The sequence below is a fragment of the Silene latifolia genome, chromosome 3, assembly GCF_048544455.1.
Source record: "Silene latifolia isolate original U9 population chromosome 3, ASM4854445v1, whole genome shotgun sequence".
Classification (NCBI taxonomy): domain Eukaryota; kingdom Viridiplantae; phylum Streptophyta; class Magnoliopsida; order Caryophyllales; family Caryophyllaceae; genus Silene; species Silene latifolia.
In genome coordinates this window covers 119,577,961-119,650,049 of record NC_133528.1, presented here as the reverse complement: position 1 = coordinate 119,650,049, position 72,089 = coordinate 119,577,961, and the positions used below count along the sequence as shown (strand labels likewise).

The 72,089-nt window shown below is 38.0% G+C and overlaps 3 protein-coding genes and 1 non-coding gene across 5 annotated transcripts; 3 read left to right on the top strand and 1 right to left on the bottom strand.

The window, feature by feature from the left end:
• The first annotated feature begins 7,415 nt into the window (after window positions 1–7,415).
• On the top strand, window positions 7,416–9,677 carry LOC141647922 (uncharacterized). Its single transcript, XM_074456294.1, has 3 exons — window positions 7,416–7,703; window positions 8,092–8,175; window positions 9,469–9,677. The coding sequence occupies exons 1-3, from the start codon at window positions 7,566–7,568 to the stop codon at window positions 9,496–9,498; spliced, it is 252 nt and encodes an 83-aa protein (XP_074312395.1). The 5' UTR covers window positions 7,416–7,565; the 3' UTR covers window positions 9,499–9,677.
• A 967-nt stretch (window positions 9,678–10,644) lies between these two features.
• On the top strand, window positions 10,645–18,577 carry LOC141647920 (pentatricopeptide repeat-containing protein At4g19191, mitochondrial). 2 transcript variants are annotated; one of them, XM_074456290.1, is made up of 2 exons: window positions 10,645–10,761; window positions 16,248–18,577. In XM_074456290.1, the coding sequence occupies exon 2, from the start codon at window positions 16,419–16,421 to the stop codon at window positions 18,396–18,398; it is 1,980 nt and encodes a 659-aa protein (XP_074312391.1). In that variant the 5' UTR covers window positions 10,645–10,761; window positions 16,248–16,418; the 3' UTR covers window positions 18,399–18,577. The 2 variants fall into 2 exon arrangements, with proteins under 2 accessions (XP_074312391.1, XP_074312392.1); XM_074456291.1 differs by lacking the exon at window positions 10,645–10,761 and adding an exon at window positions 15,979–16,097.
• A 6,781-nt stretch (window positions 18,578–25,358) lies between these two features.
• Window positions 25,359–34,757, top strand: LOC141647921 (cationic amino acid transporter 7, chloroplastic). The gene is made up of 5 exons (XM_074456292.1): window positions 25,359–25,944; window positions 26,134–26,353; window positions 26,442–26,793; window positions 27,858–28,089; window positions 34,096–34,757. Exons 1-5 carry the CDS (start codon window positions 25,542–25,544, stop codon window positions 34,680–34,682), a joined length of 1,794 nt encoding a protein of 597 aa, XP_074312393.1. The 5' UTR covers window positions 25,359–25,541; the 3' UTR covers window positions 34,683–34,757.
• An 11,516-nt stretch (window positions 34,758–46,273) lies between these two features.
• LOC141650289 (small nucleolar RNA R71) lies at window positions 46,274–46,380 on the bottom strand. The gene has a single exon (XR_012546329.1). It is a non-coding gene; the product is annotated as a small nucleolar RNA R71 (small nucleolar RNA).
• Window positions 46,381–72,089: the final 25,709 nt, after the last annotated feature.

Sequence of the window (72,089 nt, the reverse complement as noted above, 5' to 3'; positions counted from 1 at the left end):
ACCCAAATTCCCCCTATGACCTTAGATAAGACTACTCACTCATGTTCATGGGTGAGAAATCAACAACAAATTGCAACAAAACACAAGTAAACATTGTAAACATGATAAAGATTACTACTTTAGATGAATAATGATTAAACAACATAAGAAATGTAAACAAATAAAAATAAGATGTAAATAAGAGATGAAATTGTACCAACTAAGAGGAAAGGAACAAGCTTGGACAATAATGGAAGAATAAATTTCTTCTAGTCTCCCAAATACAACCCAAATGACTAATTGTATACTAATGAGAAATGAAGAACTTGAATGAACAAAGGAAGAACTAAACTAAAATTAAAGAAAGATTACAACTTTTTATTGAATGAAAATGAGAGAGTAAATATTAGGGTTCTACAATATTGAGAGAGAATGATGGACTAATCTAATTTTCTATTCTAATTTCTAATTTTCTATCTAATGTAAGGTGTGTATATTTTCTATTCTAAATTGAAGGTAGTGTCTATCTAATGTCTATTGGTCTTTTTATACTACTTCTACTAATATACTAATTACTACTACTAATAATGACACTAATAATAATAATATTATTAATAATAATAATAATAATAATAATAATAATAATAATAATAATAATAATAATAATAATAATAATAATAATAATAATAATAATAATAATAATAATAATAATAATAATAATAATAATAATAATAATAACTCTAATTCCTATGCTCACCGTGACACAAAAACGGATCTTCAACAAAAACAAAGACCAAAAAGGGGAAGGGGAAAACGGGACTCAAAATGCAGCAAGGGGTGTCCTGCCGGTCCACCGGCGGCCGGGCTTTACGCCGGTAGCGAGGCCATTGAAGAAAGAGCAGAAATAGGATGGGGTGTGCGTTACGCCGGTGGAGCTGCTGTCGGGGCACCGGTAGAGAAGAGCAAGGATTAATACGAGATGGGGATTGCGTGTTGCGTGTCGGTTGGCCGGCTGCCGGTGCCTATACCGGTAGCAAGGCCTTCACAAAAAGGAGGAAAAAAGGGTGTGTTCTGCCGGTTGAGGAGTTGGCTGCCGGTTGACCGGCAAAGAGATGAATGGTTGTTGAATTGATGGTGATGTCGATTTTAGTGGTGATGAAAGGGATGTTGATGGTGTCGCTGGTTCAGGTGACGGAGGATGATACTAATACGGGATGCAGGGGATGGTAGGATTTGAGTTGTTGAAGACGATGGTGGCTGTTTGATGTTGAGGTTGAATTCCGAGCTCGGAATCGTTATTGCGGGTGCGGGTTTGTTAATGGAGGTGGAAGTGAGTGAAAATGACTAATGGTGATGAAGATGGTGGTGATGGTATGTATTAATGGTGACGAATTGGTGAATTGCTGAATTTGTGGTTTGTCGTGGAGGACGATGGGTGTTCGTGTGCAGGTCAGGTGATGCGAATGATGACGATGAAGGTCGAGTATGGTGGAGATGCAGGGGAGGTGTTGATAAATGAATGACGATGGTGGGTTGTTAATGTGTGGAGGTGATTGAAAATGGTGGTTAAGTAATGTGGGGGCAGGTGGAGTTGGTGAAATGAAGATGGTGAATGATGATGAAGGTTGATGACGGGATGCCGTGTATAAGCAGCAGTAGGGGATGGTGAATTTGGTGCACTGGGTGATGACAGATGATGATGAAGGTCAAATGATAAGTCAATGGTTGACTTCGCTTTATTTTCTTGCCTTGACCCTTCCTCAAATCCCGTCTTCACTCAACTTGGCCTGTGCTTCCGTCTCCTTATTTCACCTTGCCTACAAATTATATTTAATATATTAATAAAGTAATAGTAATAATATTAATATTATAATAACAATACGACTAAATATTTAATATAACTAATGCAACTAATTATTATAAATTAGTAAATAAATGAGCTATTAAGTCATTTAACGCACACAAAATCGAGTTGAATAAGAGTAAAAGTTGGGGTAAAATCCGACGAAAATGCTACCTATCAACCACGTAAGCTCAGATCATTCTGAGTTCTAGTCACGTTGCATAGACCGACCAATTTGACCAATTCCACTTAATCAATCTAATCAATCTTTAAAATCCTTTAACAAGGGCACTTTCCACGCATATTCGAGTCGAGCAATCCCTAAACGATAACTTTAGTCAATCTCGTTTCGTTAAACATGTAAGTCTGAGGGTGTAAAATCCTATTTTATTTTATTGTACTTTTATTTTGTATCATCTAATGTAAGGTTTATATCAAAAGCACGTTCAAAACCGTCTTAAAAACCATCTTTTAAAGCCGTATTTACAAAACAGCAAAGATCTGACGTCGAGAAGAAACGGAGCAGCAGCTGCGCCTCTTCCTGAGGTTGCCGCTAGGGGTGAGCAAAACCGGTTAACCGAACCGGATTTGAAAACCGGTTTGGTTACCGGTTTTCAAAAACAGGTTCCAAAACCGCCCCGGTTTTAAACCGGTTAACCGTTTTTTTAGCAATTTAAAAACCGGATCCAAAAAAACGGTTACCCGGATCCGAATTTATAAACCGGTTTTAACTTTTTTTTACCCCAAATTGACGCTTTTCAACCCACCTCTCCATCCTAACTCTTAAATTCCTACTTAAACCTTCGTGCATCCCATTAATTCAACCAAATCACACATCTTTGTTTATTTTAAGTCGTTTTCTTATTGTTTTTTTCCGGAAAAAAAAGTAAACCGGTTTAAAACCGGTACCCGGTTTTGCTTTTTTAGGACCCGAAACCGAACCGGATTTCCCCCAAAAAAAACCGGTTCGGGCACCGAACCGGAAAAAACCGAATTATCGGGTTTCTTAATTCGGTTATCGGTTCGGTTTCGGTTTAAAAATTCGGTTCGGTTTATTTTGCTCAGCCCTAGCTGCCGATGCTCATGCTCTTCTACTTCTTCCTCGACCTTCTGCAATTTTCTGTTTTTCTTTTATTTCTTTCGTTTCTTTTGTTCGTTTCAGTATATAACCATATTTTACTAATTCCTTTCAAATTATAACGCAGAATTCGACGTAAATCCCTTATAATTCAATATTTGCGGGTTTTCGTCATCTTATTCAAACCCGAATTTTAGAGGCTCGATTCGTTCATATCGATTCTTCGAAATTCGTCTTTTGTACATGTTTTTCTTTATTTGATTTCAATTTATGAAATTCAATTCTGTTTTCAAGTTCAAAGTTTCGATCCTTTTGTATTTCCGACACGAGTTCGTCGTGATTATGTAAATCGTTGTAAATTCTCATCTTTAATTTGTTTTATGACGGTTTCAGATGTATGTAATCTGTTAAAACACTTCAATTTGAGTCTAATATCAATAATCGACCTTAAACTTACCAATCAACATTAACAATCCACGGTTCTGACTTCACAGCCAGAATCCAACTGGAGAACAGACGCAGGGGTTGCTGCGCCTCTTCCAGAGGACGCAACAAATGTTGTGCTTGTTCTGGGTTGACTTGTGTCCCTGAACTCTTTCTCGCCTTGACGTAGCTCCTAATTATGTATTTAATCAACTATTATCCGTATTATCACTTCTAACCTGATGTATTTTCGTACTTTAATTTCTAATTTTATTTTATTTTATTCTCTTATTCACAAATCCCATTTTGAGCGTGCTTTTGACGTAGATCAAACAAATCTTATAATATTTGTAATTTTAATTATGGTATTTTATTTATCGTCCTTATTATCATGTATGATTTAATTGTATGGCATTCACGTGTAATTGAATCTAACACATGCTTCAACCAATTTGTTTGCTAAATATTGTATTAACCGGCATAGTCTAATTTCACATGCTAGGATTAATCTATGTTTGTTGCATTGCATGCATCTTCATCGACGACATATCAAATATGAACGATTTCCTAAATCATTAGTAGAGGCCGCTATCCAGGCGGGAGGGATTAGGTGTTCGATTAAAGAGTTTACTAATACGTACCCTCACCCCTTACTCTAGTTATTTCTGGACATTCGTGTCCATTGGCATCTTCGAGAATAATTCTAGACATATAATGCTAAGAGTAACGAGTTCTTAGTGTTCATGTCACTACTTCGTGTCTTGACATGACACGAGGTATTCGAACGGTTTCCAATTTTTCCACAATAAATTGGTGGCGACTCCACAAATGCATGTTTATTCAACATTTCACCGGTTTCAATGCCTCATTAATCGGTAACGGCCCATGACGTCCTTTGGCAACCCAAGGCTCCGTGGAAGAAGTGTCGCCGCCTTGAGACTAACGCGCGGGTGGCCCATGTCCACAGTTTGGCGACTCCGCTAGGGATGATACACGCTTGTTGAATAATTTAGTCGGTAATTTAAGCATGGAGTATTTGATAGTTTAATTGTGTGTTGAATAAGTAAGTTGATTGTGTCGAATTGGTATGATGTATGACGTTATATGGTGTTAAATCCGTTTGGTAAAATGGAAGTAATAGTTTGTGGTTGTGTACCTTCTTAATTGTTAACATGTGGATGATGACTCAGAATGAAGCTGTGGTTGATAGTATGTTCGCATGAGAGGATGATGATGATTAGTATCTTGGCTTAGATTACACTTTCGGGTTGTGGGAGGCGATAAGTTGAACTTCGGGGATGAAGTTCTTTTTAAGGAGGGGAGACTGTAATACCCGCCCGTTAGGGACCTGTTGACTGCCCGTTAACTGACCTTGGACACATGTTAGACCCTTGGAACCTTTCACACAAACGACCTTGCGTCATAGTAGCTGTTGGGAAGTGGGAAACCCGATCTAGTGTAGACTACTCTAGTGACTCGATCGAGTAGAGGTTACTCGATCGAGTAAGTCCCATACTCGATCGAGTGTGGCGAGTTCAGCGTAAGTATATAAGTCGTGAGTCGTAAACCCAAATCAGTTTTCATTTCTTTTCTTCCTAAACTTAATCGACGATATACCTTCTCCCTCACCAACCTTCAACCATTTGAGACCCTCTACACTTGGAGACGCATGGGGATGGGGACTTGAGTCAGGTAGCGGTCTTGTCGCTGGAATGTCGAGCATATGTAAGTCATCATCATCATACTTAGGTTTCGTTGTTGTTATGGTTGTTAGTAATAGGGTTTTTCCCTACTGTTTGTGATAGGTGTTGATGGAGATTGTCTTATCTTCGTATGGATGTATGCGGTGTGGCTGCTAATTATTAAGGTAGGTTTTCCTACTCAGTATTGTTGATTAGTTGTTTTGTGTGGTGTGTAACATTGTTGATTGTGTGATAGTATTATCGTGTTTGTGTACAAGGTGCGTCCCTGGCTGAGTAGAGTCATCATCGGGAATGGCTTCACGCCCTTGATTCGCCCTCTTGTGTTTCCCGTCACATGGGGGATCGGATGTGCACATTAATGGACATGGGTTATTCGCTCTATGGTGTGAGGGGGGCTTAGGGGGTAAGGCTGCGGTCCCCACTGGCAGTGTGGAATTTCTATTGCGATGGATATTTCGGCAGGACTTTACCTTCGGGTTAGTCAGATGATTGGAGTTGGAGATGGTTGTGTGTATGTTGTACCTTGTGTTGTGTGTTTTCTTCAGTTATTGACCTTGTTTGGTTTTGTTTGTCTTTCTTTCTTGTTATGTGTCTTTCGTGATCCATTATGGTGAGCAGTCAGTTTTAGCAGGTATTGATATGTGGTGCTTATCTGGGTACATTGATGGGACGAGTCTTTCACCGAGTCTTGGCATGGAGTAGTGTCACCATAGTCGATAGTTGTTGCTGATAAGTTGTATCTTTCTTTTGTTGAGTTAAACTTGTAATAAACTTTAAATAGTTCTTTTATTGACGTTATGATATACTGTACTTTGGGCAACCGAGATGGTAATGCCCGTATATACTAGGGAAGGTCTTGTTAAGACTTCGTAGTAGATGAGGGTGTTACACAAAGTTTGTTTGGTCCAAAAAAAATTGACATACAAAAACTCTTAGCCACGGAATCCAAATACGACAATTTTTTTTCCCAAATCATAGTTCTTGAAAAGACGATCGATTTGAAAAAAAAAATTCGTCACATTCCAATCTCGTAAAGACGAGTTATGACCTCTTAAAGTTTTTCGAATAAAAAATTTGGGTATTTTGTGCAAAATGGTAAACCTCAAGAGCACCATGTGCATTTTCCCTAATCAAAATCAACACAAGGCATTCCAAACCGTCGCCGGAGATGGTGGTCCTATCACCATCTCCGGTTGGTCATCACTATATTTACGTTTATCATGTAAATAGGTACGAAATTAAAGAGTCACTTAAGGTCACGACTCACGATCAATATTAAAAAAGGGTCATAAAAAATATAAATAAAGGCACGGAAAAAACATTACCTCCAAAAATTAGTTAAAGACCGTTTTTCCTAAGTTGGAAAAAAAATACGAAGTACTACTCAATTTATCACCTAATAACTAAAAGGCTTTCTAAATGCATTTGATAAAATTCTATTGACTTTTTTTACAAGCTCACTTTAAAATATAACATTATTTGGTTACTCGTGCAATGCACGAGCATGAAATCTAGTAATCAATATGTAAAAACAAACTTCTAGTCGATTTATATTGGGTTTGCCTCAATTTGAGTTCGCGTCAAGGCCCGGGCCTGAGTTCTAACATCAAGTCAGATACAAATCGGACTATTCGGGGTGCGTCAATTTGGCATGTCTAGTCTACCCGCACCCGTGGAGAAGGAAAGATGAGTAGAATCTCCCCTACTACTAAGAGAATAAAATTCTCTTAGTATTTTCCCGCCAAGTGCTCCCTACTTTAATGGGCCTGCTTTATGGATTGAAAACACCACAATCGCATTCTATGTTGAGCCCACTATTTATAAATAATCTTTGACTTTTCTAATTAACAATCCTATATGGAAACAAATTGATTTTCCATTGATTGTCAGATCTATTACTAACATTCTAACGTATAACCAAAAAAATTTTGACGTTGATAATTAACAATCCTATATGGAAACAAATGGATTTCCATTTGATTTGGCAGATCTCATTACTAACAATTCTAACGTTAGAAACAAATTGATTTCCCTTTGATTTTTAAATCGTCTCTTTAAACACGTAGTATATTAGTTCTACCGTTTTTTTTATAATGATAATAGGCCTTTTTAATTATAATTTACATCTAACTTAATTTCATAAATTAGTTTCCCTTAATTATTTAACATTATAGTATTATTATTAATAGTTTGAACAAGACTAACTTAGTTTCAACTATACTTTTACAGTAATAAACTTTATTTTTTTCCTCATTGCTAATATTATATCTACTATATTATAACATTAACTTAAAAGTATCATATATTTTATGCCAAAAACAATTTTATTGAATTCTCCTCTTTATAAACTTAATCTTAAAAATGTCGTGCTGTAGCACGGGTCCTATACTAGTTTAGTTAAAACCACCTATGCGAAAAAAGTGAACGAGGACGTCGGGTGAATCTGAGTGAAAACAAAGTCGTCGTTCAAAAAAAAAAAAAAAAAGGAGAGAGAGAGAGAGATCATTAGTAAAAAAAAAAGAAAGAAAGTATCTCATCAATGGCAATGAGATGTGCAAGGCGTATGGTTTCAGGGTCATCAGTTGGTGGATTACCTCGCTACTTTTCCACTAGTAGCGGTGGCAAAGGCGGCGTTCTCGACGATAAAGAGCGCGCTCAGGAAACCATTTTTATCCAGGTTTTTATTTTATTCTTTGCCATTTGTTGATGTTGTGTTCCTGGGTTTAGCTACAAATGCAATTAGTTAGAGAATCAAGGATTGAATTATAGATTTACTCCGTACATTATAGTAGGATTGGCTGAGTCTGTTAGTTTTACGCAATTTTCATCTTGGGTCATTCGGAAACACCCTATTTGTAGGGTACCCCGATTGCCACCTTGCTGGTATCTTGTTACAAGCAATATAGATTTCATTCTGGTATGTCAACTTATTCATTGGTCTTACTTAGTTGCTGCTTGATTTTCACTGTTTTCTGGTGATCCTGAATGCCTGCGCTACCGTATTTGTTTTTGCCATTTTACTATCTTTTTCCGGCATTAACGTTAGTGACATGATTGCTTTTTAGAAAATGGAAAGGGAGAGGTTAGAGAAACAGAAACTAAAATTGGACAAGGAGAATGCCGAGAAAGGAAAAGAAGCTGCTGAGAAGGTATACCAATGTACCCTTTCAGTTTGTTATGTTTCATTCATGTCTGCTAGCCCGGTTGCTGTTAACTGAATATACCTTGAATAAAATTGTGATGATGTTTGATAGATCAACGAATTAAAAGAATTACGTGATTGGGTTGTTTTGGACATTGGTACTGCAGTGTTACACGACTTATAGTCTACGCTTCCAAAATCCAAGTAAATAGATCCACTGTTGCCTAGACTTGCTTATCTCTCCAGATTCTCTATCAAGGAGCTAAAATGTCCTAGAGTCTATGTTCTCGCAAAGGCTGTCTCATGTTCATGGAGCTATATGGTAGGATTTACAAGGAAAGGATGAGCAACAATTTCTTTTGTTTATTGAATAAATAAATGGCGTTAATGGAAAGGGGGGATCTATTTTCTCGTACAAGCCAAATTAAAGCCTTCCAATATTAGAAAAAATTCCAATGGAAACCCCTGTAGCTTCATTTGCTATCCTATCTCTTTCGCTCTCTCTCCCTTTTCCTTCCCTTTAACTATATTGTATCCTATCAGATCCTAAGTCTTCAATTTAGACATTCAGAAATAGTGGATTATGCAGTTTAAATCAAGGTTGTCGTGCCATACTGCCGCAAAGTACACTGACATGAACTTTCAATTCTGTTTACAAATCAGTAGTGATGCAGTGTTCGGACCCATATTTAACACCATTTTCATTTTAGAACGTTTGTTGAGCCGCATTTCTCATTGGTTCAATATTATTAACAATCACAATGAATCCTTGGCTTGGATATGGTTTGTTTGTTCATCCACGAAAAGCTTCTTTTAGGGAGAAGTTTATTATGAGTGTAATTGTTATGGAAATAATGAAACTCAAAACAAAGGAGACAATGTGGAAAATGATGGTGGTGAAGGGAAGTGAAGGGGTGCAGTGCTAGTGGGGACAAACACTCATATAAGGGAATGCATTATACTAGGTGGAGGGTAACTATTACCCCCTTAATGGGATAGTTATTAGCCTATTCATATCCACCTCCCCCGCCCACAGGCTACACCCTCATCCACCTACGCTGCTACTCATTTTCATTTGTTTTTGTCCATAATTATCCCGGTAATGATTACTTTCAATCAAAGCACTTTGGCCTTAGAGGGTGTTTTTGGAATCTCTTCTCAATATGGATGTAAATGTTCTAAGCTCGTCTTTTACTGTTCTGATTCTTTCGTGCTTATATGATCTCATTTTCCAAGTCCTAGCCCTTTGTTTATACTTTGTATGCTTATACCTGTTTTTGTTTCGTTTTCCCATTCCCAGAAATCGAAGGATGAAATTCAGAAAGACTAAATGCGGCGTCCAGAATCATGTAGTTTCTTTGGTGGCTTCTCCTGAGAATAAATGTACTAGTGCACATTGTACTAGAGTGAAATACTTTTTTGTTTAAGTTGTGGCATGTTTGAGTACTTGTTATGACAGTTCTGGAAACTTCTCACTGTATCAGCTGTAAGTCTGTGATGTTTTCGTTATGTAATTCTTGGTTGATACAACAACATCTTCTCACGCGTGAACAAGAAAAATTCTTGGGTCCTCCTGGAGGACATACCTAGCCAATAAGGAGCTTTCATTCCTAATATTGGCTAGGGAGGACATACTTATTGTCCTCCTGGAGGACCCAAGTATTTTTCCGTGAACAATGGGTAATGCTTGTTCGACTTTCAGTTTTTGGGCCATACCCATGCAAGACACAATATTTAGATATGGGCATAAGGATATGCTCATGCCCGTATTCAACCCGACACTTCTCGTGGCAGAGATAGTATTGGATGCTTCATTAATAAATAGAGGAGGGTATGGCGTATAAGAATTTGATTTGTTTAGCCTTCCTTAATCCTCAAATATTTGTCCATTTCATTTTAGAAAAAGTCAAAATATTTCAAATTGAACAACTTTGGATACCCATGGCGTTAGTTTGAACGAAGTGTATCTTCAATTTCTGAATATCATAGCATATCGGTTGCTTTAGTTTGACTGAGCAACTTGTTAGTAGTAGTATAAGCATGCTGCTTGCTGGGACGAACACTCAGAAATCGATACAGAAATAACTTCATATTGAGCAGATAAACATGAACAACAGTGAGGTTCAGTTACGAGATCAGATGTTAATATCAAGCAGGAGAAAAAAGAAATAAAGACAGAAATAAAGAATTTAAAAGAGCAAAATATGAGTGTTGTATGTGAATTGTAAAGTTGTATCAGCAGCTCTACATTCTGATTCTCACTGTAAAAGAACATTGTTTCTCCATATATGAATGAAATGTCTTGCAAAGGGAAAGTTGTACTCCGTAGATTAACAGTGAGATTGTTCAATCAAAACAGATAAAACTGAGATTTGTGTGTCAAATTTCGGGAAAACTTGATTTTGATTTTTCGTGACAAATATCTTTTTCACTATTAATAACGACTTACTAAGAAGCCCACAGCCCAAAAGAAATGGGCCTATAGTCCAGCATTCATGATTCATGTATGCAGTATGCCTCCGGCCTCCCTCTCTCTTTTCGCTACTTTCCTCAACCTTCGACTTCTCTGCTTGACTGCTTGCTCTTTCTTCATGTATGCATCTCTTTTTTTTTATGCTTTATTTTTTCGTACAATAATTTATTAATTTCTTTACAGTTTTTGGTTTCGCTGTTATTTCGGTCCAATATTATCACTGTTTGTGGAGTTAATTCTGGAAATTAAACACTAATATTGTTTTATATACCTGTAATAGCATATCATAATTATATTACTGGTTAGGGTATTGTTAATGTTGAATTAGGTTTAGCTTTGGAGTTGCAGAAAAAATTTAATGTTGCTGGTTTATGATCAACTATTTAGTTTTGTTATGTCAAGTAATCAATCAACTGTAATTTTGGTAGGGTGGTAGTTAGGGTATGTATCGTCGCTGCCAAGGGACGGCGACGGGTCTCTCCTTTTAGTAGGATGCATAACTTTATTATATGGACTAAAAATGCCAGTGTTGTAATCCTACTGATTGTTTGTTTTTTTTTTACAATTGTTTTTATCACTTTTTAATATTTGTAATTTGATACCATGGGTATCAATCTCATACCCACCCCCCTCCCTGGGTATGAGAAACCCATACCTCATGGGTTTGAGGTATGGGTATGAAACCTTCAATTTTGTCAAACAAACACATGGTATGGGTTTGGTTCATTCCAAACCATACCTCATACCTATATTGGGTGAACCAAACACCCGCTTAAGGTATATACGAAAACTAATTAGGCATGACTATTCCTTTCACTGATTTATTGAATCGCTTCAAGTCTTTAGCCACGATTCTTCTTTCACAGAAATTAAACTCTCTTCACTGTGTTGTTTTATTGAATTGCTTTACTTCTTCAGCCATCTTTGTTCTCTTCCCTTTCTATGTTAGCTTGTAATTAGCACACGACTCTTCTTTCACTGAATTAAGCCTTCCTTTACGTTGAGTATACTTTTTCATTGACCTTTGTTCACCTCGCTTTCTATTCTCAAATTCAATCTTAGTTTTTTGGTTAAAATAACACACCTACCAAAATGTGATTCCAATTTCCCTTTCTGATATTGGAAATGTGATTTGTCTAGCACGATAAACTTGTTATGACGTAATTTTGGAAGGAATGGTCATGTAAAATCAACCCAAATATGGCATTTTTGGTGATGGGTATGCTATACAGGAAGTGTGATAATTAAAAGAAGGATTAATTGTTGAAAATAAAGGTGATTGAGAATAAAGTAGGTGTTGCGTCTATCGAAGCTACGATGAGGGAGTATCGCTATTGTTTTGGCCATGTTATACAAAGACAAATTGTCGTCTGGTTTAAGAGGCTTGAATAATGGGGAACTTCGATAAGATTATAAGCAAAAGAGGAACACATATCAGAACAAGAAAAAAAAGATGATTTAAAGCGATTGGGGTTCTCTTTGAGATGAATAAAATATGGTGTTTGAGAATAGAGGAAAAGACTCCGTGTGAATGGCGAAGTTTGGTTCTTATCTTGTCTTAATATTTGTTAGGGATTTTTGCCGGAAACTACCTTTTATTTAGGACCATTTGTGAACAACTACCTTTCATTTTTTTTTTTTTTTTTTTTTGAAGTCACCTTTCATTTTATTTTTGGCTTTCAACTACCTATTATTTCTTCATTTTGCGAAAGACTACCAAAAATCCACTTTCGGCGAACAAAAGTCAACTTTCCGGCGTTGACTTGCTCTTTTCTCCCTTTTTCACACATATAACCCATATTTCTCCCTTTGTTCACCCAACAAAATCCGAAAAAGCTCCTCTCCATGCCCAACACCTTATCAAAAGTTTGTTCAAAGCAATATCAACGCATCAACCATCAACCATCTCAATCTCCATCTCCGTCTCCGTCATCACCTTTACCACCACTTTCATTTTCATCCTTACATTTCAACAACCTTATAGACTACTCATGATTCATCAACCTACTGTCCATCTAAGTCATATAAAAGTACCTTCTTTCTCTCTTCATGGTAAGATGGTGGGTATACGAAAATTAATGAGATAGTCGCACACAAGTGATCCTACGAGTGAATCCACGATTATTTTCGAATAATTAACACTAGGAGTTAATTTTGCCAACAAGGCCATAATAGATCATTATTGTTGAAAAATTATTTAGCATGTTAAGATTAATATCAATGATAATTTTGTTTCGGTGATTAGGACTTTGATTCGGGTAAGAGATAGACAAATTGAGGTGATTAATGTCGGGTTTAATCAATCTTTATCATCGATTATAGGGTTATGAAGTAAAGAGTTAAATTCAACATGAAATGGTAAGTCAATGCCGGAAAGTTGACTTTTTTTCGCCGGAAGTGGATTTTTAGTAGTCTTTCGCAAGATGAAGAAATGAAAGGTAGTTGAAAGCCAAAAATAAAATGAAAGGTAGTTGTTCACAAATGACCCTAAATAAAAGGTAGTTTCTGACAAAAAACCCTATTTGTTATTTTACTACTTCCTCTATGTCATCGATATGTCCCCATTTGACTTTGGTGGCTAAGCGATTACCCTTTTGACTGATATTTTTATCACAATATACAATCGGTACGGCTTCTTATGATGATAACATGAAAACAGATGTTTTGATTAATCAAACATGACAAAGTTTACATTGAATCTTTATATATATATATATATATATATATATAGGGTTGAGATCCTATGAGAACCCTCTTCCCATGAGAACCATGAGAACCTCAGGTTCAGAACTTTTGTACCAAAAGTACAACAAAATTATTCTAAATGTTCAGAACCTTTGTACCAAAGGTATATGGGTTTATTCGGCCATCTTCTTGTCAATGGACTTGTGTAAGACCGTCTTAAACAAATATTTATGATAAATTTGAGATTTTGAGTTATCTTTACATAAATCGTTTTGGAAGAGCGAAATTATTTAACAATAGAAGAAGGATTTCAAATAGAATTATTTTTTTTAAAATTTGAGGCAAGTAGCTAAACGTTTGATGGCTGGAATAAGAAAAAAACATTTAAATATTCCAATTCTTAGAAATTCTCAATAACCTCCCTTTGCTTAGCCCGAGCACGTGGATTGGGTATGTAGTGTATTAAAATCTTTTTACTGAACACTGCGGTTGAGTAATTAAAAATTAAAAAGATAATATATTTTGGGTAACTCTTAAGTGTTGCAAGAATGTTGGAACAACAGCCAACATTATCATCCAACTCAACTAAAGCTAACCAAAAAACGACTCATCCGTCTCGAAAACAGGGCAATACAAACACAACTCCAACCTTAATATTTTTATCAATAAACACAAGGATTTCATGCTACATTATCATCCTAATAACTCCCAAAAATTTCAGACCAAACAGAATTAAAACAAATGCATACCATGTAACGAGATTTTACCGACGTCGACTAAAAAACAGAGCTCAACTTACTGCTACTATAAAGAATCTACCACACATAGTTTCTGTTTATAAGTGTCATATAAAACATGTTAAACCACTCCTAAAAGACCGGTACTCAATATAGATAATAATCAAAACCCAATTCGGTAATTATTCATTAAACAAGTATTATGCGAGAGGTATGTAGAACATACAAAACAGAGATGAATAAACCTACCACAAGTCACAAATATCACGTTAGTCGAGGTGTTGCGAAGGCTAAAAGATGGCAGCGGAAACGAACATTGTGCGTGAAAAAGAAGAAAGAGAACGAGGTTGGACTTGTGTACTTGGTAACACCAATATAACTTTCAATAATGGACGAACCAGGTCGGATTTCTACATGGAACATATAAACTGGATACATTCATGTACTTGGTAGGAACTTGCAATATAATCACATGATAAAAATGAAAAATACACACTTTTTTAGCAAGCAAAATTTTGTACAAGCTAATCTTTTAGATAATGTCAAGAACCAATATAACTTTCGTAATTAATGTTGAAGTCATTTATGTATGGTGTATACCGGTGTCTTCATATAGGTAGATCTATGGGGATAAGGTTAATCTATAAGCCAATTGCATTACTCGCTGAAGTTTTGGTAGAAAGACTGCGAATTTTTGGTAGAAAGGTTTTGAACCTTTGGTATAAATATTCTGAACCTTTGGTACAAAAGTTCTGAACATGAGTTTCTCATGGTTCTCATGGGAAATGAGTTCTCATAGGATCCTAAATCTATACAACAACAACAACAACATCAGAGCCTTAATCCCAAAATGATTTGGGGTCGGCTGACATGAATCATCCTTTCGAACCGTCCATGGGTGAACGCACGCCTCAAAATGCGAATAAAAAAGGGGAAGATAAAAACAAAAGGGAGAACGAAAATGTAATGGAAAGTCAAGGTGAACTTAGGGGTTTTAAAATCGAATTCCGTCTTTCTTTTATAAAAACTTAAAATTTAAATCGAGAGAAAGGATTAAAACGATTTTTAAAAACCGAAATAGAGTTAAGGATCCGGAATGAACCAGGTAAAATCTATAAGAAAGTGGTTGTTGAAAAAGTGTGTAATAAAGGAGAGAAAAATAAATAAATTAATTTCTTTAAATTAAATAAATAAATAAAAACACTAAATCTATCAAAAAAACATCAAATACTAAAAATCCACATGTATCCTTTCCCTCCATTGTGCCCTCTCCGTCACCATACTCTCCTCAAGCCCCAGAACTCTCATATCGTGCTCTATCACTCTCAACCATGTCTGTCTCGGTCTTCCTCTCGCCTCTAGGGACCTTTTTCTGTTCTCCAAGTCTCCACCTCTCCTAATCAAAAGGTCCATAGGTCTCCTTCTCACATGGCCAAACCATCTTAGTCGGTTTTCCATCATCTTGTCCTCTATTGGCGCCACTTTAACCTTTTCCCTAATCACCTCATTCCTTAACCGATCTTTCCTTGTATGTCCGCACATCCACCTCAACATGCGCATCTCCGCCACACTCATCTTTTGAATGTGACAATGTTTCACGGCCCAACACTCAGAGCCGTAAAGTAGGGCAGGCCTAATTGCCGTGCGATAAAATTTTCCCTTTAATCTATATATATATATATATATATATATATATATATATATATATATATATATTTGGAGAAAAACATGGTTAAAGTGGACATTTGTTGACCACGGACCACCAAAGTCAATTGGAGTCCTAATAAAATTTAGGATGGAGTTAGTATTATATTTTTGATTCTTTTATTTTTTCCAGCAAATCCCCTTTTTTATTATCATCTACAATGTTTAAGCTAGTTTTTCTTTTGATTTTTAATTTTCATCTAATTTTTCATTACACTTATCAGTTACGTTCAAGTTTTGATCTACCCCCATGACATGTGATTCCAATTGTATACCTGCTTCTATGGTTGAGGCTTAAAGTTGGAACTGCTTATGCAGTTTACATCAGAGGTTTGTATATGTTCAAGCGAGATTATGTACTTGAGTATTATTGAATATGTGATATTTGATTTCTGTGCTTGTAATCTTGTATTGCGACAACGGTTGGCTTGTTCGTTGTTACTCAATTTAAATTGTTAACTATGGGCTTTGTTTCCGCAGGGTGGACTTTTAAAACTTCCTTTGAACTTCTTGCCTGGAGGACTTTTACTCTCATCAGCTTTTGCTTACACTAGGTTGAGCTCTCTTGTCTCCCATATATTACGCTGTGGCGTGTGGCTGTATGCCTTTATATGGGATGTTTCATTTCCCATATTTCTGAAACAATGACAAATGATAAGACCTCTGCACTGGTTGCTCAAGCAGATTCCAAAATGTCAGACTGTTGGACAGTGGAACACTTATATCAGAGAAGCTGTGAACAAGGGCAATTCCAAGGAAGCCCTCATATTCTATCGACAAATGAAACAAATGGGGTTATCCCCCAACAAGTTGACTTTTCCTTTTGTGGCAAAAGCTTGTGCCAAGATTTCAAACTTCACACAATCACAGATTATTCATGCTGATATTTTGAAATTGCCCTTTTGGTCAGACGTGTTTATTGGAACTGCCCTCATTAATATGTATGTGAAAAGTAACCAATTGGAGTTTGCCCACAGAGTATTTGATAAGATGCCTGAGAGGGATGTCACCTCATGGAACGCCATGATGTTGGGATTTGCTCAGTCTGATTTTGTGGGTAGATTTTTCCTTCTTTTCCGAGAAATGAGGCTACTAGGAGTTGTCCCAGACTCGGTTACACTTATAGGATTGACTCAATCTGCTACTAAAATAAGTGATCTCCCCTTAGTGAAAGGTGCTCATGCACTTGGAGTTCGTGTGGGTCTGATGGATGACATTTCTCTTGTTAATACGTTCATTTCTGGCTATGGCAAGAGTGGGGACTTGCTTTCATCAGTGGGTATGTTTGATGAGATACATTTTGAATCAAGGACAATTGTGTCTTGGAATGCTTTGATTGGTGCACATTCATTGCTTGGTACTTATTGTAGTGCCTTTCGAATATACCAACTCGTTTTGGATGATGGACGCAAGCCTGACGTTAGCACTTTTCTTAGCCTCTTGTCTTCATGTGGAGAGCTTGAGGCTTTAAACTATGGGAAATTAGTTCATTCCCATGCGATTCAATTGGGCGTTGTCTATGATGTTACTATGGCTAATACTTTATTAACTATGTATTCAAGATGTGGAGATATTCACTCAGCTAGTCTTTTGTTTCAGAGGATGGCATATAAAACATGTGTTTCTTGGACAGCCATGATCGGTGGGTATGCTGAGAAAGGAAACATAGACGAAGCTTTTAATTTATTTTTAGCCATGCAAATGGCTGGCGAGAAACCTGATACTGTTACTCTTTTGTCTCTATTATCGGGATGTGGTCAAACTGGATCTCTTGAACTTGGAATATGGATTGATAACTATGCCATCTCTAACCGGCTAAGGGACAATGTCATATTATGCAATGCAATTATCGACATGTATGCAAAATGTGGCTTTGTCGACAAGTGTAAAGAACTATTTAATTCCATGCCTCACAAAACTATCGTCTCTTGGACTACAATGATATCTGGGCTGGCACTGAATGGAGAATTCACAGAGTCGCTGAATCTTTTCTTCAGGATGGTTGGGCTGGGTTTGAAACCAAACCACGTAACATTCTTGACCATTCTTCAAGCCTGCACTCATGCAGGGTTTCTAGAAAAGGGACGAGAATGCTTTGATCTGATGACACAAGTTTATAGATTAAGTCCTTGGTTAGAACACTACTCATGCATGGTTGATCTTCTTGGGCGTCGTGGAAAGTTGAAGGAAGCACTAGAATTGATTGAAAGCATGCCTTTAAAACCTGATCCTGGTATATGGGGGACATTGCTTGCTGCATGTAAAATACACCATAACTTGAAGATAGGGGAGTATGCAGCTAATCTTCTCTACGAGCTGGAGCCACATGCTGCCGCTTCATATGTAGAACTGGCAAATATGTACGCTTTGGAAGGTCAGTGGGATGAGGTATCAAAAGTCAGAGGTCTGATGAAATCTAATGAGGTGAAAAAATCTCCAGGCCAGAGTATTATCCAAGTCAATGGAAAGAATCACACTTTTAGTGTTGAGGAAAGGTCCCATCCAGAAGGCTTACAAATATATGAGGTTCTACACTTGTTGGCAGGGCAGCTAAAAGAAGATCCATTTTCATATATTATTCAAGTTTTTCCTGAGAATGAGATGGGGCTGCAATTGTTTTTGGAGGCATAGTGGCTGCTGGGATAATTTCCGTTTTCAATGGAGTTAAAAAAGTCGTTATTCTTTGGTATTGGATTATGATGGAATGAAACAAAATGACTAATTAAACTAGTTTTGCTTCATTTTATTTTGAAATGGTAATCATTCAATGCAATTCATTGTGGATCATTTTATTCCGATCCCCCACCACTTAACCTGCCATTTGCAAGAGCCCTTGAGGCATTTAGGTAATGTTGTTGTAAACTTGTATTGCCTGTTGGTATGTATGGATGCATGTTTTTTTTTTCTTTAAAGTGCCTCATTAATTATTTGAGTGTTCTCGAAAGGAGAAACAGCTGATTTGATCAGTGTTCTCACCTATCATGGAATTACTCTATGCTAAATGTGCACAAGTTTTACTTGTTTGGCAGGCATGTTAATCTTTCAACTTTAAATTGCAAGAAAAATATGGATGTTGCTAACTCGAAATACAATTGAAAACGACAGGACGCTCTTCATTCAAAACTATAGTACGATTGCTTTGTTTGTTCATTGTCTGAATCCGCCCCTTTTTGATAAGTAAGCTCCGTAAGCCAGCTCTTCGTTGCCTCGTTGGTTCGCCTGCCCCTGGTAAATGAAGGGTGGTAGTGTGGTACATGTGAATCTTTTTGTCTTCTGATGCTCTATATTTTAAATATATATTGGTTCTGGATTCCTAGCCACAGTTTTTTGTGTATGATTCTCTAAAATTTACTTGTTGATGCAGCTGTACCGATATTTCTTTCTTGATTATGTATTCACCACTCTCTACTATAGTACAGCAAGAGCATGCTTCAGGTATGTCGGCCATACATCTCTTATCTCATTTATAATATCATACTTGTTTACTGCTTTAGTGTATTGAAACAAAGAACATCACCCTAGTGTGTCAAGGGCTCTCGTGCATAGTAGGGTAAAGGGTATTGGGGTTGTACGTATGGACTCTACCCCTCTATTAACAACACAAAAAGACTATCAACTACTTCACAATAAAAAGAAGCATAACAAATCTTTAATTACTTACCGTTCCAATGTAGCAAAATGTTCACTATTCTTGGACTTTGGATTATTGTGGGACTAACGAAAAATGTCTTGCTAAAATTTCGGAGGTTCTTGTGTAATGACTAGCACTGATAGCAGTCAACGAGTGTAAACTTGGACCCATTTCTATAATTGGTTTTCGGGTATCAACCAATTTGTTGAACATAAAAGGAAAGATAGCATAATTTTGACCACCACTGACCCCTCAATAAGCTATAGCCTTCAAATTGGTTAATCCTATGCATGGTGATTTATTGTAAGGAACCCTTTGCTCTATAATGCGTAAATGTATAGCAGAGAGTAATATTTGTATGGCTGAAATTAATGATTTGTGTACCTGTTGTAAACTTGTAATGTTGTTAACATGGACCTATATCCAGGGTATAGCAGAGAGTAATATTTGTATGCGTAAATGTATAGCAGAGATTTTTGTTCAAGCTGTTAGTTGAAGTTGAGTTGGAAGTACTTGGAACCTTTCCTTGTTATGTTTCGTAGATTCTCTCTAATTACTTACTTATGGCCTGACGGTAGCTATTTGATGCCTTAACCTCGAAAAACTGAGAATTTCAAGGCTATCCTTTGCTAGTGTTTCAGTTAGATAATCTTGAGTTAAGCTAGATATTCTTGAGGTATCTTGATGGAGAAATCACCAATATGAATCTCGATCTCGTTATGAAAAACTATTGGCTGATGGTTCTACAGTTCATGTTGAGTCACTTGGGTTCATTCTAATATGCCTTAACCTCGAAAGTTTTGCCTACGGTTGGTTAGAGGTCATTTGGGTTGGATAGTCACTTGTGAGATTATTCAGGTTTGAGTCGACTCAAGTTTATTAAGGTTTTTATCATATGCTATGTTGTAGATAAAGTTAAGAATAATTTCTTATTTCAGATGATTTCGGGTCAAATTGGGCATATTGGATCGGGCCATTCTTGATTACGATTGTTTTTGGAGCGGATCATTTCAAGTCTTGTGACAGGTACAACAAAGTCCATGTCATTTATTTGTTGGATTTAATTGTTGGGCGTTTATAGGTTGAGTTGGGGTTTTGTGAGATCTGCTCTCATGTTGGTACCTATATGATGAGATTGATGAACTTTGGTTAGGTCGGTTGGAAATGTGTTGTCAATGACAAGAATGGCCTTGTCAACTAGGTTGGACGATTGGACTGTATTCTTCTTCTTCTTCACTTGCCTGACACAGAAAGCTACTTTAATGTGGTGACACTCAAATGTGAGACTTAGCTTCGGTGTCATTGTTCAGGTGGTTCAAGTATAGAACATGGCAAAGTATCAAACTTGTGTTGTGGATGGAGGGAGGGAGTATTGAGTGGAGGAGAGAAATATCAACAACTTTGAGGGAAGGCTTTTTACATGTAAGAAAATGTTGGTAGCTGCTGTACGTACGTTTCATGTTGCTACAGTTTCTCTGCCAAAAGGCTGAAAATGCTCCTCCATTGAGAAAGGTTCTCACCTCACTTTCTTGACACATGAAACAACCCAAAAGCCTAGAAAAGAACACAAATTCTCGTTTGTGACGGGTATATCCGTCGCAAGCTTGCTATGGGTCAAGTACTACATATATAGGTATATAAAACAAAAGTAAAGTGTCTAGGGAGTAGCAATCTGTTTTTGTCTTATCTACCCACATGGGTAGTACTTGACCCGTCACAAGCTTGTGACGGATATGCCCGTCATAACAGAGACTTGCTGAAGAAAGAATACCCTGTTTGTTTCCACCAACCGTTTTGTGATGGATGAGAGTGTTTGACTACATACTAACCAAGTAACCATCCCCAAGCAAGGTCAATTGCTAGGTCATGACCTTGCTTGGCCACACTAATCAACAATTAACCAAAAAATTATGGTGATCTTTGAAGAGAAGAGGTCAATTTGTGACCTTTGGTGGAGCAAATTGACCAAACTCATGATCTATATGTGGCAATATGTGATTGGTTGACAATATTAATAATAAAAAATAAAAAATATATATATATATGAAAATATGATATAATGTGGAGAGATGTAATTGGTTGGAAAGTGAAAAATGATTGAGTTGATGACCTAGGTCGTGACCTTCTGCTTGGGAGGGTGAAAGTAAGTCAAGTAAATAAAGTGGGATTAAGACTAAAACAGGGTCGTGTCCTAATTAGGGTGACCTTTGCTTGGGGATGGTCTAAAACTGATCAAATATGAACTTGAACCGGACATGGGATCACGCTAAGCGTTTGAATCTTTTATTTTACAGACAAGCTGGTTAGTGAATTTGGGATGATGTATTGAATATTTGACAATTCAGAATGAACAAGCGAATTAGTGAATTGGGACGAGTTAACAGGTTGGGTCTTACCTTGTTCTCATTTTTTTTTTTTGTGGGTTAGATGGGATACTCCTAGTATTACTTGTGATGGAAAGCATGGATGGTACACTTTTACAGTAGTAATCTTGTGATTTGTGAAGAGAACATGTTTTCTTCTTGTTCCTTTTACAGAGGGAGCTTGGTCCATATTAATAGTAGCACTTTTGCAGTCAGTTTAGCCAAAGTCCCCTTTCTAACTTCACATGAAACCACTGTTGAGTGCTGAGTTTGTTGATGTGATTCTTGCACTTTTGGGGAGCTAACCAATGACCAAGAGTACGACTTCTCAGTAATCATAACTTCTTATGTAAGACGGGTACATTTGTCTTAAGCCTAAGGCGGTTACAATATTATTATAAGACGAATTAATATATAAGATTAAGTTATTCCTGAATTCCTGGTTTGAGTGGGAATTAGGTGTGTGTGTGTGTTGACGAGGGAGGATATGATACATTTTGCATTTGCTATCTAGTTTTGCACCCTTAACGAGGCAATAATTACTCAAAAAGAGTAAAGGATAAGAGCAGATTAAACTATTAACACAAAGCGTTTGTAGGAAGAAAGCCCAAATATGATTATTATTATACATTCATTTTTTCGAGTTTTTTCAATCTCTTTTTTTATGTTTAAATCTTCACTTTATAATAAAGCTTATATTCTTCGAAACAAAACTCGTAATTTTTTTTATAAAGCTCGGATTCTATATAACTAGTTATAATAGTATAATTGGTTGTATAGTGTATGAAATGGGATTAAAGTGAGAAAGTGATGTGTGAGTATATCTCCTTATCGGCCAAGGAAGTGGAAGTGGATAGATAACTTGGCCTGCAATTCCCATAAAATTGTGTCAGTCAGCTGACCTTGAGCATGGATCAATGTACCCTCCACTTACCCAAATCCCAAAATTCAACTACTTATGACTTATGATTCATTTTACGATGATATATCGTCAAAGTATACTTTAGACGGAGTGTGTCTGTCTACAATGAAAATTTGTGATTTACAAAAGAGTTGGTATTGGATACCATATTAGCGGGTAATGCCATTTATCTTGTTCGATCATGAATCATGAGTTCATGACTCATGAGCCTCGGCTTTCCAGGAAAAAACCATTTCATGTTTCGCTTCTATATGCTTAATGCTAACAAATGCTCAACTAACTTAAATGTTTGAAATGTGTTGGAATCCAATAAATTGATGGAATATTTCGACTTTACTAACTTTATTCAGGATAGTAAATAGAGTATTCCTTTATTTTTCTCGCATTCTTTTCAATAGTTAAGTAATATGAAGTAAAAAATCTAAAAGCTCCCTTTGTTTTATTCAGTTAAGTCATTTCATCTTATTATCCAACTTTTTTCTCACAAAAAGTGAACAATGGGTTAAATTAATAAGAGTAAAATGAGAAGAATATTAATAACTATAAACTATACCAATAAAAAGAACTAAAAAAGATTTTTTTTTTTCTTTCCATAAAGGTATAAAAATAAAAGATTAAGTAAATTGGTACGGAAATAAAAACATTTAGAGGTATATATATCAGTCTCCATGTAAGAGTGAAATTCCACTAAGAATGACATTTTTTAGAACAACCCGTCACTCCCATTGTATAAATACTATCCTACAACCAGTTGTATAATTAGAATTGTATAACCGCGTCAAAGTTATTGAACTCTCACTCAAAGTTGTTGAGTTATTTTACGTAGTTATTGAGCTTAATAATTATTCTATTTAGCTCAACAACTTTGTACCATAGCTCTATAAGTTTGTTAATAGAGCTCGACAACTTTGTAACAAAGCTCCAGAATACTGAATAAATTGTATATACAACTAGTTGTATAATACATTAACTGCTCACATCGATGATTTTCACGTTAATTGAACAGTTTCTAGTTGTGCAAAGTGAAAATTTTCGTCATAAAACAACTATCAGGAGTGGCGGTTCTTAGGTTTCAAAATCGCCATACATTAACGACTTTACGTTAAACTAATTTTCCAGCTTAATCAACCCTTATGTTCATTTAACGCAAAAAAAACGAGTTAACTCAAAGACAAGGACTTATACTATCGTTTTTTTTCCAATTAAGGACCTCAACTATGAAACTTTACAGTTAAGGGACTTCAACTCTAACACCGTTACTTTTTCTGTCAAGTGTTAACATGGACATTTAAAAACAAAAAATGACTGAACTCCTTTTCTGATATTTTTGGCTTATCAATATACTTGCTTTCCCGTCGTCTTTTCCTCCATGTATGGCTCGAGCTGATTCTCTCTCTCACAATCAAGTAAACTCAAGGATTTGAAAGCACAAAAGTAGGCTCATAAATGGCGAAAATGGGGAGTTTGAAGGGGGCTCATATCTGAATATGTACATTTAAATTCTTCGCAGAATATGTACACGTACTCGTTGATAAGATTCACATGGTTCTCAAGTTTCTCATATAGGCATTAATGCATTATCATGTGCAAGTATTGCTAATTAGTCTAAAAACAAGTTTCGAATGAATTTCGGTAATTCGTCGAATATTTGGTGTGCGACTATAAAATTGCTTGTCCATACAACAATTTCCGAGTAATTGAGTATCGTCCAAAATCCACATCCACGCATCCATAGCAAAGCTTCTCTCAAATCCCAGTCATCTAGCTTATACAAATACCCACTTTAAAATTCTTTTCAAAGGCTTGATTTGCTTGGTGGTATTAATAACTACTTGTATTATTGATTTGATTTCATTTTATAGGGAGTCAATTTTATAATGGTAATAGAATTGTTTAGAAAACTTTCAGCCATACAAATCAATTACCTTTCTCTGATTTCTCGAGTCAATTACTTTTCTTTCCGTAGAGATGGTTTCTAGTCAATTTGCTAACACTTAACAGAAAAAGTAACGGTGTTAGAGTGAGTCCCTTAACTGTAAAATTTGATAGTTGAGATCCTTAAGTGGAAAAAAAAACGATATTATAGGTCCTTGTCTTTGGGTTAACTCCAAAAAAAACTAGCACCAGGAGTGTGATTGTTTGCTTGTAAGGCCGACCCTAACCTAGTTCCGGTTTGCTCGCACTTCTCATTTTAAAACTCTGATTCTACATAAACATGGCAGCACATAATACTTTCATCGCCCACCCCCCAATTTTCTAAATCAACTTCTCTTTAACACCCATTTTAGAAAAAAGTCCCTTAAAAAATTCATAACTTGGAATTTACATAGATTTAGTAAGATTAGAATAAAGAAGAAAAACAAATCAAATCAAATTGGGGTGAACGGTGAACCTTATCTCCCTTTAATTTCATTCTATTTTTTTTTTGGTATTGACCAGGAGTATCCCCTACCGACAGCTGGGGCAATCTCCTTCGGGGTACTGAAGGCAATTTAATGGGTTGACCCTTTTCAAGTTTAGCTTTTTCATTCGCAAGAGTCAGGAATCGAACCCTGACCACTTATATTTACCTTAGTCAATAAGAAGCATTCATTTCTAATATTCTCTTATATTTACCTTTACATTTATAGCATTTATAATGAAGATGAAGCTTCTCATTAGAGGTGGACGCATTTATAATCCTGGGGAGGACCGGAGGACTAATTTTTTTTCGAAAAGTAAATAACTTGCTCTATTTCTTCCCTTTCAACTTCCTTCTTCCGTTACATTAAAACTCACACCATTTCTCCCTTGCTTCCCTCTCCCTTAGACCACCACTTTAAATACATTCTCTCACAAATTTCTACCAAACCAAAACAATGGAAACTCATGACATTCACCTATCATCATCATCATCATCATTTTCTAGTTTCTCCTCATACTTCCACGCTCTTAAACAAACTCCAAGACGGCTTGCTAGACGAGCCGTCTCGGTATCAACCTCGTACGACGAACTCACCCATGTCCGGGCTCTATCCGGGTCTAACATGACCCGGTCACTCCGTTGGTACGACCTGGTGGGACTCGGCGTTGGCGGAATGGTTGGCGCCGGCGTGTTCGTCACCGCCGGTAGAGCCTCTCACTCTTTCGCCGGCCCTGCCGTTATCATCTCTTACGCCATTGCTGGCCTTTGCGCTCTCCTTTCTGCCTTCTGTTATACCGAGTTCGCCGTCGATATCCCTGTCGCTGGCGGCGCCTTCACATATCTTCGCGTCACATTCGGTCCGTTTAGTCATTTATTTATCTTTGATTAAAACTCGAACGTAATTACGTAATTTCTCATTTCTATCTAAACCACCTAATTAAAATGTAAACTAATTTATTGAATTGGTTTACAAGAAGAAGGTAGAAAAGAAAAAGTCGATAATACATTGTACTCGTGACTAATTAAAAATCCAATCAATGGAACAGGGGAATTTGCGGCATTCATAACAGGATCAAATTTAGTGTTAGACTATGTTCTATCAAATGCCGCGGTCGCACGGAGTTTTACGGCTTATTTTGGGACCGCCGTCGGAATATCAACTTCCAAGTGGAGATTCATAGTATCTCCTCTTCCCAAGGGATTTAATGAAATCGATGTCATTGCTGTCCTCGTCATCCTCATCATCACCCTCGTCATTTGCTACAGGTACCTAATTTAACCCGAGTTTTTACCACTTCTTATTATTATGTGTATCACGTGAGACCGTCTAATATGAGAATTTGTGTTAATACAGTACGAGGGAGAGTTCGGTGGTGAACATGCTGCTGACATTGGCCCACTTAATATTCATTGGGTTCATAATAGTGATTGGATTTTGGAAAGGGGATACAAACAACTTGACACACCCGGCAGACCCGGATCATAATCCGAGTGGGTTTTGCCCTTACGGGTTGAGCGGTGTGTTTAACGGGGCGGCCATGGTATACTTGAGTTATATCGGGTATGATGCCGTATCGACTATGGCTGAGGAAGTCAAGAATCCTGTCAAAGATATTCCAATTGGAGTGTCGGGTTCGGTTATTTTGGTCACGGTGCTTTACTGCTTGATGGCTACGTCTATGTCCTTACTCCTTCCATACGACGCCGTACGTACTTTCTTATTATTCTTTGTATGTATTGTACTACATTTATTAAAGTGATGTTTCACAAATATATCCATCACACAACAAACAAAATTGCTTTTGCTAATTCACTAAATGTCTTTTTGCTGTAAGAGGAAAAAAACTATAGCACCATGTGACTTGACTTGACCTGACAATTTTCAAACCCGGTATGTATTTGCCGTATGTAGTACCGTATGTATATACAACCAATTGTACATTTAAAGAATTTAATTCAAAATATGGAACTTAAAATGAAATAACGCCTCCATATAAATGTTATCCCTATACATGAAAGGACGGTATCTTCATTTCATTTTAATTGTCGTAATCAAAATATTCATAAGGTAACAATACATTAATATTTTTAGAATAGACCAATGTTATCCCCTAGTGATAAAATATCACATCACATGGTAATGAAGGATATCTCAAATCTCAAAAGGATTGTATTAGGGATGGTAATTATGATCCAAACCGAACCGAACCGAACCGAACCCGAATCAAACCGAAAGAAAAAATTCAATCCAAACCCACTCTTTAAAAACTCATTCCCGATCCACTATTTAAAAACCCATATCCATATCCACTATTGGAAAACCCAAACCAAATCCAAACCCGATCTATTCATACCCGAACCCGATCCAAGTGGATATTATTGAAAATTTAAGCTTTATTAACCTTGAAATTTAAATTTTCTTATATAAGATTAAATTTTTATGTAGTCAAATCAAGTTTTTGTATTGGGTTTTGGATTATGTAGTGGATCGAGTATGGATTTGGAGCGGGTATGAGTTTGAAAAAAGTATAATGGATCAGGTATGGATTTTAAAATTTTGGGTATAGATCGGGTATGAATATGGATCTGTGATCCAATAAGTAAGTGGATCGGGTTTGAATCTCACAAAACCCGAGCCGACCCGACCCATTGCCATCCCTAAATTGTATTCCAATAGACAAAAAGTAAAAATCCAAAGAAATCATGGTAATGATAACTATAAAAATGTAACCATAAATAATTAAGATATTTTGTTTGAAAATGGGTGTAGATAAATCCGGACGCACCATTTACAGGGGCGTTTAAGGAAGAAAAAGGATGGAGATGGGTGTCAAATGTGATAGGAGGTGGGGCCAGTTTTGGAATATTGACGTCTTTGATGGTGGCGATGTTAGGGCAATCACGTTACATGTGCGTCATCGGACGATCCAACGTTGTCCCCGCTTGGTTTGCTAGGGTCCACCCTAAGACATCCACACCCGTCAACGCCTCCGTTTTTCTCGGTGACTTTCCCTTTCTTTATTCTTTTTCAAATCCTTCTTTTTTTTTTTTCGTCTTCAACAATTTTGTTTGTATATCCCTACTATCTCCCTACTTAATAAATAAATACACAACTCAAATTCTTGTGTCATCTATCCTTTTTTGCTTTATTTTGGTAACTTACTTATTAATCTTAATTAGAACTGACGAATTTGACCCGATTCGAATAAATGAGTCTCTGAGCTTGCGTATATTGCACAACTAGTAAATCTTGATACGGAGTACCAATTTTCATAACCAAGATGGTATCGCTAAGAACAAAAATAATCTAGAAAAAAAAAAAAAAACGTTGGGCGTTCTCCTTTTGGTGGTTATTGCGTGATTGTAGATGGTTTGGTTTGGATTTTGCACTTTAATTTAGTAGTTAGTTCATGTTTTTGCCTTTTTGCTGCGTGTGTGTGTTTTTTTTCGTGGGGTTTTGTTGTTTCTTTATTAAGTTAGGTCGTTGTGTGCTACGTTGGTGGGACCCTTCCAAATGCGTTATAATTTCGACAGGGACAACAATGTGATTTACTTGCACCCTTTTTGTTGCAGACAGTAACATCGTACTCATGGTTGAATGATAGAGTCTTAATCTTACCAACTAAATTACTCCCTATTTATATACGTGCTCTTTTATTTTTGCGATTTTAACTTTATATAAAGTATGTTCACTTTTACACAAAATTATCATACAATTTCAATTTGGAATTTCCGATTGAAAAGTGTTTTAATTTTATATTTCATTCACTATAAATCGTGATACTTGATACCTGTCAACTTGTAGAAATTGTCTCTATACATAACTTTCATTCCTACTTAAATAACTGAAAATTCTACAATGTACCCTCATGTATGTTCAAATGTCATTTTCTTTGAAATTTGTATATATAACATTCGGATTAATGATATTTCTGTTTGAGTAATTTAGGATGATGAAAAGATGATCTGTAGTGTATTATTGAAGTTCAAGCATTTATTAAGGGCAGTTAAATATAGTCAATATGATTGTCTTAAACATTACCTAAGATGCACAAGCATTATTGCCACATTATTTCATAACAATAATCCATCCTATTGGTAGTCTGCAATAATCATTCCATCCTATCAATAATCCCAATTAAATCCAACCTAAGCACCATATCTTCTAATAACGAATCAACTGATATTTTTTTAAGTTCATGTTGGAATATTTGATAGTTTTCGGACATGATGTTTATCTGTAATATTTTCAAGTGATGAATCAAGTACTTAGTTTATTTGATACACATAAACATAAAAAATATCAGTTGGTTCGTTATTAGAAGGTATAATGCTTAGATTGGATTTAATTGAGATTATTGATAGGATGAAGTAATTATTGCATATCACCAATAGGATGGATTATTGTTATGAAATAACCCATTTTTTTTTTGACAGCATCATTGCCACAATTTGTGTAGTTAATTATATTTATTTCTATTTATAGTTTAGTTACGTTCTATAAGAACTGTAAATAATCTGAGCCGACTCGTCGAACCCATAGAATCGACATGATCAAACTTGGCTTCTATTTGTAAGTTAGATGGGTTTTGAATCGAGCCCAAGCTGAAGCGCTCAAAGTTATGAGAAGAGCTGGAGCCCATCCAAGCTCGAGTTTAGATGGACTTTGTTATACCCCAAGTTCCTAAATCAATTTCAAGACATAATTTAAGATTATTTTATTTAAAAAAAAAGTGGTTGGAGTATAATGGGGAATTCCACACTTGTGTGAATGTCATGTAGCACTTGGCAAAATGAAGTATTAGTATAATGGGGAAGGTGAGTAATGTCATGCTCACGTGTCAAATGTTGTGAATAATAAAATGATAGAGAAGGTAACATACACTTGGGATTAGAAGAGACAAGCTTACGTGTTGGTTTTTGGACTATCTGGGAAGATATACATAGTGTGATGATTAGCAGCAAGCCGCAGCTAATTGACATGCATGTGGGTCATCTTTCTATGATTTACTTGCCTCTCTTATTGTCGGCCATTTCCTTTTTCATTACTTATTAGGTTTTGTAATTATGTTTGAATAAGATCTTTAAGAGTTGGGTTGCTAGTAGTGTGCAATTGTTTGATTTGTTTAGCTATTCTATATCTAGGTATTTCATCATTAATTCATCTACATAATCTATTTTACACCTGTCATTCAATAAGAATATTCATAAATTGTCCTCTCCTCTTTCTTGGGTGTCTGTGCCAAAAAAAAGGTAAATAAATGACCAGGACGGAGAGACTAGTATTTATTTTTTGATACTTGTATGTCGGGTTCATAGTTTTTTTTTTTTTTTTTTTTTTTTTTTTTTGGGCAAGCGGAAAGAAAGATTCTTAATGCTCCCTCATAGCCCTTTTTGCCAGGCCGTGAGCTCTTCTGTTAAGGTTTCTGCGAATGAAACTAAAACATAAACAATGAAAACTTGCCGAAATAGATGCTATCTCGTCCATGATGCCTTTAATGTGATGATGCTTGCTTTCCTTTCCTGCCCATTGCTGCAACAAGCTGAAACACTCCGATGAAACTTCCAAGTGTAGAATACCCTGATATTTAGCCCATTCGAGTACCTTTAATACCCCAATAGCCTCTGCTTGAAGCGGTGATTCTGCTCGTCCCTTCATTCTCCCCTCAAAACACGGATCCCCTACGTCTCCAAACACAGCCCACCCAAAAGCAGCAATACCAGAGACCTCCCAGCTTGCATCCACCATTACTCTCATCCTGTTACAAGAGCCAAAAGCACCCATAAGGGAAAAATGTTGACCTTCCTCGAGCCGTTTTACCTCATAGTCAAGTTCCTGAGACCCTTGAGTCTCATTCTGGAATCCGCTAAGTTCCATTCACCCTTCTTAGGTTCCTTCATGACCAAGGAGGCCAAATTAGCTAATTGATTAAAGAACACCTTTGGGATAAAACCTTCTCCTCTAAATATAGAATTATTGCGCAGTGTCCAAATACTATGCAGGATAGCTAAGAATTGTTTTGATTCGTCATGATGCCTAGTGTTGAACCAAACCAAATTCTCGCGGAGACTTCACAATCTCTAAATAGGTGCTCCAGGGTTTCATAATCCCTATTCCCCGTACTGCACATGGCGCAGAAATGGTCCCATCCAAAGTTTCGCTTACAAACTCACTCCCAACCGGAAGGGAACCAGAGATGATCTTCCATAACAGAATCTTCCAAGATTGAGGTCCTAGAAGCTTCCAAAGGGTGGTTTTACAGAAACGCTTCTTCTTTTCATTTATCCTTTCTTTGTCCTTTAAAGATCCCTTTTTGTCAAAATATTCCCCAAAGATCACTCCGTAGCCGCTTTTAACGGTACAAGTCCCTTCATTCGAGTAAGGCCAGAAGACTTCATCTTGAATCCTGGAGGAAATGAGTGGGATCGCCAAAATTTTTTCCACAATATCCTGTTTAAAAATCAACTTAACCATCCCTTCATTCCAGCCTCCACCATTATAACACAGATCCTTAACCCGGAGATCCTTCATGAAGCTAAAGCCCCCGTCAAGTAAGCTGTCAACAGGCTCCGGTAGTCCTCCATCGACCCATCGTGTACTCCAAACATTAAGATTTGAATCAATAGTTAAGTCTTGTTTTTCTAGGCTGAATTCATAAAATATGATATGAATTGAACTAAACATAATTTATGAATTTGATTAAACTGAATGAAAGTGGCAAAGCAAAAAAAAAAAAAAAAAAAAAACTTAAATACTTAAAAATCCTGATCTCAACTAAAATGAAATGAATTAAAATTAAATTTAAAATAACGTGGCTTTGAAATGCATATTTGGTACCATGACGAAGAGTCCATCTTGGATAAATATGGAGTACTCCGTATACACCCAAGTCTTTTTTTTTTTTCTTTTTTTTTTTGGCGGCTGTAAAAAAAGAGTTTTACATTGTGGCAGTATGGCTCACTATACCATACCAATAAACTACAACATAAAACGCTAAAGTAACTAAAGGACGTTAACCTTTTAGGGCAAGGAGAGTGTTTTTGGGCAGCTTATTGTGATTTATGGGAGTCGTCTATATTATAAAACTCTTTCTTTTTGTTTTAACCAGCTCTATTCATGTACATTGTACAATGGAACTTATTTTCTTAATCACACTTTCTACCACTTTTTTTTTTCTTTTTTAGTATATAGTGTAGTGCTTTGCAAACTGTGTTTGTCTACACATTAAAGCTAATTTGTTAAGGAGTGTCTTTTTGGGTTTGCCAAAAGATTTAATGCAAAAAGTTCTTAGATGGGACGGAAAGCCAACTCCTTAAATATTTGAGATGCAAATTGTGTGTGTATTATTCTTTTATATTTATATATGCCCTCAAATATTTTTGTAAAATCTCTCAATTACTTTCATTTTGGCCTTAGAAATATGATACCCCTGGTAGCGATTAGCCTTAGAAATGACTTATTTCGACCACCAACATTTAAACGGTATGTGTTAGGAGTATATGATCATTGATTGGACATCAATCATCACCTTAAGCTTGGTTGAGATCGATTGAAATTGAGTGTAATTCAACAACTGGCCAGATTACTCTATAAAACTAGACATCACTAAGGTTTTCTGTTTTCATTGTCCAATTAGCAAACATTTCATCCTTTTTGATCACCTTTTCGTTTAGTGCTAAACACAGAGCTCACACTCAAAATTTTCTACAATTTGAGAGATTAATTGTATACTTCGTATAAATGTATCCCCATGTACAAAAAGTGTGTTAATCTGTTGATCATATGACTTTGATGTTACATTTTAGCAATTAAAGCTTCTCGTATTTTTTCTTTCTTCTTTATGGTAGTCTCCATCGAATTGGGATCCTCTCTATTTCATTAGAAGAAACTAAAGGTCAATAACTAACTTAGCGAATAGAGAGAGCAAGCTAAGTGGAGAGGGAATGAATTTGTCTATGATTAAATCCCGGCCATTGGTCAGGAAATGGAGAGGATACTAACCCGTGTCCATCACCCCCTCTTTTTTCCCCTTTCTTCATTGTAGCAAATTAGTTTATGCATATGGCAAAGGAAGGTTGTTGGAGATACGTCAGACATTATTTATTGTTGGCCAGAATGCCTGGTTTTAGTGCTTAAGTGCTATCTTTGATAAAGGTTATGCATCATTTTCAGCCAAAAAAAGGCACTTTTGTATCATCTTGGATGTTAAACTATGGCTGTATGAACTCCCAAAAGGTTCAAAATAGGAGGAAGAGTTTCAGACGCTTCCACCACACATATTTCAATTTTCTAATGAATGATAAACATTATGGTAACACAAGTTGTTTATTATAACAAAAGTACTTGTTTGAGACTGTCTCATTTAATCACTCGAAACTTAAAATCTTTCATTTAACTATATATGTATTTGTTGTACAAGTATAGGTATGATTTTAAAAATATGCCCTGGTAGATAGAGATATATGTTTAAGAATGTTTAGAGATTAGAACTAGAATACTTGTACTCGGCTTTAAGGGTCGGATACGAGTGATAATTCTATGGATTGTTTATTGCATCTTAAGAAAGGTTGCACACTTTCCAATTGTATCAAGTCTAGATGCTAAGAACCAACCTAGAGATTGATTAAGGGGATATCATAGTATATTTGTAGCATGCTATTCCATCAACTGTTGCTACTTTGCTTAAGATCAGAAATTCTTGCTACTTTTTAAGTAATTGTGTACTAATTATTAATATAAATTGCGTGAGACTGTTTGCTTTGTTGTTGGAATAAGCATTCTTCTTGATCCCATTACTCCCATTTGTTAATTTCAAAGTTATCTTTTGAAAGTGGAGCCAACTGTTTAATAGAATAATCTTTCTTCATGAGAATTTTCAAGTGTTGGTGGATGTTGAAGAACAATTTAGGTGTTAAATCGGTCAAATTTGTTTCGGATAAGGTCGCTTGCTTGCTGGTAGGATCATAAAATTTAAGTTGCTTCTGATATGTAGTCCATTTTGTTCCAGGAGTTTTAACAGCCACCATTGCTCTGTTCACTGATCTTGACATTCTCCTCAACCTCGTATCAATCGGTACTCTTTTCGTCTTCTACATGGTCGGTAATGCTGTAATCTACCGGCGTTATGTAACACCTGGGACGACTAATCCTCGCCTTACACTATCATTCCTCCTCTCTTTTTCACTAACCTCCACAATATTCACTTTACTATGGCATTATGTTAAACCCGGTAAACTGCAAGACGTCATGCTCATGTTATGTGCCATAGTTGCCATTGCCCTTGTACAGTTATTCCATTGCCTAGTTCCTCAAGCAAAGAAACCCGAGTTTTGGGGAGTTCCTCTTATGCCCTGGATACCAGCTCTATCAATATTTTTGAATATCTTCTTGCTTGGTTCTCTGGATGGACCGTCCTATATTCGATTTGGATTCTTTTCGGGCCTGGCGATTGTTGTGTATGTGTTGTATAGTGTCCATGCAAGCTTTGATGCAGAAGGAAATGGGTATCTGAGCCATAAGACTGATGCAATGCCATTCAATGATCAAGGAACAAGTGGACTTAGAAGTGTCTCGGTGTCTCATAATATTGTGTAAACTGTAAACTTATCTTTGTTCTTATTCTTATAGTTAGTTACTCCTAATTAACATTTTTCACAGTTGCCTTTGACATTTTACTACTTTTTCACCATATACGAGTAGTATCTTTCACATATACTGCAAAATTAGTGGGAATTGTTGAGAGGCATTAGTTAGAAACATAAAGTTGTGGAAAATTCTATACAAGAAGTCAAATGTAAAAAGAGGAATAATACTAATTAATCTTCGATATTCCTTTGTTACAGACTTACAGTCTTGCATCTATAACACGATCCCCGAGTTATCTTGACGGCTCGATCTCAAATTATTATTATCTTTTTTGGGTGTTGATCAGGAGTATTTTCTATAAACCGTTACACAATCTCTTTCCAAAGTTTGGTTTTTTTCCTTCACAAGAGTTAAAAATCGAACTCAATCACAATGAGAACTTGACGCGCTCTAAAATCGCTATTTAAAACCGTCAAATTAACAATACCTTACTATAGTACCTATTAATCACTCAAAAGTAAAGTGGAAAGTAAGACTCGGACCTAAGGGAAGGGGGATTGCAAATGATTTATAAATATGTAATTAGAGTAATGGTAAACAAATGACAAAACATTTATGAAAAACTGGGTTTTTGATTTGTTTTCAAAGGTGACAAGTTCAAACAAGAGTAAGCAACAAGTATTCGATTTGTAAGATGGAAATGTATCAGATTTAGGAAGAACTTAACCCAATCCAATCACTGAACCTGTAATGGTTGATCTTTGACACAATCAATCTCCAATTAATATTAACCTATTATGGAGGAAACCTCCTTAATTTCCTTAGTAACAGTTAATAACAAGGAAACCACACTTAATAAACTTAATCAACCAAGATTTCCATAATCCAAAATTAATACAAAGAGATTAGCAATAATAAAAATAATTATAAAAAGATTAGAGTATTTACAATTAAAAGATTACACCTTTTGGGATTGGATTAAGAAATAAAACTAGTTCTCCATACGATAGAACTCAATTAAAATGATAATTATTCAAAATACAACTTGATTCAAAGATGGTAAAGATGATGTGAAAACTTAATTGTAAGATATTATTTATAGTCCAACATAAAATAGAGTAATGGGCCTTGAATTGATCCCTAATGGCGAATCGGAAAACATAGTGCCAGTGGAGTTGTGTTGTAAGACAGGTTGTCGCGTTTCAAGATGTTGAGTGAAAAGTGGAGTGAATTTTTTTTTTTTTTGAACGGATGAACGATTGTAATAAATAGAGGAACAAGTTCAGTTACAAATTAGGCGGGCCGGGGTGTGTGTGTTAAAACAAAAGGGGTACAACGTCCCAGCAAAAGGAATCACTATTAGAGCTCGAGTCCCGCAAGGCGAATTTGGAGATCGCATCCACAACTTTGTTCGTGGACCGTTTCTCAAAGGTGAGTTTCACGGAATGTGAGGCTTTTAATCGTTCCCTGCACTCCAAAATAATATTAGTGTAAGTCTTGTTGCCCAAAATAACTTTGACGACAAGAGAGCAATCCGAACTAATAATAAAGTTTCCAAGGTTCTTAACCGCAAAGACAAGGCCTTCCCTAATCGCAAGAAGCTCGGAAATAAAAGGGTTGAGGGGTAAAACTCTAGTGAACCAGCCCTTATTCCAAACACCCAGGGAGGAGCGAAAAACGCACGCAAGACAAGCAAGGGAGGAGGTGGGACAGAAGGCCGCATCGACATTGATCTTGGACCAATTATGCGGGGGAGGGGCCCAACGATTCGAGTAAAAGTAGATAGCATGGGAGGGGGTGCTAGTAGCACTAGGGCTAGTACTAGGCTGGTGGTGGTGTGTGTAACAGGAGGGCCAGGTGCGTGTTCGTGTTAGTGGGCAGAATAGGAAGGTTATGAGGCGGGAGGCAAGGGGTCGGAGTTTGGGCAGAGATCCACTGGGAAGCAAGTGAAGAAGACAGGGAGACCCAATTAGAGTCAGTAGGAGGGGCAGCGCCGGAGAAGACATGGTCGTTGCGCCTTAGCCAAAGGCACCACAAAAGAAAGGAAAAAAGAGTGACCCAAGATTTATTGCTAGAGGTGCAATTAAAGAGTAACCAAGGCTGAAGGGGAAGGGAGAAAAAGGAGGATGGGACGGTGAAATGGTTCCAAACATGGACGGCAAAGGAGCAGTCGCGGAGAATATGGATTGTAGACTCATCTAGAGAAGGGTTAAGACAAGCTGTGCAATGGGGTGAGGCAATAATCGATCTTTTGTAGAGAGTGAGGTTGTGTGGGAGTTTATCCCACCAAGAAAGCCAGAGGAAAATTTTGATGCGAGGTTGCGAGGGAATGTCCCAAAGCCAATGCAAGTCCTCAGGAGGATAGAGGAAGTTTCTCATGTCACCTAAGATGGTGTCATAGGAGGAGTCGATTGAGAATTTATTTTTGGAAGCAAGTGAAGAAGAAACGACATCGGTCATGGGGGTGTAGGGGAGAGGGATGCTCAAGATATGTATATACAATAATAAATGTTGAACGATGAAATTAACTAAATACTTTACATGTGCTATTAGCTGAAATTAACCAAATATGCTCATGCAGGCAACTTACGTTATCCCCCGAACAGAATGAGAATTATGTCAGGACAAAAGCAGGGAAATCCTTCAGATCATGGAAGGTAAAAGTTGCTAAGAAGCACTTGATCAACAAGGAAACCAGGGAGTTTAACAAGAAACCACCAACAAAGAAGTGTGTGTATGTCACTTAGAAAGATTGGGATAAGTATATCGCGCATAGGCAGACGCCCCGTAAACAACTGGAGTACAAAATAGTATATCTTATTAATAGCAGTGGAAATTACAGAGTGTTACCGCCGTATTTTCCCATACAGAGAAATACAAGGCTTACATTATTTTTCAGTACGAACAAATTACTAGTTGATACCGAGGTTTGTCGTACTCCTCGATATGCAAACAATATTTATAATCTCAATACCAAAGTAATGAATGTAGTAGGGTAAGGAGGTCGATCCACAAAGACGGTGCTTGGCTATCATTTATAGTGGGAGTTGTTAGGTTATCTTACTACATTAATTTGTGTCTAGGGTAATTATCTTTGCATAGGTGTACAATAGCCTATCATTTATAGTGGAAGTTGTTAGGTACTTGAAGTAGTTATCGCGTTGTTGTTGAGGAGTTGTGTTGTAGTTGTTGGTTTTGTTTTGTGTATAGTGTGTACTTCGGGGACGAAGTTCTTTTTAAGGAGAGAAGACTGTAATACTACGGTTTTCTAAGCCTGTTACTCGGCCGAATATGGCTTACTCGGCCGAGTAATGCTTCGTGTATTGCTGGTCAGGCTACAGTGTAACACCCGCGAATTTCTCATTTTGACTATTATAATTGATTAAACCGTTTGATTGCTTTATTTTATATTTTTGAATTATTCAATTTAATTAATTTTATTTCAAACACGATTTTTATAAAAGTAATATATAAAAGCTCATTTATATAAAATACGTATTATTAAATTATATTCTTAAGGCATAATTTATATAAGAATATATGTATACATATTTTTGGTCGGACAATAATAGTGACAGTAATAATAATAATTCCCGTCTAACATAGACCATCGCATTCCAATTGGGAATCTTTACTAAACTCGGACCAACCAAATATCGACAACACATACCACCTACTCACCCCACACTCTATTTCTATATATTTTTATATATTTTATATAATTCTTTTATTATTATTATTATTATTATTATTATTATTATTATTATTATTATTATTATTATTATTATTATTATTATTATTATTATTATTATTATTATTATTATTATTATTATTATTATTATTATTATTATTATTATTATTATTATTATTATTATTATTATTATTATTACTATTATTATTATTATAAGATGCGCGCAGCTTTCATTAAAATAAAAATAAAAGGTTTACATGAAATTGGTGGGGAGCCGAGAGACAATCTGGGCTCCCACACCCTTAGCAATAGCGAAGCTAAGTCTAGTAAAAATGTAAGCGGCTACCGAGCCCCCGCATCCCGAGATACGGAGAATTTCGGATCCGCTTGAGCAAGGCAACAAAGATCCGAACCCGGCTCCCAAGAGAAGAGAAAGAGAAAGGTAGGAAACCATAACCCGCTACCGCGCACAAATCCCCATACTTAGCACACTTTCGCCGAGCAAAGATCGAACAACCCGGCCCGGACAAAAATCACCAACCCGGTCGAGTCAAAGGTGAAGAACCCATCGGTCGTCGCACACATCACGCCCCCTGTCCCAAGAATAAAGCAATAAATCCGCAGGACGAAGCGAGCCACCATGCCCATCAACCAAACCGATATCAACCTCCTTCCCCGGAATACCGCGGATCTATAGCAGATGTCGAAAAGAGTGTCCCTGGACAAGGTTATGCCGATGTTTAACGCCCACAAGTACCAAGTACAAGAAACAGCGTGGTCCCCAAAAACATCCTCGAAAAACCCGAGAGCAAGCAGACAGAGCCCGGATACCGTGAATAACGGAACACCCGCACGATACCCCAAAGACACTACGGTAAGTCCTCCCGTTCATAGTCCGCCCCAACCCCGAGATAGGAACCGCACGTAACCAATCGTAGGAGTGAGAACCTGCCGAGATCGCCATAAAGCAAGCTGGCGCGGTGTCAAAGAGAAAACAGACTCTGAGGCAGCAGCAACCGTCGTGAAATAAATATCTGCCAATTTCTTCATAAGTTTGGGGGCAGCAATTTCACTAGGGTGACCTAATATATCAGAACCTGTAATCGCGGTAAACACCTGCGCGGCATCATCAAAAGCAGGGCCAGCAGCTACAACACCAGAAGGGCCAAGGAGCTTAGCCTGCAAACCAGCAGACTGCAAGCGGGACGCAATAAAAGCATAAAATAAAACATCTCCCGCCGCATAGACACCTAGTCCACCAATATGAAAAGGGAATGTAGCAAGGCGCCACTGCCAATCCCCAAAACCCGGCCCTGACGCGGTGACAATACGTTCCAAGCTAGAACGCAGAGCGGCATCAAACGGAAGATGGACAGACCCAAAAACACTAGGGGAGCAATTACGAAGGGAGAAGTAGAGCTTAGAAATACCAGTACAAGCTCGAAGAAGAAGCAACTCACATTGCGGGTCCTCAATCCTCGCAACCAAGTCCATTAGCTCAATGGTCTTAGTTACTCTCGTCGCCACAATCTCACTGCTAAAAGCTGGACAAGTACTGACAGGTCCACCCAATACTGTAACACCACGCAATGGCCGAGAAATAGAAGTGGGAAAACCCCAGGAAGCCGGCTCCGTGGGTCCTCAACAGGCCAAAAGACCTCCGTCTTGGAGACATTAAGGTGTAAACCAAAACGAGGGCCATCCAACCTAATCAAGTCCAAAACCTTCCCCACCTCCAAAGTATCACCCACAATGGTGCCATCATCTAAGTACCATGCCTGCAAAGTGAGGTCAAAAGTGTCCCGGATCTTGCAAACCAAGGGATGCAAAACCAACGCGAAAAGCAAAGGCCCCAACGGATCACCCCGCCGAACACCCCGACAAGACCACAAGAAGTGCTCCCCATAAAAAAGGCGGGCCGGGCTGGAATAACAAAACTCCACCCATCGGGAGAGAGCCGGCAACGACGGACCTCCCGAAGCATGGTCGAACGGTCAACAAGGTTGAACGCATTCTGAAATCAACCAAAGAATAGATAGCCCCACTGAGCCCCCGAGCCTCAATGAGCCGGTTCAAGGCATGCAAGATAGCCTCTCCTCCACCGGACACACCCACCCCGAATCAAGCCCATCAAAATAAGAAGATAAAGACGGACCAACCATAGAAGCACCAACCTTAGAGACAAGCCGTCTCCACCGTACCAACAAAGAATAGACGAACTCCACCACCCGGTTTAACGAGTGGTGTGAGAGGGCGCCGGCAATGTACTCACCCAGAGGAAGAGGACACCGGCCCTCAAGAAAAATATTAACCACCCTAGTAATAGAAGCGATCAAATCATCGAGAGATAGCCACAAAGCGCCGCCACTCAAACAAATCCATAAAGTGTCTTTGGCACGAAAACCATCCCTCCCACAAGAAGTACCACGAGGGAAGCTCCGAATCATATCCAAGACCACCGCCGAAGAGGCAACCGAGGATGATGATCCCCCAGACAGAGGAGGAGGCAATGAAGGAGGCGGGGCGACAGGATGCTTCTCACGCAAGGCCACGAGAGTGGCATCGGAGTAGGGGGCGATCCCAGAGGAAGAAAGCACCCGTACAGCAGCAGTATAATGGCCATCAGAAACCTTCCCTCGGCATTGGCGGAGGTTAAGCTCACTCAAATCCAGATCCTCGTCCACAGAAAAAGAAGAAGGACCCTCATCAAAGCACTCCTGAATAACCGCAAACCCCCCCCCCCCCCCCCGTGTCCCCCAAGCAAGTACAGCCACTGCAATACTCTCCTCCCGATCATCGACGCTGAATAGCAGACCGACACTCATGATTACTCCGAGGAGCGAAAGTCCTGAGCAAACAAAGTGGTAGAACAAGCAAACGAACCCAGCGGGAGAGATCACAGGGGGCATCAAACACCGCATCCAAGGCCCCTTTCAAAGCCCGGGCAAACCCAAGACGGCACTTAGGAGGAATAGATTTCACGGTGCGAAGGCCTAAAGACAAAGAAACGATCCGGCAAATGAAGATATAGACCACTGAACGAGCTCCACACTATCATCAGAAGAAACCGAAGTAGAAGGAGCCAAAGGTCTCGGAATACCATAAATATGGAAGGTGTAAATGCCACCAACACACCCCGGATGCTCCACAACATCACCCCGACTATGCCGACATCTTGCTCTAACAATACGGGTCATAAAACACACCCCACACAGCCAGAGCCCCATCCGTCTCAAAGAACTCTCAAAGATTGGAATAAACAAATCAAACTATCGGTAAGAGTCCGACGCGTAAGGTCCAACGCACGGTCATGACAATGTCGGACCAGAAATGCTTCGCTAAGTCGCCTTTGTAAGGCCATTACCATAACCATCCCGACACCCATGAAGACCCGAAAAAGGACAATGGTACCGCACAAGCTCGGGCATGAAAGCACGCCACCAACCTGCAAGAAAAACTATAGAGCCACCAAACAACCACCTGAGCGGAAACCACTTAACAGACGAACACTCAAGCAGCAAAGAGCTCCAAAAATAATGTACCCGCAGCTACTAGCAACCAAATGGGCAGCCACGTTGACCACCAATACACCACGGAGGTGATCAATAACCAACGTAACGAAAACCAACACGGCCACAAAGGAAACCGAGAAGGAACCCAAAACCCACAGCAACCGTATCCTGTATCACCCACACACCAACCCAGCAGCAGCGGTAAAGGTGGCCGGTGACCGGAGAACAAAGAGCAGCAACAAACAGCACGGGAAGAAGAAAAGAGAAGAAACGCCAAAAAAGAAAAACCCTACAAACATCCATCAATCATATTGTTGTTATTATTATTATTATTATTATTATTATTATTATTATTATTATTATTATTATTATTATTATTATTATTATTATTATTATTATTATTATTATTATTATTATTATTATTATTATTATTATTATTATTATTATTATTATTATTATTATTATTATTATTATTATTATTATTATTATTATTATTATTATTATTATTATTATTATTATTATTATTATTATTATTATTATATAAATTATTATTATTAATATCAATCATATTGTTGTTGTTGATTCACCATGTCCCACCCCCTCACTTTTCCTCCTTCTCCTTCATTTCGAAAAGACCAAAATAAGCAGCTGCAACATAAACCACAAACAATAGAGCCATTGTACTCTATTTTCGTCAACCTTCCAACTCCGATCCTGTCTCCGTTTCTCAACCAAAATTCATAATTTTTATACCATTCTCTTCCTCTTTCCTTCCTTATTCTTTCAAGGCAAGAAAGTTTCAGTTTTGTTGCGGTTTCGAAAATGTCGTCTTAAATGACAACTCGGTTTCTTGTCTTAAACGACTTGTTTTTCCTCCTTTTTTAGCTGAAGACTTGGAAGAATGATGAGAGGCTCGTATTTTTAGACGTTTTCCTCGTAAATTTGAGAAGCTAAGGTAACGGTGATAGGTTACTCGACAAAAATGTCGAAACTCCGTCTTATATGTCGCTTTATATGCTCTTGTTTGATTAAGTTTGCGTTTTTCTCATTTTTTATCTTAACTTCCGTCTCAGAATAAGTTTGATATGGGCTGGTTTTATGCGACTGTTTTCACATGATTTTCGAGCATTGAGGATGGGTGTAAGGGTTGTTATTCGTGTTCTAGCTTAGTTTTGTTTCCGTCTCAAACTTGTCTTCCATGACATCTAAATTTTGACTTGGTTTGAACTGTTTTATGCTTCGTTTGGATGTCGTTTTGGGATTCATGATAGACGGGTATCGCACTGAAGTTTGGACTGTCCTGTACTCTGTTTCTCAGCCGTGAAAGGGTATTTTGTGACCTGTCACGGCCTGGTTAGGTTCGTTTTGGCGGTTTGTCGGGTGGTTGTTTGGACTGTTTGGGTGTTGTTGTTGGAGTCGTGATAGACGGACCTTATGCAGATTTTTGGGACTGTTTTTGGACAGCCTAGTTACGGCTGCTTTTAGACGGGATTGGAGCAATTTCCATGATGAATATGGGTTACTTGTGGGACGGTTTTTATGAGTGTTATGCGAGCTGTTTTGGGACGGTATTGTTACGTGTTTGAAGACAAGAAATGGCTGTGTTAGTACCCGTTTTAGCATGAGTGGCGGAGGTCTTGGCCGTGGGTGGTGGCACGCCTATTGTAGTAAGGATCCCGTACCCAGGGGTAGCAAATAGAATTGAGAGTGATATATTGATAAGTTGAAGATGTCGGACTATACACTCGGCATGGTTGCTAATATAAGGGTCTTTGAGTCGTGTTTAAGGATTGTTTTGGCGCAAGTTGGTCATTTGAATGATTTAAATCCCGTCTCATGCCTTATATGACTTAATTCGTTAAATATCGTTCATTCATATATTTTTCTCACATTAATCATAAATGTGTAATTTATTATTTATTCAAGTCAAAATTTGATGAAATGTCTTATTTACCTATAATATGAATTCTTAATCCGTTTATTCTCATTTATTTATCGTATCTCAAATATGAGTAAATTATTCTACTTGTTTAATTAAATTGAGTCATTTATAATTAGTGCTTGTTTTTCTTATTATAAACGGTTCATCTCTGTTTATTTATATTTTTATTCAAGTGACAAGTATTGAGTAATGAGTCACTAATCCATGTTTACGAGTATAACTGGACTTGGATATCTTACTTGAATTATCATCGGCTCATTACTTTATTAGTCTCATTCCAAGTTGATTCGTATCGCTTGGTTGAGTCGTATTCTTATGATATATGATACGTGCAATTTATATAGACTTTTTAGCCTCTTATTGCACGCATTTCTATGCCATTTGTATCGCTTTATGTTGCAAAATGCCCCGAATTGGCTACTTTGGTTTGTTTTGTCTTAATTGCAGAAATGGACCCAAAAGTAGTGGAATCGCATCTTATTCATCCCATTTAGCGTGCATTGTAATGAGACGGAGATCTTAGAGCAGAGGTCGTGCCTCAGGATGCGTAAAGGAAGGTCAATGGAAGCTGACATGACGAGTTTGGTGCTGATCTCAGTAGAAAGTACTCGATCGAGATGTTCTGGAGCTCGATCGAGTGGTTTGGCAGAAACTGAAGGTCGATCGAGTTGTTCTATATACTCGATCGAAATGTGCTTTTATGGGAATACTCTATCGAGAGCCTAGAGTGCTCGATCGAGAAGTTTTGCTGGAGAAGTCCTCGATCGAGTGGTCTGAAAGTACTCGATCGAGTGATTAGCTAGATTACACGGATTTTATTAATCCGTGATAGGTTTATTTATGTAAATTTTCACTCCCCTAGATAAGGGAGTCGTGATTAGGTCATAGCTATCTTTCATACTCTTAATTACTTCCGAACTTTTCTTAATCACTACTTAATCTCTTAGCTTCTTTTAATTACTGTGGATTGTTCTTTACGCCGGATGCTTTGGATTGTAATCTTTCTTTCTCTTAATCTTTATCTAATACTTTACTTGTTCTTATTTTTTCGTTCTCTTGTTATTATCCTTGCCTTTGTTTCATTTATGCTTGATCTCAATTTATTTACTATGTCTTCTATTAGCATCGTCATGATTATATTTATTATCGCTAATCTCAAGAACATGAGTAGCTAATCTCCTTATGTTAGGATTAGGGGATTCATGGTAGTGTTGAGATGATGTAGTAAATAGACTAGATGATTCACATGTGAGAATCTGTCACCGTAGCAATATAACTGTAACATATTTAGTTGAGTGCACGCTTCTAAATAACATTAATTTGGTTAACTTTGTTCCTGGATTGGAAGATTGGAATAAACAGACCTGCTATAAACAGTAGACTACCCTAATGAGGACGGAAGTTAAGTTAGTGGAAATCTAGGGTGGATAGCAGACCGGAAGGACCTTTCCTTTGACCTTCTCACAGTAGATTGTCTAGGATATTTATGACTGATTCGATAAACTGCCATGGTGAACCGAAATCCTGACATACCTCCTTTATCTGATCACTTTTCTACTATTTTCTTGCTTTACTGCTCTTGCTTTATTTCTCTTGCCCTTTAATCTTTCGTAGTTTTAGAAACCAAATTTAAAACCTCACATTTGCGACTTAGATAAACGGACTTACAGATAGATACCTTGCATCCATGTGGAGATCGACCATACTTATCACTAGCTTCTGTTAGTTATATTTAGGTATTATTTTTGGTACATAACGACCGTATCAAATTTTGGCGTCGTTGCCGGGGAGGCAATAGCCTGTTTATCTGTGCGTGTTTCGTTTATCTTCTATTCGTCTCAGGGAATTTTTATTCCTTGAGACAATTCTCACTTATTTCCTTCAGTGTTGTGTATGCCCAGGTCTAACATTCAAAATTAGTTCGTTCTGATCCTGAGCCAGAGAGATCCTTTTGGCATAGACTACGACTGCAGAGGAAGATTCAAAAGGAAGTCTTGAGTACTTTTGAACCCGAGCTACAACATTTTCTATTTGCAGAAGATCCGTCTTGTGAAGAACATAACTCTATTTCTGCTATAAAGCCAGTAAAGATGCCTAATATTGCGAGTCACTCAGAGCCCACAGCTGCCTCGATCCCTAAAGGTTTTTGTCTTGCGACCGAGGATGGTAATACTTTCGACATTCGACCGTCCTATATTAATTTGGTCGAACGAAATCTATACCGAGGTGTGGCGTGTGAAGATCCACGAAAACATATAGAAGTCATTGCTCTACCATTCCCGCCACTAAGGGAGTGACCCAGGATAAGATTAAGGAAGTCCTGTTTCCTTTTTCTCTGACCGACGGAGCCCGTGAATGGCTCACTAATCTTGATCGTACTGCAGCCGGTATTACTGACTGGGAGAGTCTGGCCCTTGCTTTCTATAAAAGGTATTTTCCTCCACAATGAACTAATCAACTGAGAGGAAAAATTACAAGTTTTAAGCAGACACCTGATGAGAACTTGTATGAAGCTTGGTGCCGTTTTAAGAAGTTGGTGAGGTCCCTTCCTTATCATGGTTTTGATCAGTGGTTTTTATGCAACCAGTTCTACAATGGGTTGTATGATGACCACCGTGCTATATTGGACGCCTCATCTATTGGGCGATTTCAGAAGAACAATGACGATGATAAGGGATGGGGTATCATAGAAGAAATGACGACCCATTGTGCTGAGTATGGGACCTCGAGAGGAGGTATTCATACTGTCTCTTCAGTAGATAGTGCATTTGTGGTTCAACTGGAAGCCATGAATGCCCGTTTTGATAAGCTAGAGTTGCAGGCTGTTGGTGATCAACAAACGGTTCACTTGTTGACTAGACAAGAAGCCGTTACTTGTGAGAGATGTGGGAGTAATGAAGGTCACACTGCTGTTGACTGTCTAACAGAGAAGGAGCAAGTCCTTACCTTTCAGCAATTTAGGCAAGGAGGAGGTTCCTATTATAATAACCAGAGTGGAGTCCATCCCAATTTGAGGTGGACTAGTCAGAATGTGCTTAATCCTACCCCTCCTCCACAGCAGTAACAAGCTTATGTTCTTCCTCACAAAGCTCAACAAGGCTTTCAAAAGCCTCCATCCTTTCCACCGCCGCATCAAGGAGCTTCTTCTAGTGGAGTTAGTGAGTTAGTTGAGTTGAAGTCGATGATCCAATCATTGACTAAGCAATTGCAGATGAGTGACCAACATAAAGAAGCATCGATTAAGTCGCTCGAGACCCAAGTAGCTCAACTGGCCGCTAGCCAATCTACAAGGAAGTCGGTTCATTTACCGTCTCAATCTGAAAAAGAATCCACACGAGACGATAAACCTGATTAACTTACGCAGTGGTATTTCTTATGAAGGACCCAAAATGTCTGCTGTAGAGGACATATCAGACCCGAAAGGCGATGTTGCGGGCAGTGAACAATTGTCCATTGACGAGACTATGCTTAATCCGAAGAAAATACTCGATCGACTCATTTCTGGAGGTCGATCGAGTAGAATTGCTGAAGATAGTACTGGATCGAGGGAGATTTTGGGTTGATCGAGTAAAAGCTGCAAATGAAGGTTCGATCGAGAGGGTGAAATTCCTCGATCAAGTGAAATTCCTGATAAAAGTGTTCGATCGAGTGAAATTGATACCGTCGTAGAGTATTAAAGATAAATTTATAAAACCTAACTACTACTATAGTTAGTGGCAGTCAGGGTCGAACCACAGAGAGGCGATGCAATTAATAGTTGTCTAATTTTAGTCTAAAGTAACAGTTGTCAGGGGGTTTGATTTGAATAGTTCTATAACTAAAGGCAATCAAATTAAAATTAAACTAAAACAAATAAATGAGTGATTAAAGAAAATGGATGAAATCAAATATTAAAAGGATGCTAAGACGGTCGGTTCACTGTAGTTTCGACGGCGGTGACTCTAAGTAAACTGATTTAAGCATGTTAGACGGGAAAATAAAAAGTCCTCTCGGTCCAATTTAACAGGTAGCAACCTTTCGGCCTAAGCTACGGGTTCCTAAATCTCACTAATACTAACTTTCGTTCTTGATTAATGATACTTAAAGCCTAAATTAACTTATCTCTCGATCTTATTAATTTAGTCATCTTAATTAAGTAGTCTATTTCCCTCCCCTATCTTTCGATCTATCGGGTCGGTCAATTTCTAAGCATTCAACTAGTCGCGTGCACTCGATTCGTCAAAAATAGCAATTAAATTAATTAAGTCGAAGCTAATCTAACACGTGTTAGTCGATCGACCATGAAGGGCGGTCGATCGACCTACGGACCCAGTCGGTCGACCAACGAAGTCAGTCGATCGACCAGAGCCCGATAACAGTTTACCTATTGTCGAAACCGTCTAACCTACAGATCCCCTACATCTTAGCACGAAGGGTTTAGCTACTCATACTGGAAATAATGACAGAAACAAAAATAAAGATGAAAATAACAGGATTCATAACTAAATTAAATGAACAATAAAATCGCAAAAAGAAAGAATTAGGGCTTAGGGATTCTAACTAGTCAATTCTAATCTATAAAGAAGGAATAGAACTTAGAGCAAGAATTACCAGAAATAAAGAAGGTAAGAAAAAGCGAATCCGAATGCAAAAGAAGAACTTTATTTAGAGCTAATGCAAACTGTAAACCAGGTATGTAAATCTGAATCCCAATATGAATGAATGAATAAAAGAGTAGGAAGGGGTTACGTTATATAGGAATGTCACGTAACTCTTATTCCTAAAACCTAATTACAATGGGCTTCTAACTCTCGTCTTTTAATTTGCGCGTCAGTCTAGTGGTGCGGTCGATCGACCACTGGAACCAGTCGATCGACTGCTCTCTTTCCTGCAGACTTGCTCAAATTCGACGATCTATAGACCACGTAGGTCGGTCTATAGACCATCAGAATCGTAGTTCGTTAAAAAACTCTCGCAAATCTATCTTTCAGGCCTTGAAATGCGCACCAAGTTCAATTCTCAAGCATCTACTCCATGTCAAATGCAATGCTAAGTACTCAGGGACGGATTTAGCTCAATATATAATCATTTCCGCAATAATCTGCAATATTACATGAAAATACGAAAGTAGACGAAATGGGGCAAATAGTAGAACAAACTACACAAATGAGCTCTGAAATGCGTGTAAAATAAGGTGTAAAACATCATATAAATGACACGCATAAACCCAAACCAAACCCTTGCTTGTCCCCAAGCAAGAACTAGACTCGATCCTAAGACCCGATGGAACGAGTTCAATCTCAGAGCGAAATGCAACTATAAAGCCTAAACCAGTTTAATGATAAAAATCAACAATCAATTGGTAATACGAATCATGCAAACGAGTTGTGTAGTCGTTAAAAATTGCTGAACCGTCAACTATAGAGACTTATCAATCCGGACTCTCACGGGTCGCTCAAATCACACAATAAATACAGGTGAGTATATGTAAAGATAGAAAGAAGTAATATTTGTAATGACTCTCACCTGACTACGACCTATAAGAACATGCCTGCAATCTAATATGAAAATAATCTCTACAACCGTACATATGCATTCCAACCATTAAAGACCATTGACACATGCCGATGATACAATTTGGATATGTGAGGCTATGGTAAGAAGGGGCTAAAACGAATTTGGTAAAAACAGAGTTATAGTCAAGCTAGTAACTAAGGGAACCAAATTAATAAATCATCCAACTTCTTGTTCAAGTTTGAACGATAAAGCGGTGCTAACAGTAAGCACAATTCTCACATCCTCCATACAAACTTAATTCCCCAAATAATATTAATCGCAACATGGGAATATAAAATCATCAACTAATAAAGATTTCAATCATGTGATTTTTTTCATTTTCTTTCCTCATTTTTTTTCTTTCTTATTCTCATCTTTTTCAACTCTTCCCTTCTCATTCTTCCAACATCACCTCAATAAGAGCATATGCAACCAAAAATGAAGTAACAATCCCAAAAACTAAAACTACTAGCTTGACAAGGGCAGGCTAAATATAAGATGTAGTTAATAGGACAAAAAGGCTATTTCTGGCAGTGTGGAGCTTATGGGAAAAATGAATAAGGGGTAGCCTCTTCCACATGTGTCAACATACCACAAACCGAATGCATACAGGTATTAAGCAGATTAAGTTCATATTTATGCATATTGATATAACATGTCTCATAAGGAGTACTATTCACATTCCTAAATGAACTGGTCATAGATGTCACCAGTTAAAAGGCTCTAAAACTTAGAATATAATGTAGTTTGCCAAAAATCTAAGTCAAGTTTCAAGATTCAGCGAATAAATTAACGAAAACTCGTAGACTATGCATATGTGATTCTACTAATAATATGTCAATTGAGCACGACTTAGGCATAAACAAATGCAAATGCAATGTCATCATTGAAATACTACCGTTCCGACTCGACCTATATGCTAAAATAAACGTGCATTTTTTTGAATTTTTTGAAATTTTTTTAAAAGTTTTGGATTTTTTTATATATAAGGAAAATAAAGAACAATTCAAGACAAAAATGTAAACGTGAATGCAAAAAAGAATGAATGCAACGCAAAACCCTTCCCCAAACCAAATCACACAATATCCCCATTGTGCAAAATCATATAAGAAAGATAAGCAAAGGAAATTGGGATTTTGCGGATTTATAACTAAAATTGACATAAAAGAAGGACTCGTAAACTCACAACACTTTAAGCACAGCAGGAAACCTCCCCGAACCAGCGTGAGCTAGGAGGTTTCAGTAGCTAGCAGTGCTACCATAGGTACCTGTGAAGAAACCCAGTTTGATTAAGCTAGTGTTGATGATGCCTTAAGACAAATTAATCTCATTGTTATTTAATTGTGTGCCTCTTAAGTTTAACCATGTAGCATGAAGCTCCAATTGTCAATTCAAGGTTATCAAGAATGTCATCATGAAGATCAAAGATGAAGATAGTCATTAGTGCTAATGTCATGTGTTGTAAGGTGATCGTTTAACACGAATTTACGTTTAGGTGCAAAAACAACAGTTGAGTCAACAGTTAACTAAGGCTCGTCTTTGAAAGAAATATTTCGAAAATATTTGAATCTTTGTTAAAGTGCTTTCAATTTTCACAAATGTTTTCTGGAATTATTTTGAAGTCTTTTAAAGAATATGGAGCTTTCAATGACTTGCTAAGGAGTTTGTTTGCACAATAAGACACTTACTATAAATGAGTTGTTTGCTTTTACATTTATGGAAATGTTTATGGTTCCCATAAACACAACCATTTATGCTTGTTTCTTGTTGAAAAACCCAGCCTATTTTTGTGTGTGTGCACAATCTGATTTCTTGCAATCTTAGGCACCGATTTCTTAAGGAAGAATACTCGGTTTCTTGGTGAGAAACTTGGTTGGTCTTGCATGTTGCCCAAGCAAACTACTTACATTATTTTAATCACTTGTGCTTATGAGTGTAAGATATTTTAATGTAAATTATACTACTTGAACATTATAAATAGCTTGCTTAATTCATTTTTACAAGTGTGCAACAAACGAGTTTTAAACTGAAAAAGACTTAAGCTTTCAATCGAGTAAATTAACTTTGCAAAACCGTTTATCATTTTCAAATCTTTGAATCTTTTGCAAGTTTGTTTATTTATCTTTTGAGTCTTTTACTTGAGTTTGTTGTTGCACCTAGTCGTTTTAGTCGTGTTCAAGGATCCCGTGTTTTGTACTTAAACTTTATCTCCTCCGTTCAATTGAGTGAACAACATTGAGATAAGTTGTCTTGTAACAAACGGGTAGAACCAAAAGTCTTAGGATAGAGTTATCCTTAAGCATGAAGTCTTCGAAGCGGAGTAGCTTTTGAGCGTGAAGTCTTTCGGCGGAGTAGCCCAAAGCAAAAGTCTTATTGCGGAGTAGCTTTAAGCAAGGAGTCTTTCGGCGGAGTAGCCCAAAGCAAAAGTCTTGGAAGCGGAGTAGCTTTTAAGCATTAGCAACCGGAGTAGGTTGGGGAGTTGTTTTATTATTCGGGGTGGTCTTAGTTTGTATGAGTTTACTTCTGAGACGTTTAATAAAATAGCGCTGGACGTAGGTCGCGGAGTAGTGACCGAACCAGTTTTTAAAAACATCGTTAGTCGTGTCTATTTCGTTTTATTTCTCGCTGCACACTCTACTCACGTTTTTATTTACGAATCAATCGTTGAGTGCATCAGAACTTCGCTTGCTGAATCGTTGTTGAATACTTCTAACTCTCTAGTTCTAAGTATCAACTTCTCCTTTCATCTAAGCATTGTTTAAAGTGTTTAAGAGTTTTAAAAGAAGCTTTCATTAAGCTTAAATTTTAAATAGACACCTAATTCACGCCCTCCCCCTCTTAGGTGCCCTCGTCCTCGACTCCTCAATTGGTATCAGAGCCTTGTGCTCTTGATAACTGGTTAACTACCAGTGAGTTGATCCTATAGTCATGGACGGGAAACATACTAAGTACCCTATCTTCAAAGGGGATAACTACTCCTGGTGGAAGCACCGTATGGAACACTACGTCAAAAGTACGGATTATGAGTGTTGGGTCATTATTCAAAAGGGTCCCCTTGTTATAACGGTTACTGACTCTGATGGGAACAGTGCCGTGAAAAGTGAGGAAAGTTATGTCGAGCCTGACTATCGTAAAGTCGAGAAAAATTCTAAAGCCATGTCCATTCTTCAATATGGCATCGGTGAACAAGATATCAATCGCATCTCCGGATGTACCTCGGCTAAAGAGATTTGGGACACGTTAAATCTTGCTTATGAAGGAACGTCCCAAGTCAAGAAGCATCGTATTGACCTTCTCATGCAACAATATGAGATGTTCAATATGATGAAAGATGAGTTAATCAATTGTCTTTCTTCTCGCTTTTCTAGTATTGTTAATGAACTTAAAGGTCTAGGTAGAGAGTTTGATTCCGAGGATATAGTCCAAAAGATCCTTCGTAGCCTAAGTGATAAATGGCAACCGAAGGTGACGGCTATTGAGGAGGCTAAAGATCTTTCTAAATTGTCCCTCAATGAGCTAATGGGCTCACTCATGGCACACGAGTTAAGTCTCGCAAAGCGTTCGGGTGAAAGTTCCAAAGCTAGAGGTTTCGCTCTCAAATCAACCTCAAGTGATGAGGAAGATGATGGAGATGACGAGCAAGCCATGTACTCACGTAACATGGCGGATATGATCAATAGTCACAATCTTAAGAAGTTCAACAATACTAACAAAAAACGTTTTCAAAGAAGAGATCTTATTCCACGATGGCTTGTTTCAAATGTGGTGAGAAAGGTCACCTTATCAAAGATTTCCCCAAGTGGAATGAGTTCAAATCTAGAGAAAAACGAGATTTTGCAAAGAAAGATTTTAAGCATAAAGTCATGTCTGCAATATGGGGTGTATCTGATTCCGATGAGGATGAAGTCCTTGAGGAAGAATTAGATGCCAAAGTTTGTATGACAACTCGTCTTGATCTTGACGGACCCAAGTCTTCAAAGAAAGAATCCGCACTCTTTCTTATGGCGCACTCCGACGACTCCAGCGATGACTCCGACACCGAGGTAATGAATCTCAAGAATAAGGTGAGAACTCTTTCTAAGGATAAACTTTGTTTGATGTTTGATGATGTACTTGACAAGAGTCTTGCTAAAAACGATAAACTCTATGACTTACAAACTCAAATTGAGGAAATTGCTGAAGAAAATGTTGGTTTTAGAGAGTGTCTAGACGAGATAAAAGAAAGTAACATCATTCCATCACTTAGAAAAGAAATTAAAAAATTGAGGAAAGAAAACCTTGTTCTCACGAATATTGCTAGCACGTCAAAATCAACAGTTGACTCAACTGTTGTTTCTGATATAGAAAAAGAAAACGAGTCTTTAATTATTCAAGTTGATATTTTGATTAAAGAACGAGACTCACTGCTAGCTGACCTTACCTCGTGTCGACATGTAGTCATGCTAAATCCGCTTTCGATAAAGTAGGCAAACTCAATCTTGACCATCTTGCTAAAATTGAAACATTGACCAAAGAGTTGCATGATGCTAAAGAGTTTTATAGGAAATGGGAAGGTAGCCAAAACATTTTAGACTCCCTCATAAATCAGTCCCAAAAATCTGAAGAGAAAGCTGGGCTTGGTTTCCAAAGTAACAGTTCAGTGAACTGTAACTTCAGAAACTAGGAACCAAGCAAGACTGATTTTCGAAGGAGAAAATATGCAGGCCTTCCTGAGTATATTGTTTGCAACTTTTGTGGTAAGACTGGTCATGACTTTAATGGTTGTCCTAATCGACTAAACGACTTAAATAAGAATATCAAGGTTGCTAAAAAAGAGTGGGTTCGCAAAGATTTGATTAACAATACAACTCACAAAAAGGGATCCAAATTCGTTTGGATTCCTAAACTAACCTCTTGATTTCTTATAGGCATTAGTGAGAGGCAGCAGCAATTGGTACTTGGACAGTGGATGTTCACGTCATATGACGGGAAGTAGAAATCAATTTCTCTCACTAGAAGCCTACAATGGTGGCACCGTGACGTTTGGTGACAATAAGAAAGGTGAAATTATTGCAATCGGGAAGATTGGTAAGTCATCGTCACAATGTGTCGACAAAGTGTTGCTTGTCAAAGGTTTGAAGCATAATCTCCTTAGCATATCTCAAATGTGTGATAATGGTAATATTGTTGAATTTTGTGCTAGTGAATGTCGTGTCTTAGATGGTAATACAAGGGAAGTTGTTCTTGAAGGAAAACGTGTTAAAGATGTTTACTTGACTAATGTTTTTGCATTGTCTAGTCGTACCATGTCTTGTATGAGTGCTTTGAAAAAGAACGACCCATGGCTTTGGCATAAGAGATTAGGTCACGTAAATGCTAGAACATTGAACACCCTTAAGCGACTTGACTTAGTCGATGGCATTCCTAATATGAAATTTGACTTTAATAGTTTGTGTGATGATTGTGCTAAGGGGAAGCAAGTAAGAAGCTCCTATAAATCCAAAAAGTTCGTTAGTACATCTAAACCTCTTGAGTTAATTCATATTGATTTATGTGGTCCTATGCGTGTTAGAAGTAAAGGAGGTAGTCGTTTCTTATGTGTAATTGTTGACGATTTCTCACGATTCGTTTGGCTTCTCTATTTGAGTTCTAAAGATGAAGTATTTGATGAATTTTCAATTTGGTTAAAAAAGGTCCAAAACAAGTTTGATAAAAAGCTCATATCTTTGAGATCCGACCATGGAACCGAATTTGAAAATTCCTCATTTATTACTTATTGTGATGAGCACGGTATTAGCCATAACTTTTCCGCGCGTGCTACACCTCAACAAAACGGGGTTGTAGAGCGTATGAACCGTACACTTGAAAACATGGCTAGGACTATGCTCATTAGTAGTAAGTTGCCAAAGAATTTTTGGGCCGAAGCCGTCAACACATCATGTCACATTTATAACCGTGTTATGATCCGAAAAATGCTTAACAAAACACCCCACGAGTTGCTTAAAGGAAGAAAGCCTAATTTATCCTATTTGAAATGTTTTGGAAGCAAATGTTTTGTTCACAACAATGGAAAGGATAATTTGGGTAAATTTGATGCTCGTAGTGATGAGGCCGTATTTGTCGGTTATTCGGATCGTAGCAAGGCTTATAAAGTGTATAATAAACGAACCATGAAAATGGAAGAAAGTGTGCATGTCATTTTTGATGAGTCTAGTCTTTTTCATTCTAACACACAGGAAGAGGATGATGAAGATGATGAGGACTATGAGCTTGGAATGATTCGACATGACATGGATGATGTACACGAGGAGAACGAACAAGAGGAGCAGAATCAACAGGCGGATCAACTGTTGACTGAAGGAACTGGCCAAGAGACAGGGGGAACAGAACCACTTGAACCACAAAATGAGGCTACGACATCCAGGGGGAATGAGGGTACACTTGATGCGTATAGAGGGGGGGTAAAAATTCTAATAAATTTCAGCGGGAATCACGAATAAATCCCGACCAAATAAGGCCAAAATAAATACGACGGTTAATAAAACTACGGGTTGACAGGTTGAAGCAAGTACGCATAAAACATGGATGGGCTCAATTAAAGAAAAGGAAATATGCGCAATCGAGACTCAAGACCCGTGGAAACGCTGAAACCGTGTGGGAACAAGAAGAATGCCGTGTGGGAACAAATGAAAGAGCCGAAATGTGGCGGCACCAAGGGAGAAGAATCCTAGTTTATATTTTTGCATTTTTCAACATAGTTTGAATAAGATTTGACAAAAGAGTCTAAGTTGTAAGTTCATGCATCTAATCATCCTAGAACTTACAAACTAGCATTTAATGTTTTACTTGGAGGCCAAGGCTTTTGTCCTATATAAGGACCTAGCCTCCCTCATTTGTAATCATCCAAGTTGAAGAAAAAACCTTTTAGAGAGAGAAACTTGTTGTTTCAATCTTTTTCAAAGAATCGATGATTTCGAGTCTTGCCTTGAACTAAGGACGTGCTCCGCAGTTTAAGTTGAATTACTTGACGCGTTTTCGAGTAATTCCCCATTGTTATCGCTATAGGTCTAGTGATAGCAAATATCCCATTGGTTCGATCTCTTCACAAGAAATCGAAGCAAATATCCTTTCATCCTTGCACAAAAGAAACACAAAAACAAAACAAAAAGACTTCCGCTTCGCCCAAAACGCCTCAAGTGGCACGATCAGGTCGGGTTGCACCTAGTGCATTCGGATCTCTCGCTTCACTTGAATCCACAATAAAGTCTTCCGCTCCGTATACGCTCCAACACTTGAACAAAATGAACAAACAGAAACAAACCCTCAAACACAAAATGAACCAAAACCAACAGTTGAGTGAACTGTTGAGTCAGAACCCCAAGAAGCCTCACCATCCTTAATCGTACCAAAGAAGTGGAAACACCAAAAATCTCACCCCCTTTCTAACTTGACCAGTGACTTGAATTCGGGAAGGAAAACAAGATCATCCCTCAATGATTTCTTTGCATCTCATGCGTTCCTCTCACAAATTGAACCAACGAACATCACCATGGCACTTGAAGATCCGAGTTGGGTGATGGAAATGCAAGAGGAACTTAATCAATTCAAAAAGAATGAGGTATGGCATCTTGTCCCTAGACCTACTGGTTGTACCATGATTGGTACCAAATGGGTCTTTCGCAATAAGCTAGATGATTCGGGCAATATCGTAAGGAATAAAGCTAGACTAGTGGTGCAAGGATTTAAACAACAAGAAGGCATTGATTATAATGAAACCTTCGCACCAGTAGCTAGGCTTGAAGCCATACGTATGCTCATAGCTTTTGCTGCTCACAAAGGCATCAAAATGTTTCAAATGGATGTCAAAACGACTTTTCTAAATGGTTATTTAGAAGAAGAGGTCTTTGTGGAGCAACCACCGGGTTTTATGAACAATGAATTTCCAAACCATGTTTTTAAATTGGACAAGGCGCTTTATGGTTTAAAACAGGCTCCAAGAGCTTGGTATGATCGCTTGTCAAAATTTCTTTTGGAAAATGGTTTTGTGCGTGGATCGGTTGATAAGACATTGTTCATAAAGTCACAAAGTGTGGTGAACTGTGATTGATTGTACAGATTTATGTCGATGACATAATATTTGGTGCAACGAATGAACTCCTTTACTTGTACTTTTCGGAACTAATGAAATCTGAGTTTGAGATGAGTATGATGGGAGAACTAGGTTTCTTCCTTGGGCTTCAAATCAAGCAAACTCAAGATGGTGTGATGATTCATCAACAAAAGTACATAAAGGAGATGCTATGTAAGTTCGGTATGACTAATTCTAAACCTTTCTCTACACCTATGGTTTCGTCCACAAAGCTTGACAAAGATGAGAATGGTAAGAAAGTTGATGAAACGATGTATCGAGGTATGATCGGTTCATTACTTTATTTGACCGCTAGTCGACCGGATATTTTATATAGTGTATGTCTATGTGCTCGTTTCCAAGCTAGTCCTAGAGAATCGCATTTCATTGCCGTAAAACGTATTCTTAGGTATTTAGTTGGAACGTCTAATTTGTATCTTTGGTATCCCTCACATTGTCCTTTTGAGCTTTTAGGATACTCGGATGCAGATTATGCCGGAAGCGTTGTTGATCGAAAGAGTACATCCAGGATGGCTACTTTCTTAGGTCCGTGTTTGATCTCATGGGCGTCAAAGAAACAAAACACCGTTGCTCTTTCCACCGCTGAAAGCAAGTACGTAAGTGCCGCATTGTGTTGCGCGCAAGTTCTTTGGGTTCGACAACAACTAAGGGACTATGGTATTATCTTTGATTCAACTCCTATCTTTTGTGATAATATTAGTGCCATTAACATTTCAAAGAACCCTATACAACACTCAAGGACTAAGCATATTGACATAAGACATCATTTTTTACGTGATCATGTGGAAAAAGGTCAAATTCGTCTTAAATTTTGTAGAACAGAAGATCAAATAGACGACATTTTTACAAAACCGCTTGAAAGAGAACAATTCGTAAAACTTCGGTTGGAAATTGGTTTGTTGGATTCCGCGTAAAATTTTATGACGACTTGCCCTCGATGATTGACTAGAGTAGATGTTACAATTGTTTTTATAAGTGATTATGTGTTAGTATTACTCAATGAATTAGATGATTAATTTGCATGTAAATCCAATGGGTAAAGATATTATTCACATGGAGCCACTCACCCATCATCTAACCTTCAAATCTCCTTTCCCCATTACCCATGTCCTAGCCGCCTAAACCCCACCTAACCGGCTACACCCACCTTCCTCTCAACCAATCAAATAAAAAAGCCTAAAACACTATTCACCTAATTTACTACATGTACAATTTTTCAACTCTTAAATCATGACCTCCTTACTCACTTTCAAAATATTCAAAAAATTACACCTTCCCCAAATATTCTCCAAAACCGTAAAAAGCATACCTCTCCCAACTGTCACTTTTACTTTCACTATAAGAATCATGCCTCCAAAATCAAGTAAGAAACTCTTGAATGCAATCCGAGACTCCTACAAACCGAAAGTACCAACGATTGAACCACAAATCGAAAGTCTTGGATCAAAAACTGCCCAAAATCAAAAACCACCAAAGAAACCTAGAGTTTTTGTGCCAAAAGCCCCAATGACAAGAAAGAAATCAGTTGCTAATCGTCCTAAAACAGCTGCCGAGGCTAGGAGATTCTCAAGTCGGGTGTTCAATCAAAAATTCGATTTGAATATGCCGCATGCAACCGAAACCGAGGGTGAAGAAGGAAGCACACGGGTTGTTGGTGAGGTTGATGATGATGGAAATCCAATCATTCAAGAAGTTGAGGATGTTGATGTTGATGTTGATGTTGGTGTTGGTGTTGGTAAGGAAAGTGAAAAAGATGAGGAGATTATTGATGAGGATGCCGAGAAGGAAGGAGAGAAAAACAGTGAGGAAAAGAAAAATGAAAGTGAAGAGGAGAATGAGGAAAACATTGAAAAGGAAAAAGAAAAGAGTGTTGAAAAATCAATTGAAAAAAGTGAGGAAAAAGAAAAGAGTGTTGAGAATGTTGTTGAGGAATCCGGTGAGAAGAGTAATGGGAATCGAAATCGAAATCAAAATCAAAATCGAAGGGAAGTGTTGGTAGTGATGAAATGTTGAAGGATATGGTTGGAAATAAAAGGAGAAAAAGGAAAGGCAAAACCGTGAGTGAGGCAACGGTTGTGGAAACGGAACTTAACACGGAGAAATTGAATGCCGTCTTCAATGATGACGAGTTATTCAAGGAGGAAACCGTTCCCAAACCGAAAGGCAAAGCAAGGAGAATGTCCACTCGGGTTATCTCAAGGAAAAGGAAAGTGGAGGAAATGGCAAAGGAAGTCGATGAATCGAATAGTGCTATGATTGCTATTGAGCAACCTCTTGATGAGAACAAGTCCAAGGCACTCGAGATTCTTCATGGGTATCGCTTTCCAAAGGATATCTTTGATTGTTGCAAACATGTCATCCAAGGGAACTTTAAATTGGGCCGTCGCTATGAACTCGAATGGTATGATTCGTCCCCCGCTTTTAAATTCTTTAAAGATGCAATTCATGCACAAAAGTGGGAGAGTCTTCTTAATCTCTATAACCGAGTTTATTTAGCGGAGATTGTTCAATTTTATACTACGGTCAAAATCGATGTCCAATCGGGTAGTCTTACCGCCGTTATCAATAACAAACCCTTGTGTCTCAATGTTGAAATTGTTGGGAAATTACTCGGTATTCCTACAACCGGGTTGTCCTCATTTCCTAAGGGTGGTTGGCCGACTATTGATGGTATAAGTTCCTTGACCGTAACAAAGTTTCTAAGTCCCAAAGCTACGTCCCCTATCACACTAAAACCGAGAGAAATCAAAATAAACCACCGGTTCTTTTTCAATTTCATTTTTAGAACCTTGATTCCATGTAATGAGAGCCGTGGTGTGTGTGGTGTGCTAGACATATGGCTGATTTATTATCTTGCTAAACACCTTCAAATTAACCTACCCGCTTTGATGTTCTTTCACATTGATCATCTTGCTAAGATAGTAGAGAAGCGTAAGGTTGATAGTTCCACCGTGTTAGCATATGGGATGTGGTTATCGGTCATTTTCGAGAAATTGGATATTGTGGACTCGACTAGTTTCGGTGTGGATCACATGTGTGACACTATGACCTCGGGAGTTTTATCACAAATGTACTTGAAAATTGATGGTGATAAACTTGCTCGTATTTGGTCGGGTATGAAGGCTACGGATGTCGCCTCCTCCTCTATGCAATCGTCTTCTATGACACGTCTCACTAAGGATGTTAAAGCCTTGTTGGATCTCCAACATGCTCAAATGAGTGAGATTGCGGGTCTTCGTTTGGAAGTGTCGGGTTTGCGTAAGGAACTCAAGGAGGTTAAGGGTCAAAATGAAGAGCTTATGGAGATGGTTCACGGGTTGGTTGGAGAAGATGAAACCAAAGAAGCCGATGATTGATCTCTTGCTCATAGCCGTATCTAGCTTATGCCTAATGTCGTACCAAGCCTTTTGCCATAACCATGCCATTGCCTAATCAAAACAAAAGCCTTTCTAATCCCTTTTTACCTTGGCTTTGTGTTTGTGATTTCTTTTACTAATATTGGTTATGTTGTTAGTTGTTGAACAATTTGTTTTGTATAACTCTAATCCTTATTTAGACTTGTGTTCTTCCTACTTGATGATGTCAAGAGGGGGAAGTTGTTTAAAATTGCAGGTGGTGATTCAATGACTCTTAGGCTTGCGTACACCGTAACTATGTTTACTTGGCGATAATATGTTCTACCTAAGCTAACGAAAAATTTGACTAATTTTCAATGACCATGTATTTATGCATCATATTTTGATCATGTTTTGACTTGTTAACCTTCACCATGGATTAAGGGGGAATTGCACACTGAATTTTATTTGTCTTGCCATCATCAAAGGGGGAAATTGAAGAAACCCAATTTGATTAAGCTAGTGTTGATGATGCCTTAAGACAAATTAATCTCATTGTTATTTAATTGTGTGCCTCTTAAGTTTAACCATGTAGCATGAAGCTCCAATTGTCAATTCAAGGTTATCAAGAATGTCATCATGAAGATCAAAGATGAAGATAGTCATTAGTGCTAATGTCATGTGTTGTAAGGTGATCGTTTAACACGAATTTACGTTTAGGTGCAAAAACAACAGTTGAGTCAACAGTTAACTAAGGCTCGTCTTTGAAAGAAATATTTCGAGAATATTTGAATCTTTGTTAAAGTGCTTTCAACTTTCACAAATGTTTTCTGGAATTATTTTGAAGTCTTTTAAAGAATATAGAGCTTTCAATGACTTGCTAAGGAGTTTGTTTGCACAATAAGACACTTACTATAAATGGGTTGTTTGCTTTTACATTTATGGAAATGTTTATAGTTCCCATAAACACAACCATTTATGCTTGTTTCTTGTTGAAAAACCCAGCCTATTTTTATGTGTGTGCACAATCTGATTTCTTGCAATCTTAGGCACCGATTTCTTGAGGAAGAATACTCGGTTTCTTGGTGAGAAATTCGGTTGGTCTTGCATGTTGCCCAAGCAAACTACTTACATTATTTTAATCACTTATGCTTATGAGTGTAAGATATTTTAATGTAAAGTATACTACTTGAACATTATAAATAGCTTGCTTAATTCATTTTTACAAGTGTGCAACAAACGAGTTTTAAACTGAAAAAGACTTAAGCTTTCAATCGAGTAAATTAACTTTGCAAAACTGTTTATCATTTTCAAATCTTTGAATCTTTTGCAAGTTTGTTTATTTATCTTTTGAGTCTTTTACTTGAGTTTGTTGTTGCACCTAGTCGTTTTAGTCGTGTTCAAGGATCCCGTGTTTTGTACTTAAACTTTATCTCCTCCGTTCAATTGAGTGAACAACATTGAGATAAGTTGTCTTGTAACAAACGGGTAGAACCAAAAGTCTTAGGATAGAGTTATCCTTAAGCATGAAGTCTTCGAAGCGGAGTAGCTTTTGAGCGTGAAGTCTTTCGGCGGAGTAGCCCAAAGCAAAAGTCTTATTGCGGAGTAGCTTTAAGCAAGGAGTCTTTCGGCGGAGTAGCCCAAAGCAAAAGTCTTGGAAGCGGAGTAGCTTTTAAGCATTAGCAACCGGAGTAGGTTGGGGAGTTGTTTTATTATTCGGGGTGGTCTTAGTTTGTATGAGTTTACTTCTGAGACGTTTAATAAAATAGCGCTGGACGTAGGTCGCGGAGTAGTGACCGAACCAGTTTTTAAAAACATCGTTAGTCGTGTCTATTTCGTTTTATTTCCGCTGCACACTCTACTCACGTTTTTATTTACAGAATCAACTATTGAGTGCACTGTAACTTCTGCTTGCTGAATCGTTGTTGAATACTTCTAACTCTCTAGTTCTAAGTATCGACTTCTCTTTTCATCTAAGCATTGTTTAAAGTGTTTAAGAGTTTTAAAAGAAGCTTTCATTAAGCTTAAATTTTAAATAGACACCTAATTCACCCCATCCCCCTCTTAGGTGCCCTCGTCCTCGACTCTTCAACCTGAAAAGAAACAAAAGTACCGCGCGTAATTCCGAGAAAGCAATTTACGGAACGCAAAATTATGTGCAAAATAAGAAAACAGACGAAAACAAAAAAATGAATCGGAAAATAAAGTGGAGAAAAGACTCCCTCAACTCCGCAAATCAACCAAACACAGCAGGGGAATGGTCGTGAACAGTACAAAGAAATGGGCGGTCGATCGACCATACCAGCCAGTCGATCGACCAGGGTGACAGGAACAGAAGCCCCTGGAGTCGCGACACGGTCGATCGACCACACAGACCAGTCGATCGACTGAGATACCTGCTGTAAGTTTCTGATTTCTTCGAATTAGCTCAATAAATTGAGCTAATATGGTATATGAACCTGCAAATACACATAATAACGCGCCCAAAAGTGCGCAAAACCCAAAGTAACAGTCTAAAGTCTTTAAATTTAGCTAGTCTTCCTAAGCATTCAATTAGTCGCGTGCACTCGATTCGTCAAATATAGCAATTAAATTAATTAAGTCAAAGCTAATCTAACACGTGACAGTCGATCGACCATACAGGGCCGTCGATCGACCTACTGACCCAGTCGATCGACCAACGAAGTCAGTCGATCGATCAAAGCCCGATAACAGATTACCTATTGTCGAAACCGTCTAACCTACAGATCCCCTACATCTTAGCACGTAGGATTTAGCTGCTCATGGTGGTGATAAAAACAACAATAAAATTAACAAATAAAGCTATTGAATTCATAATTGAATTAAATAAATAAATAAATAACTAATATGAAACGAGAATTTGGCTTTGGGAAATCTAAACTAGCAATTCTAAACTACGGAAGAATTAAAGCAACGAAATTGAACAAAGGAACAGAGAAATACCGTAAAGAATAATTGAAGAGAAAAGACCAAAACCCAATACGAAAAGTAAACTTTTTTGATGAAAATTATTCTAAACTAATGAAATAATCCAAAAGTTCAACTCTGTGTATTGAACCCTAATTAATTCCATATATCCCTTCTGAAACCTCAGGTTACTTTATATAGATAGTCTTACGTAACTTTTATTCCTAAAACCTAATTACATTGGGCTTTCTCGTTTTTCCAAATTTGCGTCTGATAAAAATAGCAGTCGATCGACCACTAGGACCAGTCGATCGATTGCTCTCTTTCCTGCAGACTTCTGTTCAGCATTTTGACAATCTATAGACCACGTAGGTTAGTCTATAGACCACTGTGAACTCTCGCAAATCTATCTTTCAGGCCTTGATACGCGCACCAAGTTCGTTTCTTGAGTAAATACTTCATGTTAAATAATATGCCAAGTACTCGGGGACGGATTTAGCTCAATATCTACTCATTTCCGCAATAATCTGCAATATTACATGAAAATACGAAAGTAGACGGAAAAAGGGAATATAGTAGAATAAACTACACATTTGAGCTCTGAAATGCGTGTAAAAGAGGGTGTAAAACATCATATTTTAGACACGCATCAAACTTCCCCAAACCAAACCCTTGCTTGTCCCCAAGCAAGACTAGACTCGATCTTAAAACCTAGTGGAACGATTTCATCCTCAGAGCGAAATGCAACTATAAAGCCTAAACCAGTTTAATGCTAAAAATCAACAATCAATTAGCAATATGAATCATGCAAACGAGTTATGTAGTCGTTAAAAACTGTTGAACCGTCAACTATAGAGACTTATCAATCCGGGCTCTCACGGGTCGCTCAAATCACACAATAAATACAGGTGAGTATATGTAAAGATAGAAAGAAGTAATTTTGTAATGACTCTCACCTAACTACGACCTATAAGAACATGCCTGCAAGCTAATATGAAAATAATCTCTACAACCGTACATATGCATTCCAATCAAACAAATGACCATGACACATGCCGAGGTAAATATGGATAAGTGAGGTAATGGGTAAGAAGGGGCTAAAATGAATTTGGATATGAGGACTTAAATCCAATCTAATAACTACAGATCCAAATTACGAGAACATCCCAACTTCAAACTCAAGATCAATCGATACAAAATGGTGCCAATTAGAATCACAAATCTCACAATTTCCACAATTAGTCAACTCCCCATAAAATACAAATACAACATGGGAGCAAAAATCGCCATTTAATAAAAACTTTGAATTATGCGATTTTGATTTTTTTTTTCCTTCTTTCTTTCTTGCAGTTCAAGGTCGAACTTGCTTTTCATTTTTTTCTCTTTTTTTTTTCAATTCTATTTTTTCTTTCTTTCTTTCCTCCTTTCCAACATTCCACCAACCTTCTCATAAAGAGCAATATAACCAAAATGCAATAAACACATTACCACAACTACCAATACTAGCTCAGATAAGGTAGGCTAAATATAGTATGTAACTTATAGGACAAAAGGGCAATTTGGCTATGTGAGGTTTATGGGTAAAATGAGAAAAGGGGACCTCTACCACATGTGTCAATAAACCACAAACCGAATGCATACAGGTATTAAGTAGACCAAGTTCATATTTATGCAAATTTAAGTAAGATGCCTTATAAGGAGGAACTACTCACATTCCTAAATAAACCGGTCATAGATGTCACCAGTTATAAAGCTCTAAAACTCAGAATATAATGTAGTTTGCCAAAAATCTAAGTCAAGTTTAAAGTTCAGCAAAATATTTAACGAAAACTCATAGACTATGCATATGATTCTACTAATAACATGTCAATTTAGCACGGCTTAAGCATAAACAGGTGAAAATGCAATGTCATCATTGAACTACTACCGTTCCGACATGACCTACATGCTAAAATAAACGTGATATTTTTGTATTTTTTGAAATGTTTCAATATTTTTTTGGATTTTCTGTATATAAAAGGAAAATAAACAACAATGTAAGACAAAAACTAAACGTGAATGCAAAACAGAATGAATGCGACGCAAAACCCTTCCCCAAACCAAATCACACAATGTCCCCATTGTGCAAAATCATATAAGAAAGATAAGCAAAGGAAATTGGGAATTTGCGGAATTATAACTAAAATTGACATAAAAGAAGGATTCGGAAACTCACAAGACTTTAAGCGTAGCAGGAAACCTCCCCAAACCAGCGTGAGCTAGGAGGTTTCAGTAGCCAGCAGTGCTACCATAGGTACCTGAAAAGAAACAAAAGTACCGCACGTAATTCCGAGAAAGCAGTTTACGAAACGCAAAATTATGTGCAAAATAAGACAACAGAAGAAAACAGAAATGAATCGGAGAATAAAGTGGAGAAAAGACTCCCTCAACTCCGCAAATCGACCAAACACAAGAGGGGAATGGTTGTGAACAGTGCAAAAGAATGAAGGCGGTCGATCGACCATACCAAATGACCGACGATCGACCGGGTGACAGAACAAAGCCCCTGAGTCGCAAAGACACGATCGATCGACCATACAAGCCAGTCAATCGAGTGAGATACCTGCTGTAAGTTTCTGATTTCTTCGAATTAGCTCAATAAATTGAGCTAATATGGTATATGAACCTGCAAATACACATAATAACGCGCCCAAAATTGCGCAAAACCCAAAGTAATAGTCTAAAGTCTTTAAATCCTAAGCAAACTTATTAAAGCGAAGTCTCGCGCACACCAAAGAAATAAAAAGTCTAACAAAAGCAATAAAATGTTTTTTTTAAAAAAAAAAAAAAGTCTTAATCAACTAATAGTTGATCAAGAATGGCCACGGAATAGCCCACTTGCTCGGCTTCTGGCTACAAGAGGTAGCCTCTACAGTACTCTTCTCCTCAGCGGGGCTCCTAACAACTCCAATATCCGCAGAACTCAACGGATCAACATCTCTAACATCTTCCCAATCAATGACCTCGTCTGGCTCGTCAAAATCTAAATCGGACTCCGTCACCTTGACTGGCTCCTCATCAGGCTCCTCATCTGTGCCATAGCTAAGACATCCTAGACCGCCTCTTTGAACGATTGGCTTCTTCACAACTGGAGCAAGATGCGGCTCTAGCTTCCCCAAACCAGCTCTGCAACAGTCAAAATAGAAGGATCTTCCTCCAATTTGCTCCCAAATCAAGGGGGAGGTGTTATAGCGAGAAATAAGCATAGGGGCAGTCATATCAGGAAACACAACATAAGATTTAGCTACATTGCAAGTTACTGGGTACATAACAGCCTTCTTCTTATAGGTCTTGGCAAAAACAATGGACTGTTTCCCCACCTTAAAGGTCATTGTCCCTGAGCCAACATCTATAATCGCACACCGGCGTGTGCGAAAATGGTCAACCCAAAATGATAGGGATGTGAGCATCCTCGGGTATATCTAGCACAACGAAGTCAATCGGGAAAATGAACTTTCCTATTTGCACAGAATATCCTCTAAGACTCCTATGGGCTGGACCGCGAACGATCGACCATCTCAGTCTTTGTCATGTTTGTGATTGCAAACTTAGTCAATTTCAATTTCTTAGCAAGACTCAAAGGCATAACACTAATACTGGCCCCTAGGTCACACAAGGCCTTCTCAATAGAAAAGGTGCCAATATTACATGAGACTGAAAAACTACCTGGGTCTTCTAGTTTATGAGGTGCGGTATGAGTCAAATAGGAACATGACTCCTCAGTTAGTGCGACAGATTGCACAGTATCAAGTGACTTCTTTTTAGACAACAGTTGCTTCATACATTTCATGTAAGCAGGCACTTGATTAACTAATTCTAAGAAAGGAACTTGCACATTTAAACTACGAATAACATTTTCAAACTTGTTAAACAATACCTGTTCCTTTATCGGCACCAATCTCTCTGGGTACGGGGCTGTAAGAAGCAACTTAGCCCTTTCCTCTAGGTCTCTCATACCGGCATCAGTGGACTTAGGCTGAAAATATAATACCTTGTCCTTGTTGTAGCTCGAACCTTCTTCAGACCGTCTCAGGAATGAACCATTAACCGTCGTAGGGTCATACTTTGGAACCGGAACTGACCCATCAGCATTTGGATCTTGCCTTGATAATTTCGGAGTCGTCGTACCCCGAAATAAGTAGTCCCTCAAGTTATTTGGCATTGGAGGACGAAAAGGTTCATGATCAGACGCATCTTCAGTCGATCGACCATATAGGTCAGTCGATCGATCCGCTTCCGCAGACCGAAGCTTCATCATTTACGAGTGGTCGATCGACCAGGTATGTCAGTCGATCGACTGATATACCTGCTGATCGTCTTTTTCTTGATACTGTTCATTCTAGACTTTTTCTTACTCGGTTCCGCCCCATCTTTTCCAGTAACATCTTCGACCATAGCGGGCCCATCAAGGGTAGACCCACTCCTCAAAGTAATCGCATTCAGAGTCTCTTTTTGATCCGGCTGCGATGGTAAATGCCCCCGAGCTCTAGTTGCACTTTTGCTTGCCAATTGGGCAATTTGACTCTCCAACATTTTTGTAGAAGTCTCTCTAGCTAGAGACTCCTTTTGCAACAAACCCGACAAATTCTGAACCATGTTTTTTCAATTCAGAAATATCATAACCTTGAAATTGCTGCTGCTGAGGCACATAGGGAGGCGTTTGATACTACTGCTGCTTATGAGGGGGCACATAGTTTTGCTGCTGCTGCTGTGGACCCGGATTAAGGACATTCTGGTTAGTCCACCTCAAATTGGGGTGGACATTAGAGGGATCGGGATAAGTACCAGTCTGCCTAAAGTGTTGAAAAGCAGCACATGTTTCATTCGAACTTGTACAAAACTCCGAAACATGTCCCTCTCCTCCACATCTTTTGCATGTAAAGGGACCGTCTGAAACTGCATTAACTTTATATATCCCGCCTTTTTGGGATCCCCCAAAATCTAGCTTGTCAAATCTTGCAGTAAGGGCCTCTATTGCAGCTACAGCAGGAGATTCAGCTGATCTTCTCTGATTTCCTCTAGAATTCCCATGCTCAGCTTTATGGGTGGCCATATCTTCAATAATCTTCCACCCCTTAGTTTCTCCAACATTTTCCTGGAATCTCCCATTAGCTGTAGCATCCAAGATAGCCCTCTGATCATCATAAAGCCCATTATAGAATTGGTTACACAGGCACCATTGTTCGAACCCATGGTGCGGAATAGATCACACCAGCCTCTTGAAACGGACCCATGCCTCATGAAAATCTTCATCAGGACTGACACGTTTGTCGCGTACCTGTCAAAAATACCAACTGGCTCTAACTAATATAGCTAGGGATGTCGGGTCGAATCCACAGAGAGGTAGGAAATTGTCAGTTTAAACTAAATTCGTCAAGGTAACCAAATTGGGGGGTTTTCAATTGTGATATTCTAAACTAATAAGAGGGTAAGGAAGAGGGAAAATAAGAGAATAAAGATCAACAAAGGAGAGAACAGCTAAGACGGACGGTTCACCATAATCATCCGGTCAAGTAATCTAGGTCTCAGGTCAATGCAAATACGGTCTAAGGAGCAGTGAATATCTCCTTTCGGTCTCAATTTGCCCTAGAGCGTGAATAGCTTAGCTTTCGCCCTAACTACGATACCCTATTGTTCGCTACTAGTCTCGCCTTTTCCAACCTTTCGGTCCAGGTCAAGGATCACTGAGATATAAATGCCTAATCGCGTCGATTCAATTAGACAGATACAGATAATTGCAGCATTTAAACAACAAAGACTATACCAACATTAACCCAATAAATCAATTACTATCCCTTCATAATTATGGATCCCCTATAGTCTTAGCAGAGGGGAATTAGCTACTCATTATCATCGAATCAACAACAACAACAAATAGACAATTAAAACTAAACATGATGAGTAAACTAATAAAGATTGAATTAAAGTAATTATGGTAACAATAAAGGGAAGAAAGAGTTAAAGCAGTGATTAAGAAATTAGAGATTAAAGTAGAATAATAATAATAATAATAATAATAATACCCATTGTATCCAAATCTGAGTAGTAAAGTATAAAGGAAGAGCAAAATCCAATCCACAGTAGCAAAGTATCGAGTGAAAGTGAACGAACAAAAAGAGAAGACACCCGTAACGTAGTCCCTCTACTCTATCTTATACGAAAAATCCATCCTCAACCTAATCTATGGACTAATTACAAAAGCCCATAAATTAATTAGGCGGAAAATAACTAAAGCAGGACAAACCACTCGATCGAGTAGAAATAAACTACTCGATCGAGCCAAACTAACACCAAGCCACTCGATCGAGTAGAAATAAACTACTCGATCGAGCACTTCTTGCTTTGTCACCTCTTGTGCATACTCGAAAGTGGTCGATCGAGCATTCTTAGGTATATAGAGCATTCGACCGAGCATAAAATCTACTCGATCGAGCTGTTTAAGCACGTTAGACCTTGAAACACTTCACGAATCCAGCTCACGCGTCTTCCAAGTGTTAGATTTCCAAACTCCGGCTCCTCATTCTCCATAAATGCATGCAAATGGGACGGATTAAGGCTCGGTTTAGCTCCTCTTTGGTCAATTCCTACAAATTACATAAAACGAACCAAAGTAGGATATTCGGGGGTATTTGTAGCTAGATATTACATAAAAAGTACAGAAATGCGTGTAAAAATGAGGTAAAAACCTTATATAAAAGACACGCATCAAATCTCCCCAAACCAAACCTTTGCTTGTCCCCAAGCAAATATGAATGCAACTAAGAATAAACAATGGAACGGGACCAACGCATCAGCTACAAATCACCCACTAAAACCAATTTAATGCAACAGCTGACAGAGTGGCAAAAGAAAAGTGCAAACGAGTTAAATCAATGTTTCAAACTTACTGAACCGTCGACCTTGCAAGACTCAAAAGATATCGGACTCTCACGGGTCGCTCATCACTCAAAATTAGGCACAGGGTGAGTATATATGTGAAGGATAGAAAGAAGTAAGACACTCACCTAACTCGACCTATAAGAGCATGCATGCAGTTAACATGAATAAAGTCTCTACAACCGTACATATGCATTCCAACCATACTAGTGACCAAGACACATGCCGAAGACTTACATTTGGGTAAGCGAGGTAATGGGTAAGAAGGGGCTAAGATGAATTTGGATATGTGGAGTTAATAGCCAGGCTAGCAACAACGGATCCAAACATAAACTGCATCCCAACATCGTACTCAATATAACAAGATGAAACGGTGCTGTAATACTCCGTATTTATAAGTCTTGGGGTACTCTATCGAGTAGCCCTTACTCTGTCGAGTAAGGGCAAGTTGCGAAATAAAATAGTTTCTGACCTGTTGGGTACTCGATCGAGTAGTTTGGGGTACTCGATCGAGTAAGGGGTACTCGATCGAGTACCTTGGGTACTCGATCGAGTGTCCGGTTTTACGGGGAGTTTTCTCGGGTTTTGTTAATTATGCGATTAAGGTATTTAAACATAATCGTCATTGTTTTAAATCACTTTTACAAAACCTAAAACCCTTTTAAGAGAAAAGCGATCAGTTCATCTTCCTAATCGCATTCTTAGCAATTCCCGAGTTCGACGGTCGATTCTTGTCGTTGTTCGTGTCGTTGAGTTCCTTGCGTCAAGGGTAAGCTTTTAACATAATTTTTATAATGCTTTGTTAAGATTGGTTAAACCCTAATTTAGAGATTGGGGGTTTTGTGTGTAGTATGTGATGTGTAGTCCCTATGTGTTATGTGATAGGAGGAGGATTCGTAGAAGAGGCGTTTTGATACACCAGTAGATACCGTCTGCTTGTTGTGCTTTCCGGGTAGGATTTCCTACTCGCATTAGTCCCATAATGGGATATTGGTGATGTCTTGTATTTGGTTGTTTGATATAATGATTGTACTGTGTTTGTGGTTGTGATTGTTGTTGATGGTTCTCGAGATGCGTTCTCGGCTGAGTGGGGTCACTTGCGGGAGTGACTTCACGCCCTAGTTTCGCCCTTCGTGGAACCCGCCACGGAAGGGGATGTGCACATTAATGGGACAGAGTTATCGCTCGGTATGATGAGCGGGGCTTAGGTGGGAACGGCTGCGGTCCCTCATGGTGGCTGGTCCGGTGGACGATCGATATTGAGATGATGGGAGTTGGTTGGTGGTGTGTGTGTGTGATGACGATTCAAATTGTCTGTTTTGCCTTATTATTGCTACCTATATTGATTGTGTGATTAGTCGACCCCGTGTTTGTTTTGTAAACTGCGGTGATCCATTCGGGGATGGTGAGCGGATATTGAGCGGTATTGA

What these genes read in the sequence shown, in the direction of transcription:
- LOC141647921 (XM_074456292.1), top strand. Translation starts at nt 25,542, where the DNA reads ATGGAAACTCATGACATTCACCTATCATCATCATCATCATCATTTTCT. An exon ending in ATATCTTCGCGTCACATTCG is followed by an intron (nt 25,945 to 26,133) that starts GTCCGTTTAGTC and finishes TCAATGGAACAG; the next exon opens with GGGAATTTGCGGCATTCATA. An exon ending in TACTCCTTCCATACGACGCC is followed by an intron (nt 26,794 to 27,857) that starts GTACGTACTTTC and finishes AAATGGGTGTAG; the next exon opens with ATAAATCCGGACGCACCATT.
- LOC141647922 (XM_074456294.1), top strand. Translation starts at nt 7,566, where the DNA reads ATGGCAATGAGATGTGCAAGGCGTATGGTTTCAGGGTCATCAGTTGGT. An exon ending in AGGAAACCATTTTTATCCAG is followed by an intron (nt 7,704 to 8,091) that starts GTTTTTATTTTA and finishes ATTGCTTTTTAG; the next exon opens with AAAATGGAAAGGGAGAGGTT. An exon ending in GAAAAGAAGCTGCTGAGAAG is followed by an intron (nt 8,176 to 9,468) that starts GTATACCAATGT and finishes TCCCATTCCCAG; the next exon opens with AAATCGAAGGATGAAATTCA.
- LOC141647920 (XM_074456290.1), top strand. Translation starts at nt 16,419, where the DNA reads ATGATAAGACCTCTGCACTGGTTGCTCAAGCAGATTCCAAAATGTCAG.